Here is a 72,089-nt window from a genome sequence, read left to right as displayed (position 1 = left end):
GAGGTGATGATATGGGGTACAGCGCTTCAAGGGCTGGGCCAGAGACACCTCTGACCTGATAAGTCTCTCTTGCCTTCTCTGCTGCTGGCCTGAAGATGCAGGGTGAGCTTAGAAGACATTTGTAAAAGATAGCAGAGCACCTTTCACACAATTTCAAAAGGAATCCTGGAGCAGAATATCCCTAATTCCACTGCCTCTAAATGTTTAGATGAACTCTATTATGTTGAGCTACCAAGGTTGGGGGCTCATTCCTCTAGTACTAGCATAATAGGAACAGTGACATCTGAAAGGTGGTACTTCTACTCTCTAATCAAAACCTAAGCTAGGTGGAAACCACACTGTGTAGTAAGGAAACTAATATCAGAGGATGGGAAGATAGAAACCCAGGTAACACAGCAGTAAAATATACCTAATACTGTCATTAGAGATTGCCTGGAGGCAGATCAGGCACTTAGAGAGCCTATGGCTTCAGGGAAAGAATGGAAAACAGAATTTTGTGATCCATATTGATTGTTACTGGATTCTATGAGGAGCGTATGAGAAGGAAAAAAAATAAGTCTAGACATAGATGGCTGGCTTTCAAGAAGAAATTAAAAGAAATATATACAGGAAGAAATTTATGGCATCAACGAGTTTGAAAGTTTTTTTTAAAAAGGAAATGAAATGATGGAAAATGTCTTTCAGTGAATGCCCTCTGCTAAAATCAAATCAAGAGCATAACCTTTTCTCAAACTGAATGACTTCAAGGATGCTAGCACTAAACTGTGTGTACGTGGGTGATGCGTAAGGGTGAGGAGGGAAGGGAAAAAAATCAGGACTGATAATTACGTTTAAGGAGGAAATTGGTTGGGGTTCCTGGCTTGTGGAACTGAGTAGAAGCTACTGGATTAGAAGGCTACTAGGCAAAAGCATATTTCCCAAAATATCATGAGCCTGGACTGAAAGCCTTTGACCGTTCAAGTCTCAGAATCATCCCTGAGCCCCCAAACTTCAGAGAAGCTCTTACCAAAAGCCAGAATAAGGGTTAAGCAATGGCACTTACTTCCCTAAGCATTGTCTTTTTTTTTTTTTTTCTGTTTCCACATTTTTTATTGTTGCATTACAGTTATACATAATGATGGGATTTTTTGTGACATATTTACATATGCACACAGTGTAATGATATAATTTGGCCCATATCACTTCCCAGCACTTCTTCCCTCACCTCTTCCCACCCACCCCCTAAAGCCTTTTCTGTATTCTACTAATCTCCTTTGGATTTTCATGAGATCCCTGCCCTGACTCTCACCTTTCTTTTCCTTTTTCTTCTCTAGCTTCCCCATATAAGAGAAAACATACAACCTTCTGAGTTTGGCTTATTTTGCTTAATATAATGGTCTCCAGTTTCATACATTTTTTTGCAAATGACATAATTTCATTTTCCTTTATGACTAAATATACTCCCTTGTGTATATAGACCACATTTTCTTTATCCATTCATCTATTAATGGACATCTAGGCTGGTTATATAGTTTGGCTATTGTTAATTGTGCTGCAATAAACATGGGTATATATGTATCACTATAGTATGCTGACTTTAATTCTTTTTTAAAAAAATACCAAAGAGTGGTATAGCTGGGTCATATGGTGGTTCCATCCTAAGCAGTGTCTTTAGAATTCTTTTCCAGAGTGAGTGCTACAGATGAGTGTTCACAATCTTTCCTATTATGAATGGGAAGATTTTTTTCCCCTTTTTGGTATTTATCAAGAATACTGTTTGGCAGTAAAAAAGGAATGAGGCACTAATACATGCTTCAACATGGAAGAACTTTGAAAACATGCTAAGTGAAAGAAGTCAGACACCAAAGACACATAGTGTATGATTCCATTTTTATGAAATATCCAATCAAAGCATAGTTTCAGAGGCAGGAAGTGGATTAATAGTTGCCAGGCACTGGGCTGGGAGTGAGCAATGATTACAAATGGGCATGAGGGACCATTTGAGGGTTCTGGAAATGTTCTAATGCTGTAATTTATATTTAAAAAATCATTGAATCATATAAATAAAACAAGTAATTTTATGACATCTCAAAAATATTTTTTAAAAAAATCAGTGCTGGTAAACATGGAGGAAAACAAGCACTTGAACACACAACAAGTGAAATTTGGCATAATGTTTTGGAGACATTTAGAACATGTATTCAAATTTCAAATGTTTATATGCTTTTACCTAGCAGTTCCATGTCTAAAAATTTATTCTAAGGAGATAATTGGATTCATGCTACAAATTTATTTCTTGCAAAGTCATTCACAATATTAATAATTGAAATGTCTATCAAGCAACAATTAGTTAAGTACATTTGGATATATTCAAACGTTGAAATGGCCTACAAGTATGGTCTTTCCATGAAAATTTTGAAAGCCTTTGATGGTATATGTGGAAAACTATCTAACAACGACATAAACATAATTACAGTGTGGAATTTATGGTATGGAATCATGTGTGTCTGGAAAATAATGGGAGACCCTTTAGTTGGAATGTTTGTGTCCCCCCAGCAAATTCATTTGTTGAAAATTCATCAGCCACATAATGGTATTTGGAGGTAGGGCCTTCAGAGCTGATTAGGTCACAAGGGTGGGTGGGGCCCTCATGAATAGGATTAGTGCCCTCATAAAAGAAGCCCCAGAGAACTATCTTGTCCTTTCTCCTGTAAAGACACAGAAGGAGAAGGTGCCATTCTTGTGATTCTTAACAGGAAGTAAAGACAGAAAGAATGGGTAAATTTCCTTTGTATAAGACAGTAAATATTTAAGGAATTTGGACACCATATAGCCAGGTGACATAAATGTGACTCTAACAGCTATTTCTTATAGTATTTTAGAGACACATTTGCTTAGGAGATTTATGATATTTGTTGATAGATGCTAAAATCCAAAGTAAAGTATCTTTCTGTACATAGATCAATCAAATCTAAGATAAAAATGATGAAATATATCAGGTCATGTATCAGAATTTTCTGAATAGATTAGGGTCTCTTTTGGGGGGCATACAACAGAAAAAACATCAATCCTTAAAAGGCAGTTTCACAGAGCTTCTCTGTTGTTGAGCAACAGGAGAAAGGCTGTATGTTAAAGAGTACTGCCTTGTAGTTAATTTCAAAAAGGAGCAAAAATAGCATATTGGTAGGGATTCTAAATTCCAGGTCATGTGGACATCCAGAGAAAACTAGGATGTTAAAAGAACCTGAATCGAGAGGTGACTGACAAATGGGTAATTAGACATTATTTAGAACCAATGAATATTCATGGCAATGAAAATACGGAGGTATTTGTGATGAAGAGAGAATGATGCATGTTTGTGAGGAAGAGAGAAACATTTGGATGTGAAGCATGGGACATTAACTGCCTGAAAAATAGGAAATACTGGGGCTATTTGAGAAATAAAGCACCGAACTCTTATTTAATATAAGAAGTTATGGTTCCTTTGAGCCTTTCTGTAAAAAGGAAGATTAAGGGTCTATCTTGAAATTTAATACAAAACTGTTCTAAATTTTTATGCAGACAGTACTTAGAATTGTATTATCATTTTCAACAGGTTACCATTACCCTCCAGCTTCTGTACCCAACGGAAATGCTCTGTCTTTTGGCTGGGCTGTGTGTTGTAGTAGCCTATTCTTATTCCTTGGGACCAAATTCCATTTTATATTTTTGAAAAAATTCTTTTATTTGTTCTTTTTAGTTGCACATGACAATAGAATGTATTTTGACACATTATACATACATGGAGTATTACTTCCCATTCTTGTGATTGTAGATGATGTGGAGTTTCACTGGTGGTGTATTCATATGTGAACATAGGAAAGTTATCTCTGATTCATTCCACTGTCTTATTCCCAACCCCTTGCCCGTCCCTTCATTCCCCTTTGTCTAATGTAATGAACTTCAACTCTTCTCTCCCCGATTGTGTGTTAGCATCTGTGTGTCAGAGAGAACATTCAGCCTTTGGTTTTTTGAGATTATTTCACTTAGCATGAGAATCTCCACTTCCATCCATTTACCAGCAAAAGCCATAATTTCACTCTTCTTTATGACTATAGCAGTAGCTCTGGGTGTCAGCTGTACATTAGCACCACAGGACACTTTTCTTTATGGCTGAGTAATATTCCATTGTGTATATATGCCACATTTTCAGATGCCATTTCAAAATTTGGACTCTCAAGCAGGAGAAGCATATGTGTGAGAGGGGATCCTAGAGAGGGTTTCAGGAACCACCAAGAGATTGAAAATCTCAGACCAGGTCACCAGCTCTTCTCTGCAGCATTTACTTGCTCTCCTTCACTGTTACTTTGGCCTGTAGCACAGTGGTTCACAACCTTGTCTGCATGTTGAGGTCACCTGGGGAATTTGAAACTAGTGTTGCCTGGGTTTCTTCACTGTCAGGAAGTCTAACTTAATTGGCCAGCATGTGGCTTGTACCTCGGGGCTTGACCAGGTGCCCAGGTGATGCTAATGGACAGCTGATGTCCAGAGCCACTGCTACAGTCAGCAATTTTCAGAGTGTGTAGCAGAGCTACATTCCTTCAGGAGGCTCTAGGGGAAAACAAGTTTCCTTGCCTTTTGTAAACCCTGGAGGTTCCCGTATTCTTGGCTTGTGCGCCCTTCCTGACTTTCAAGACAGTGAGGTAGCATCTCTGACTCTGATCTTTTTTTCTGTTGTCACCTCTCTTTTCTGACCCTCTCTTTTCTGACTCTCCCTCTTATAAGGATCTTTGGGATAATCACCCACTTCAAGATGTTTTTCAGTATTATCTGAAAGTCCTTTTTATCATGTAAGATAATGAAACCAGAATTAGACAGGCAGTCAGTATAGATTGGTAAATCGAGTCAGGTCCATCAAGTGAGTCTGGGAAGTTGGAGACTGTCCCCTGAGGGATTGAAATGATAATTCCTTCAGAGCCCTTCCTCCACCCTTATCAAGAACCTGCTCCAAGCTGTTGCCAAGGTAACCTGTCCCAGGAATTGCCCCTCCCTACAGGAAGCTATAAGGTTGTTACTGTGTCCTTAGGTGCTCCATCCTGCCCTTCCCCCTTCAGCCCACCTGTTTCCCACCTTTGGGCCCTCCCACCAAGCATTCCTGGGCCTAGTCACACAAGCAGGAAGGAGAAAGATAAGGGGGAAAAGGCAGGAGAACAAAGGAAGCCTAGGACATATCAAAAGGGCAGAGCACCTCACTTCTTGGGATACCAGGACACCAGCTATGGCCCCCTTCTCCCTTGCAGGAAAAGCCTATGTTACCCCTTTTATAATAAACGCTGCTTTATATGCTTGCCTTGGTGTGCTTCTCTAATGTTCAAACTTCAACATGTGGGGAAGCAAGACTTGTCACCCATAACTGGCAGTATCAACGTATTTACAGATTCTGGGGATTTGGATGTGGACATCTTTAGGGGACCGATACTTATCCTACCACACATGTGAAGAGACAAAAGAAATTGTATTTATATAGTTAATTTTCTGCCACTACAATTAAATACCTGAGATAATCAGCTTATAAAGACAAAAGTCTTATTTTGGTTCACAGTTTTGGAGGTTCTAGTCTGCTGGGAGCCATCAGCCAAGTAGGTATGACATTAATCAGAAGGGGGGACTAGTCCACTATACTGACCCTTTGGCAAGGCAGTATATCATGATAGAAGTTCACAAACAGCAAAACTGTTGTTTCTAGCTTCATGGCTAGAAAATGAAAGAAAGGGGAAGAGATTGGGGTTCTGCAATAGCCTTCAAGGAAATCCCCCCAGTTACCTGAAGACCTCTGATCAGGCTCGATCTCTTAAAGGTTCAAACTTCTCCCAATACCACTGAGCTGGGCACCAAGCCTTTACATCATGGACTTTCTGGGGACACTCTAGATTTAAACTGTAGTTATAGGAAGCATTATTTGATGAGATCCTGGGGACTAAACTGGAGTATTCAAAAGAAGTTTCATGAGGAGATTCACAGGACAGTAAATTTAAAATTGTTGTATCAGTAACACTCATGTGGAGATTTGTAAAATTCCTAAGCCCTGTCTCAAACTGTGATTCAGTAGGTCTGCTTCAGCCTGGGCTCTGCCTTGGTGTGTGCACCCTCTCAGCCCTTCTCCAGTAGTCCTCCTAGCTGGTGGTTCTGGGCAAGTGTTGTTGAGATCACACTTGTAAAAGCTCATGTGATTAATGCAGTGAGAAACAATGGGCCAGAGCCAGCAGCTTTATCAACTCAGGGTAAACACCACAATTACTGGGTGAACTTTTAAAAATACAGCTTTCCTGAGTCCCGCTCTTGGATTTGTGGTTCCAGAGGTCTGGGGAGGGCCAAGGCCCATGTTTTTGAAAATCCTCCTGAGTGATTCTAAGTAACTTGTCCCCACCTGCAGGGCATCCTCCGTATCCTTGGAAGTTACCTTCTCCACCTATGGGCAGAGCAACTGCCTCTTTCAGTATCCATTAATCCTCCTTACCTATGATTTTGTTTTTCATAGTTTCAGTTACTGGTGGTCAACTGCAGTCCAGAAATATTAGATGGAAAATTCCAGAAATAAACAATTATTAAGGTTGAAATCATGTGCCATCTGGGAGGCATGATAAACTCGCTCACCATCCCACTCCATCCTACCCAGGACATACATTTACACATTTCCATTTTAATATATGAATACATTCCTTTCAGGAGTAAAACTGTTGGCCAGTTTTTCATGGTTCCATTATTATTCCTTTTCTCACTGGTGTTTGGCAAAGACTCTGGTAGCTTTTTGGCTTACTATGAACAGAGGCTTTCAGTAGTGTTGTATTTAGTTGCTATTGTTTATGGAGGTAGTTAATATTTTGTGATTATTTGAAAATATGTCTCAATGTTTCTATAGTTAATTGCAATAGATCTGTCTTTGGTTCAATTCCTATATTATTGATTCTGGAACCAGCATGTATGTCAATGGAGATTTTTAGAAAATTAGATGCTGATCTCTTCTATATTCATTCACATATTCATCCATTGGAAATTTTGGCAAAATGGTTCTAACCAGCTTTGAAACTTAAGCCAGTGCAATGTTAATTTTTTGGATTCAACTCTTCCCAGATGGGTGAATAAATAAAAGCCAATTTCCTCTACACTCAGGAGTTTAAAGTTGTGTTTAAGGACAACTTTAATTAAATGCTCTTTCCAAATATGATGTAGCCAATGATGGAAGGTATAGAAATATTAAAATTTTAGAATAAAGAAGAATTTTTTTTTTTGGTCAAGAAAGGATAATATTGAATCTTTGCAGCAGAGGTAGGGAGGTTTGAGTTGGTTGAGTGATTAGATGAGAGGGTAAAGCACAGACCCCCTAAAGAGCACAGTGGTTCTCCCTTATCCCCACTTTTGCTTTTTTTGGTTTCAGTTACCTATGGTCAACTGTGATCTGAAAATATAAAGTGGAAAATTTCAGAGATAAACAATTTTTAAGTTTTAAATTGTCATTCTGTGTAGCGTGATGAGATATTGCACAATTATGCTCCAATACGCCAAGGACATAAGTCATCCCCTTCTCTGGTAAGTCTTCATTGTATATGTTACCTGCCTATTAGTCACTCAGTGGCCCTCTTGGTTATCAGATCAATGACCTCAGGATCACAGTGCTTACGTTCAAGTAACCCTTGTTTTAGTTAATAATGGCCGCAAAGTGCAGGAGGAGTGATGTTGGCAATTTAGATATGCCAAAGAGAAGCTATAAAGTGCTTTCGGTAATTGAAAAGGTGATGGTTCCCAATTTAAGGAAAGAAAAAAAAAACACCATATACTGAGGTTGCTAAGATCTATGGTAAGAACAAATCTTCTGTGAAATTGTGAAAAAGGAAAAAGGAATTCGTGATAGTTTTGCTGTCTCACTTCAAACTGCAAAAGTTGCAGCCACAGTTCATGATAAGTGCTTAGCTAAGACGGAAAAGGCATTAAATTTGTGGGTGGAAGACATGAACAGAAAATGTGTTCCAACTGACAGCAATATGTTGTGCCAGAAAGCTCTGAGCCTCTCTGAAGACTTCAGCAAGGGATCCCATGGGACAGAGACACCAAGCCATCTACTGCAAGTAAGGGACAGTTGCACAGATTCAAAAATCGATTTGGATTGAATAGTCTAATAATTACTGAAGAGGCGAATTGTTATTATTTTCATTCTGTGTCTAATTTATAAATTATATTATTTACATGTATATTTGGAAAAGACACCACTTATGTATAGCCCTGAATGATCCTCTATTTTAGGCATCCACTGGGGATCTTGGGACATACTACCTGTGGGAGTATGAGTGAGAGGTGGTGGGATTGGGGGTACTGTATTCAAAAATCTATTGTACCAGCTACCATTCTTTTTCTTTATAGCTGATTAAACTATGGATTATGTCCATTCTTTATTTTTGTATCTCCAATTCCTTTTTCAGAGCCTGGCACACGGTGGGTGCCCAGTCAAGTTTTTTGGACTAAATCAGTGATTCTCAGCATTTATTTTGCATCAGAACCATCCAGAGGGCTTGTTGAAACATAAATTTTTTGGGATGTGCCCCCAGAATTTCTGACTGGTAGGCCTGAGTGGACCCCAAGAATTTGCATTTCTAAGAAGCTTTCAGAGGGGGCTGCACGTGCTGTGATGTGGGTATCACACTTTGAGATCACTGCAATAAATAAAGTTTAAATAGTTAAAGCTATCCATGAAAATTTCCCTATGTGGTTGAGGGATTTAAAACTTTCCCAGTTTTCTGAGTTGCCCTTACTTTTTCATCATTTCTATTTTTTTTTCACTTTAAAAATTTTATCTTCCAGAAATTGAAAAAGAAAATCATATTTCTCCAGTAATAGCTATCCTATAATGTTTTATTGTTTATTTCTTCTCTACATGTGAACTCTCTAGAGACAGAACACTTGGAAATATTCAGGAAGTTCCTATTGATAAAAGTAAACCTTCAAATTTTTTTTCTTTGGTATTGTGGATACATAATCTAAAAAGTAAATTGAATTTTTTAAACCTGAATCTTGCAGTGTGATTTTTTGCTTGTTTGGTTAATTTATTTATTTTTGGTTATAGTCCTTAAGGGAGGGTAAAATGTTAAAAAAAAAAAAAAGAGATGACCACACACATGTTATGAGGCCAGTTGCTGCTGGAAAAAGCACAATTAGGAAAGGTAAATATTACTGAGTGACTTGTACCATTTGCCTGAGACTTGGCGGTGGATACTTTTTATTATATAAATAAATATAATTTTCAGGAAGTTAATTTCTCTGGAAGAATAGTTGACTTTACCACCCCCTGTATTTAGAGTATCATACAATCATATTGATAAGGGATTAGTAGCCCTTATATTATTTTCCAAAGACATTACATATAGGGGGATAATGTGGACAGTATTGATACACAGAGATCCTACATAGGGCATTGGCAGCCTTTATATTTATTTTTTTCAACCAAATAAATCTTCTTAAGATTTAAGACAGCTTTCCTTCCTTATTCATAATTACAACAGTACAGTGTCCTCATAAAACACTCCCTGATGTTTGGATCAGCCTTGCAGACAGCCTTATGCCTTTGAATCTGGATGTAGTTACAGTTTCTGGTGGCAAAGTAGTAAAAGGTATTGATTTTATTTATTGTACTGCTATGAAAAGGTTGTATAACTGGATTGATGGGTTGGAGGATTACTAAAAATATTTTTATAGGGCTGAGAAATTTTAATCTTGTATACAGTGCTGAATTTGACTATATTGCTAGGCTGAAAAGAGGCATCTTATAAGCTGAGAACTACTCTTTGTAATAAGCTCTTGGAATGAACTATTCCTGCATGGCTGTTTGTCTTTAATAACACTTAGTGCTTACCATGTGTGCAGTGCTGTTAGATCATTTTCCTTTCTCCTCCTCCTCCTCCTCTTCCTCCTCCTCCTCCTTTTACATAGGTCTAAAAGATACAAATTGATATAAGATGGTAAAAACATTTCTGTTCTCATTATCCAAAATAGCCATATTCAAAACAAAACATTTGATAAGGTTTGAGTTGCATACAATGAAATGCATGCATCATAAATGTATAATTAGACCCTCTTGACATAGGACTGCATTCCTGCAATGCATACCCTTTGTCTATTAAGACACAAACATTTTTATCATCTAGAAAGTTCTTTCTCTCAAACCCCTTTCCAATCAATCTCTCCTTCTCAATCAAATAACCATGATAGAATTTCTTTGGGTACACATTCCCTTGCGTCTGGCTTCTTTCACTCCACCTAATACTTTTAAGGTTCATTCCATTGTCTGTGTCAGCAGTTAGTCCATTTCTATCTCTGAGCTGTATTTCCCATGAACAAGATACAGGCAGATTTGCAATGTCCCAGTGAGATTTTCCCAACTAAGTGAGAGTGGATACAATCTAAGAGCTATCCTTTAGCTATTTCTTTCACTGGTCATACTTAAAACTTAACACTTAAGCCATTTTTTCCTTAAAGTGCAAATCTTGACCTTCCTTTATCAGGAAGGGAAGGAAGGACTCCCTATCAGATTTCACAGTAGTAAATCAGAATTTAAATATAGACGATTTGGTATTTCTAGCAAGCTCCCTTTATAGATATTATGAATTGACATTATCACTTTTAGCAAATATTTTGTAAATAAAAGGATAAAAAAAAAAAAAAGGGCTTGCAGAATGCAAAAGTGCCAAGTTGCTCCCAGTAATTATGTTGATGGATTGCAACAAGCAGAGACCTGAAGTGAAGGGATAAGGTGAGCTGGGGGCCAGGCATAATTAATTAAGGGGGAGCTAGGGAATGGGATTTGAGCAAGTTACTTCACTTTTCTATGGTTGGAAAGAGAGGTAGGGGCTAAAACAGAAGAGAGAAGAAAGCAAGCTTCTGTCAGTCTGCGGTATCTCCAAGAGGGAAGAAGGTTTCAGTTTACGTAAAGCAGAACACAGGCCTTCTTTGCTTTTCTTGATCTCCATCCTCCACCTGCTGCCTCCCCAAGGGCTGCAAACCTCACCTGTGTTTTCCTTGTCGTTGCCTCCCAGCAGAAATGTGAATACAGTTCAAAACTAATAGAGCAGCATATCAGTGCTCCTGACTCACAGGTTGAAAAACATAGCCCAAAGAAATGGGATCTTTTCCCTCACAAATGGTGATAAGGTGCTTAAATGCCAGCGTGATAAGAACAAGATAAATAATTGCTACAAGTCCTGGGATGCACCCAAAAATATCAGGCTGGCACCACACACTATCCAGTGAAATGTTTTGGATGGTCTGAGGGTGGGGAGGAAAGCATATACTTTTCATTTATACAATTTATTCTTTTTAGGTGCCAAACTGCCATGAAACATTTCTATCACTGTGGTGAAGCGTCTGGCTATCTCAGGCTTGCAGTTGCTGCTCAAACACTGTGCACAGATAAACACGTGTCTTGTGTTTCATCTGCTTTGTTTGGTGCATCTTTGGGCCTATCTCCTGGGATGCTACCGCAGCCCACTCATCCTGGAGGGTGGGGCTCAGAGCTTCCCAGCTGTTCCATGTTACCAGGCTAATGCATCCCCCACTACTCACTGTGGGCCTTTCCCTTCTCTCCTCTCAGGGACTGAGGAGGGGGAGAGATGAGGTGACTGAAGCCAACTTGACCATTGTCCTAGCCACCTGTTTTCTCTTCCTCAAGAGAAGAGAAAACTTTTACCTGTTCTTCAGTCCATTGAGTGTTTTAGAAAACAGGATGCGATCCACACCATTAACAGAAAATAATCTAACCAAAATGCAGAGAAATCCTTGCTTTCCTTCAGAAACTTTATTGTTGGTAATGATATTGTTACTTTTTTTCTTTTGGTGGTGCTAGAGATTAGAACCCAGGGCCTGGTGTATACAAGGCAAGCACTCTACCAACTGAGCTATATCCCCGGCCCTGTTACATTTTTAATATGCCCTATTGATACTCACTTGAAAAATTATATGTATTATATTTATAAATAAGAATGTTGAGATTGTTAGGAATCATCATTTTCACTGTAAGAGACAGGTGACACAAGTATAACATTTTAAAGAAGTAAGATACTTTTGATTAAATTGAAACTTGAACTATTTGAATATTTAAAATTTGAAATTGACGTTTGATACTGAATAGCAAATATTCGAATATATTTGAATTTTAAATATAGCTATGAATTAATAATGTTTCAAAAATGTTTTTTTTAAAAAAACTTAGAAGCTATGACAACCCAGTTAACACTATTCCCTGCTAAGTGGTGTAGAGTGGGAAATGACAAATCAAGACTCCATCATCTTATTATGCAGAAAAGTAAGGAAGCTGACTACTGGCCAAAGGTGGATGATTTGACCCTCGAAACTAATAAAAATGGCAATTGATCAAAACATACTAATTAAATAAAAATCCTGGAATTTATAATGATACTCAAAAGAGAAAGCTAAAGCAAGAAACAACTCATTGTTTTTTTCTTCCTGGAGGTAGTGTATCATCTCTGTGCTCTGAAAATTACTAATTAAAAGAAAAGAATTAAGACTTGATCTACTTTTCCTCTTAAAAACTTATTTGCATTACAAAGTAGCCCTAGTTGACAAGGGAAAGCTTTACTTACAGAAGTATTTTTACCTAATAAATGTAGAAAATAATAAAAGTAGTAAAAAAATCACTATTTTTACAACATGTTATGAAATAATTGATTCAGAAAATAAATATCAATGGATGCTAAAAACTAAGAAATATTAATGAGGAACTGGACATTCTAAGGGAGTTGAAGGGTCTTGCAACAACTACCCACTCCATTACAAAAGTCACTTCTTGTAGCAAGGGCCATGGGGAGATGACCATGTTAGACAAAAAGAGATTTCAAGACATGTCAACCTCAAAAACAGAAACAAACCAAAAAAAAAAAAACCCTTTAATTATGTCTATATCTTGAATTTGCATGTGCATTCTAGAAAAAAAAAGAAAAGAAAAAAAGAAAGAAAAAATAAGAAAAAAAGAAAGGAATGTGGCTAGTTTGTGGACATGTGGTGTTTCTAATCACCACTTAAGAAGTACGTAGTTGACCATGATTCTTGTATCCCTTCCCCAACTCTCCCCTCCCTACCTTCAGTGAAATCCCAAGGGAACAAATTTATGAAACTGAAAGCACATATCAGAGCATAAATAACCAGACACTCAAAACAGAGCTTATCTAAGGTAATCATGGATTCTGGGGTCATAGAGCCAAATGCTGTAATAAAAACCAGATAATTTTGTGACCAATAACAGTTATAGTTACATATGCTGAGATAAAAGTAATCATGATGGAAAAGTAATATGATGGAAATCAGTTGCTGTACTATGCAGGATTGTGCTGCAGGGGTCAAAAAAGAAATTTCCCCCTAACTGTGTACAGAATATTAATAGTTGATTAGAGCACATGCGTTTCTCTCTCTCTCTCTCTCTCTCTCTCTCTCTCTCTCTCTCTCTCTTTCTTCCTCTCTCTTAAATAAAAGTATATCTAATAGGAACAGTGATCCAAAATGCAAACCCCATTTAATCAGGCCCTTCTGTTTAAAATTCAGAGCAGTTTTATTTAATTTATAGTCGTTCACACTGCCAGAATTAGTCGTATATATACATATATACACAAATTTTATGTGGATGATTTCATAGTGAATCATAGCTAACTGTTAGTAGTAGAGAGTAAATATTATTAAACCTTAGGAGGAATATTAAAGGTCATAAACTAAATTGTATAATGTGCGATAGACTATAGTCTACCAGGTTCTCTGATTGTTTTTCCTCTCTCTGTCCTCCCTCTTCCTTCCCTCAATTGGCTTCCTTTGAGAAGCTTATGAATTGTCACGATTCCCTTCAGAGAAAAATGTAAACATGAGAAGAATTAGTCCACAATTTTGGGGGGGTTTTGTTTGCTCCCCCATTGTGGCAACTGTGTCTTGTCTTCCAAAGGCCCAAGTAATTGCTCCTAGTCCACATGCTCTTCTGCAGTGTGACTTGTGCTATCCCATTAAGAGGGGAAGTCGAATTGTTCTCATCTTGCTTCTAGGTAATGTTGAGTGATTAGCAGAACCCAAAGAATGCAGTAGCAATAATGTTCTGGGACTTCCAAGGTTAGACAGCCTTGCAGCTTCTACCTGGGACTGGTAGAACACGTACTTTGGGGACACACTTTTTTAGAGCCAGCTGCTGGGCTCTAAGGGTAGTAAACTACAAGGAGAGATCACAAGTGGTCACCCTGCTTTGCATACAGAGCTCATGGTCAACAACTAGCATCAGTTGCCTGCTCTGTGAGGAAGACTTCTTGGATAGTCATCCCAGTGAAGCCACCAGAGGTCTTTGATCTCAGCCAACATCTGACTGCAGCTGCTTAACGAACCCCATTCTTAAACTGCCCACGTGTATGGAGTTCACCCACAGCACCATGAGAGGTGATACTGATTTTCTGTTCTACAACAGGGAGTTTGGGGTGATTTGTTCCACAGCAACCAAATGGTAACACCCACCAACCCCTGTTGAGAACCACACTATTCTTCATGATTTATTGAGAAAAGGAAAAAATGTAAGTATAATAAATTTGAGTTAAAAATTCTTAAAACACAATATTAGTTTCATATTTGTATATCTTACAAAAATTACTACCCAAATTGTTACAACATTTAGATAGGTTATGAATTTGAGGGTATTTGGTCTTTTAGTTCATTTTCAAATCAATAAGTACACAAAGGCTGGTTGTTTGTATGCTTCTACCACACCTGATTATTACAACATCAGGTGTCAGTCTTCTCTGAACTTGGATGATTCTCATATTAAATACTGCAGAATGCAGCACTGTGTCTCTTTCCCTCTTGCTTCCCCTCCCTGCTCTCTCCTGCTTTCTTCTCTTCTGCCTATTTGTCCCTTCCTCACCCTGTTCATAGGCAAATAAAAGCCACATATGTTACTATATCACTCTTGTATGGTCAATATTGCCAATCACCTTATCCCCCAACCAGCTGCTTAACTTTAATTATCTTTTAATTTTTTTTAACCAAGTAGCATTGAAAAGAAAAACCTTTGAAAATGATGTCTCATATGCTTAGACCTGGAAATTCCACTGTTAGAATCCTTTTCCTTAGACAGCAATGGTTGCTTTAGATAAAGATGTACTTACACATCATGCTAAGTGAAATAAGCCAGACTCAGAAAACTGAGGGTTGAATGTTTTACCTCATATGTGGAAACTAGAGCAAAAAAAGGCAAAGGAGGAGCTGGGGATGTGTCCGCCGAGAACTAAAAAAAAAAAAAATTAAAATTCTCTCTCTCTCTCTCTCTCTCTCTCTCTCTCTCTCTCTCTCTCTCTCTCTTCTCTCTCTCTCTTTAAAAAAAAAGGCAAAGGAGGTGGGTGGAGGGGTCAGATATCATAACTACATAGGGAAAATCAGTAGAGTAGAAAAAGGAGATTGGGAGGAAGGAAGGATGGGAAAGAGGAGGAAATGTGGAATGAATTTAATAAAATCATGTTATATGCATATATAAATGTACCACAAGGAACATATCTTTATGTATGTGTAGAAATAGCAATCAAAAAATATATAAAAGAGTGAAAGGAAGGTCAGCAGAGTAGAAGAAGAAGAACATATGTAGGAGTAGAGGGAAAGTATCAGGGGGACAGAGGTTGAAATCAAATTCCATGCATTTATAATTTTGTCGAAATGAACCCAACTATTTTGTGTAACTGTAATGCTTTAAAAAGAAAGATGTAATTGCAAGGATGTTTACCAAAACATAACAAAAGAAAATTGGAAATAATTTAAATATGCATCATTGAGGGATTTTAATAAGTAATGGTATATCCATACTACAAAATACTATGCTGCCATTAAAATTAAATAAATCTATTTATATTTGTATGGTAAGATTTTCAGGATATATTGCTCAATTAAAAACCAAATAAAGTGCAAAACACTAATTATAATGAATATTCATTCAATATATATATAGTGCATGAATATATATATATATATAAAGAAAACTCTAGACTATATACCATGCTGTCAACAGAGTATACCCCTGAGTGGTGGGACCATAGGGTGACTTCAGTTTCTTTTTCCAACATTTTTATATTACATTTATTACTTTTACAATACTACCAATATTTAATACAGCTTTCATTTAAGTTGAAAGTTGTCAAGAAAGTAGGTCATCATTGACCCCCAAAATGCAAAATGGTTACTATATGTGGCAATGTGTTAATAAATTTGAGTTTCATAATAAATTTGATTCTCATTTTGCAATGTGTAAGCATGAACTCATCACTTTGTGTACTTAAAATATATGAAATTTTTATTTGTTGATTATTTATTATCTTAAAATGTTATAGAAAGAAAAGAATTTATAAATCTAATTTATAAATTTGTTGATTGGAACCACCTTCTTATTATTTCTTATTATCCTTATTTTTTTTTTTTCTGTATAGGAAGAAGTAATGGTGTAATCTTCCAGAGAATTCATGCCCTCACCTATAAAATACCTCAAGGAATTCTCTCCCGCTTACTATACTCAATATATTCTCCCTGACGCCATATCTCCTATCACTTATGGCTTAGGACTTGTGCTAGTTACTATATGTATTACTTTTCACAGATTCATGATTAGTTTTTACATGTAGGTAGTCTACATCCTCAACTATATTGTAAATTCCTTGGTTATTGTCTTCTCTTTCCATTGTACTGTCTACTGTGTTCAATAAATGCCAACTGTTTTTCTGCTTCGTGGGCTACATCAAGAGGTTGTCAAACCATGGCTTGTGGATCAATCAAACTTGATGGAACATTAGTGTTTAAATAGTTCACAAACTAAGAATCATGTTGACTCTTAAAAAACTGAAAAGAAATCAAAATGATAATAACATCTTATAACTCATGAAAATTACCTGATATTCAAATTTCAGTGCCCAAATACAAAGTTTTATTGGAAGGCAGATACAGCCCTTTGTTTACATATCGTCCATGGCTATTTTACACTACATTAGAGTTGAAACAAATAATATGTGGACCGCAAAGCCTAAAAACATTTACTAGTAGGTTCATTGCAGAAAATTGCAAGCCCCTGACTTAATGTAAGAGTAGGTTGCATAAGAAATGTTCTTTCAGAAACATCTGCTGCTGTGGAGTGCCCCCTGTAGACTGCACTGTCATTCTTGAATTCTTCCTGCTTCTGTGTAGCAGGATTATACACCCAAACCCTTGAGCATGTGGCAGTGCAGTGTCACCCAGTACATATGGCATAAATCCCTGCCCTGGTGACTTTAGGCTTGGTCATGATATGCTTTGGCCAATGGAATATCAGCAGATGTGATATGAGTGAGGCTTTAAATGTGCTTGCAGAGTTTGGCCTAGGTTCCTGAGCTCGTGTGATCTGCAATGAGGTGGCAGCCATCTGTTCTGGTAACCATTGGCCCCAGCATGAGAGACATGCAGAGCAGATCTGAACTTGAACCAGAGTCAGCCCAGCCAGTGCACAGGCCTGAGAGTGAGAAATGAATGTTTGCTGTAGAGAGTACTGAGATTTGGGGATTGTTTGTTATGCAAAGACTGAATACTATGGGATTCATCACTCATTAGTTATGGTGATATTTGCGTAGTTCTCCTATGCTAAAAATATAGCAACTAGAAATCTCCTTTAGTTTAGAAAGAAGTGATATGGATTACTCCAGGTAACCCATGAATGTAATATATTTATACTGCTTTATGAGTACAGTCATAAGTTTGAGAAAAGGCTATTTATCTTTTTCACAGATCTATTCTAATGCCTTGAAATTGCTTTTTTTGGTGGACTTGTCCAATATTATGAAAGCCACTTGTTTGCTATTAAAATGAATGAGCTGAGCTCCGTTGCTTCCTCCTTCCTTCACTCCTCTTGTCTGACTGCATTGTGTGGCTGAGGAGTTAGATCAGGGGTAGAGTGCTTGCTCAGCACATGCAAGACCCTGGGTTCAGTCCTCAGCTCCACAAAAAACAAAAATACAGGTTTGCATGGTGGGACATGGGGTTGTCTGTATGCATTTTTATATGCCATTTCTAAGTCTTGAAAGGCAAATATATTTTTACTTGTAAAATGGAAAATTTTTAAACATATTATATTGGTGTTCGCGAATTTTATGTTTAGCAGTATCTCTGGTCTCTCTACACTAGATGCCAATAGCACATCCCAGACTCCTCCTCTCTCTAACTGTGCAATTGAGATTGTTGAAAATATCCTTTTACATTTCCAAATATTCTCCTGGAGGCAAAATCATCATCACTTGAGAACTACTGCCTTAATGAAGAAATTCTAATGCAGTGGCTTTCATACCTGGTTACACATTATAATAACCTAACAAGTGTTATTTTTTAATCTATTATTATTTTTTATTTTGGAGGGACTGGGGATTGAAAGTAGGGGCACTCTAACACTGAGCCACACAGAGCCTCCTTTTTAAATTCTTTTTTTGAGACAAGGTCTTGCTAAGTTGCTTAGAGCCTCACTAAGTTGCCTAGGCTGGCCTTGAACTCCTCCTGCCTCAGCCTTCTGAATCACTGGGATTATAGGGATGTACCACTGCATCCAGCACAAACTTTGTTTTTACAATTTTATTTTAAAATAATTTCAAAATTATTGAAGGTTGAAGTAACAGTGCACAGAACCCTCATATACCATTTGCTAATTTTTACCAGATGTGTTCATTCTTTTTCTACGGATAGGCATAAATATTTTTTAATATTAGTTATGGTGATATTTACATAGTAAGTTGAATATGGGATACCTCCTTACTTCTTAATATTTATAGTATATATCCTAAGAACAATGTCATTCTCTTATATAATCCTAGGATGATTAGCAAAACGTAAAATTTTAAATTAATATGATATCGTTATCCAATCCATAGTTTGTATTCAAGTTTTACCAATTATCACACACAAAAAAATATCTCTTGTAAATGTTTTTCACAGTTCAGGACCCAGTGAAGGACACCCAATGTGTTTTGTTGTGATTTCTCTTTCCTTTTCTTTGGTCTAGAATAGTTCCTCAGCCTTTCATTTTTTACGACCTCAATATTTTTCTGGAGTACAGGCTAATTATTTTGTAGAATTAGATTTGTCTGAATTTCCTTGTGACTAGTCAAGTTATGCAATTTTATTAGGAATACTGGTGAATAATAAGTAAACTTTTTAGCATAGCTCCCGGGAATCCCTTCATGACATTTGGTTCCTTTATCGGTAATGTTAACGTGTTATTTGGAAGGGTGGTATGTTAGTTTCCTAGGGCTGCTGTAACAAATAACCACAAACTGGGTGGCTTAAAACAATAGAAATCTTTACAGTCTAGAACTCTGGAAGTGAGAAGTCCAAAATCAAGATGTGGCGGGGGTGGGGGGTGCTCCCTCTGGAGGGTAGAGAACTCCTCCCTGTGCCTTCCAGCAACTAGTAGCCCTCAGCATTCTGTGGCTGCCTCACTCCAGTCTCTACCTCCATCTCCACATGGCTATCCCTGCCTTCTCTCTGTCCATGTCTTCTCTTCTTTGTCATTGCATTTAGGGTCTACCTGAGTCATCTAGGATGATCTCATCACAAGATAAAATAGCTTAATTATATCCTGACAGATCCTTTTGCCGAACATGCCACATATGCAGGTTCTGGGGGTTATGACATCAATGTATTGTGTGAGGGCCACCATTCAACCCAGCACAGATGGTGTCTGCCAGGATTTTTCAGTGTGAAGTTACTATTTTCCCTTTGTTGTTAAGAATTAATTTGTGGGAAGATACTTTGAGACTGTGTAAAAATGCTATTCTTCATCAAAATCACCTATTAGTTAGAGCAATTATTGATGATTCTTGCTCAACTTGTGATTTTCTAATTCCATCCTTCTGTCTACATTTATTAAGTAGGCATTGTGTTGTAAGTTTCCTCCCCCACCCCCACCTCCTTTTCTTCTTTCCTTATCTGTATTGATTGATTCTCATTTTATTCAATAGGTTATAATCTATTATTGTTTTTGTTTTCAAATTTTCCTTTTTATGGACAATAAGTGTACCTCAAGCAGATTTCTGTGTCATTTGAAATCATCCACATAAGACTTTAAGTAACATTTTACTTTCTGATACACAAAATATTCTCAGTTTAATTTATATTTTCTTCACCCCCAGCTCTATAATCAGCTATTTCTCAAAGAAGCCCTGGTTTCTTTTAATCGGGAGTGGTATTTAAAAATCAAATTTTTTCTATAAAAAATTTTAGTCTCATTTTCAGAGATTATAATTCACAAATCCTGGGGTAGGAACCAAAAATTGTGTGTGTGTGTGTGTGTGTGTGTGTGTGTGTGTAAAGTTCCAGGTAGCTCTGTTATATAACAATGTGTGTGAACACTCTTGTATTCAAACCATGATTTTCACTGCTCTCTTGGGAGCACATTTTTCATCTAATGGGACAAACAACCACCTCATATCTTAATTACCAGATACCAGCAAACGAAACAAGATAAAACTTACAATATCCGACATAACTTATTAGATACCAGATGTCATTGATGGATGTCTAAGATAGAAAATGTGTTCTGTGGTGTAAAATAATTATTGATTATGAAATCAGTTAAATTCAAATCAAATCTAGATATAATTACAAATAAAAGAGAAGGTGGAATTTTTACTTTTGAGCTTCATTCCTCTGACTATAACCCCTCCCCGCCCTTCTGTTTCTCACACTGAAGAATACATCACTTTGTGAGAAGGGATGCTGGGAACACACAGGTTTTCACAATGGAATAGAAAAATAATCTATTTCAATATCTGTTCTTGACTGTCTTCAATAATAGATAACTCAGAGAAAGAACAAAATTACTTCAGTGAAGCCAACAGTACTATTGAATAACTATATCACATTTGGTATTGAGCATGAAAATGCATTTTTCTTATATGAAATTTGGGTTAATATTTTTTATTTCTTAAAAAAATATTTTAAGGAACCAAAATTCTTTGTTTTATCTACAGATGATCAGTATGTGTGTGTGTGTGTGTGTGTGTATACATATGTATATATCTCAAAACTTTGAATCTGTAACTTTGTCTTAGTAAAAATAAATATATTTCCTCTATCAGATAGCAGCACTTTTTCCCCATAAAATTACAAAGGTAAATTAGAAAAAAAAATCCCCCGTGGGAGTGAGAATTATAATTATTAGCATTAACAAGTAATAATTGCCATCTTTGAGCCTGTACCAGGAATTACATGCATTATCTTTATTTTACCAATAAAGAAACTAAAATTCAGAAAAAGGAAGTAACTTTTTCAAGGTCACATAGCTAAGAAATGGCTAAGCAAAGACTCCAATTCAGTCAGGATTTGCTATTTCAAAATACAGTAACAAACAGCCCTCAAATCTCAGCCATTTTTAACAAAGGCATAGCTTCCGCTATGTGTGCATTGTGGGTAGATGGTGGCTCTTCTCAATTTCAGCTTCATTTTTCTTTTTTTTTTTTTAATTAGTTACACATGACAGTACAATGATCTTGACAATTCATACATTTGAATCAAATGGGGTATAATTTCTGAGCTTCATTCTTGAACCCAGGCTGATAGTGAAGCCTCTGGAGTTGAACAGAGGAAAAAGGGAATGTGGCAAACCACACACTAGCTCTGACTACTTCTTTCTGACAGAAGGAACACAACTGCTTTTGAGAAGGCAACTTTACAGTTGAACCGCAATAACACAGCTTGGCATTGAACATTGGGATTAGGTTTTTCAGTAGCCAGAGTAAGTCAGAGCCAAATCTGATGTTAAAGAGAGAGAAAGTAAGATCTTCTGACAGGGAGGGGTACAAATATTTGTCAGTAGTAACCAACCTGCCACGGATTGCTGTGTGGGTGGTATAATTTACTTTGAATCTAGAATACTGGTCCTTTGGCCTCAGTGATTGGTCCACAGTAGTCCAATCAGAGAAAAGCAAAGAATTTGTGATTGGTGAACAGTTGACCTTGCTCTTTCTTTAACCACAATGGCACTGCTGCAGTCATATTTCTATCACAAGAGAGGAAGTGTGACAAAAGCTGACATAAGCAGGAAGACAATGAAAAGAAATGGAACCTACAGCACCAAGTGCTGCACCAGTCTCTGGACTTGTGTGGTCCAACCTCTAAACATTCCAGTGAGGAAACCCAATAAATTGACTTAGGCTTAATCCAGTTTTCATAAGATCTGATATTGCCTCTATTTCTAACAAATAATATTAAAACCCAAGGCTTAGAAATGTCCTGAACTGTCCTGGAAGAGACATTCCTATGGATATGATATTGCGTTCTTAATTTGTGTGTTGAAACAATATTGCTATATGAAGAAAATTTCCAAAAAGTAAGGATTAAAAGACTCATTATTATACTATCTTAACACACTCACTATTATTGGGTTTATATATCCTTTTGGTTCTTTTTCACCCACCCCATGTGCATTTACTTTTATATGTAGGTTATCATAGCAAGGTATTTTTTTTAAAGAGAGAGAGAGAGAGAGAGAGAGAGAGAGAGAGAGAGAGAATTTTAATATTTATTTTTTAGTTTTTGGCAGACACAACATCTTTGTTTGTATGTGGTGCTGAGGATCGAACCTGGGCCGCACGCATGCCAGGCGAGCGTGCTACCACTTGAGCCACATCCCCAGCCCCAGCAAGGTATTATTGTAAGTATATTATTTATATAGGTATCATAGCAAGCAAATGATTTTGTATTCTGGTCTTTTCACTTAAATGTGTATTGAAGTTCTTTCCCCACATTTCTCATAATATTTGTAAGGATTATTGGAATAGATGCAATAATATTCCAGCAATTGACTTCAGTATGGTATAGATAAAAAATCCAAATATTGGAAATTAAATTGCTTTCACTTTTTTACTTCATATATAATGGTATCATGCATGTATAAATTATATGTGCATGGAGAAAAATCAGAAGGGCATAAGAAAACTGATTTTAGTGGCTGGTTTGTTTAGGTCTCTGTGCTCTTCTGGAACTTGCAGAAATAGGCAATGATTGAATGCCAGCTGCAAATTATGGTTCTAGATATCTGTGTATGAAATACTGGTATTATTTATTGTGGTAGATTAAAAAATGGCATGAAAATCTTGAAATGTTTGCTAGAATAAATAATTCAGATCAGGAATAATATTCAGAACAAGTGATTAAAATTGAGAAGATTGTAGCTTCTGGGTGGAAGCTGGTATGATGGGAGACTTGCAAACAAATTAGTAATAATGAAACAGAAGGAAATACTATGAGATAAATCAACATGGATTAAGGCAGAAGTTAATTTTTGCCACTTTCATGAGCTATTCATGAAAGATCTATATGGCTGCTGAACTCTGAGGAGGTTACCATAAAGGGGGGTGGGGCAAATTCTTTATTGTTCTGAGATTCTGTTCACTTCTACCCACGGATCTGATGGTTCTGCCAGTCTGGTCTGCTCATTGGCTTAAGATGGCTCTCAGTCTCTGATTTAGCATCTCCATAGCTTGAGCTCTTTCCAACAAACTTGAGATATTTATCTTGCTAGCTTGAGATTCATTTAGATTTATATCTATTTGCTATAAATAATTAAAAAGGGCCTAATGTGGTTATTCAAGAGTAGTGTCCAGGCAATTCTCCAAAACTATTTATCTTTCTCAATCTCATTTAGGAACTAGAAGACTGGTGAACCCTTGATTGGATATGAACTTTTTGGCCCTGCTAATCTTGGCCCTGCTGCAGATCAAATACCAATTCCTCAGTCCAGATCCCTAACACAATTTCTTGACAACTATATTTGCAAAGGCATTTAGCCCATGCCCAGAGGAGCACTGAAAACAGAGCCAGATGGTTTGTTTAATGGATCTGATTTCCTAAATTAGGGAAGAGTTCCTTGGCAGGGTGCAAGGTATAGCTAGGGACAAAACAGTTACATGTACTGGAGCCATACAGGTGTATATTAATAACTTTTGAATGGCGAACAGTAAATGAGCCTAGATTTTCAATAGAAATGTAGTAAGAAAGCATTTGATAGTGGTCGGGTGGAGGTTCACAAGGTAAGGCTATGACATCATCTCATAGACAATGGGAGTATACGTTGTTGGCCTAAAAGTGAAAGAATCTGTAGCATCTGATCCTAGTAGGGGACAAGGATCAAGGACTACCAACCATTGGCCAGTCAGACAGAACATAATCCGTACTTGTAACCCTTACATAATTGCTACATAAATGAGCAACTGGTGCAGTTACTTTGACTGAAATGACTAATTACTTAACATATATCTTTGGCAAAAGTCCATCCAAAGATATGGGGAAGTGATGACTTATTTTTTTTATTACTGATTTTAAAATGTTTCAATTTTTCAACCAGTGATTTTTAGCATTATTTTAGAGACTGCTGTAGAGACTTCTTTTATAGCAGTTCTCTTCCAGAAAACTCCAGTATATTGCCAAGAACATTTATCCTCCATAATTCAAATTTGGTATGATGCCAAAGCTTATTATAGGATTTCATTTTGATACTTGATCCTGAATATGTAATGTAGACCAACATATTCTTATTTTTTCCAACAAATGCCAAATCTTCAAAGCAGCATTACATAAGTGACTTGTTTATAAAGAGTTTGCTCCTCAGTTCATCTCAGGTTCCCAGAATGGAAGAAGCTTCCTGAGGTCAGGGCCAACCCTGGAGTGATGATTTCTCCTCAAGCTGAGTAAGCCCCTTGCTGGCTCAATAGGTAATGTGTGATAACAGCTTTCCTCTATTTTGATAGCTATATTTATTGGGAAAAAATGGTTATAATTATAAATAAATAAATACATTTTATGGAATGAAAGAACTTGAATGAAGTTTCCATTTAGCAAAATATGTGCTTAGCACACAAACAAGATATATTGATGTTTCAAAAGAGAGACAAGAAACAGAGAAATCCATAGCATGATTTACTTTTCAGAATTCCCCAACTATAGTATACTGTTAATATTCTCTTAAGGATTTTCCTTTGCATTCTCCAATTACCCTTTGAGGACCATTATTACAACGTGAATATGGCACTACTACTATCTGAAATAGCCCTAGTGCCTCATGATGAACACCTTGTACATCATGTCTGGCAGGCCATTTATTCTTTTGGCATAAAGATGTGCACAAGAATGGTGGATGAGGAAAGCTCTAAGGAAGGATTCAGGTGTGAGAGTAAACTGGACTGGATTGGAAAGAGCAGCTAAGGCAATTGGTGATATGGATGATCATCAACAAAGATGATCACTTAAAACTATGTAAAACACCCAAGAAGCCCTACTTCTATGTTCCCCTGCCCCATTTTCTGGGAGAACCATTGCACTCCCCTGCATTCTTTATGTGCTCAACCCCATTGATTGCCCAGTCAGCACTCTGTAAAAGCAAAGTTCCAAGAATCATTCAGAACACCTTGGTACATAGAGAAAAGCAGCCATATTACCTAGCAATTGTGAAAGGAGCTAAGAGCTTGAGATCTTTGCTTTTATTTCTGAATAAAAAACAATTATCTTAAAGTAGAAATATATTTGACATGTTTATTTTAATCACTCCCTTGTAAAATGGTCATAAGTGCACTAATTCATGACATACTGATGTTATGAGGATTAACAAATGGTTTTAAAACGTGGAATTCAAAATTATTTCAACTTGAACTAAATGAAAGGCTCTTAAGATAACAGGCACATATACCTGCATGTGTTAAACACTTAGAAATTTATTTTTTTATTTGCTAAATCTTAAAACCCCTAAACAATGGAATATTTTCCACCCTACTATGTAGGTCTAGTTATGGATGCAGAAACAATTCTCATATAAATGACTTAGTAATTCCTTGCAGAATCTGATTCATAAGGGAAAAGTACTCTGGTTATTTTAAGCACTTAGGTACATGTTCTCTGAGTGCGTCTACTGTCATAGCAACTGGTTTACCACAGGAAAAAGCATCTTAGAGCAGGAAAGCTTTTCCTTCCCCTTCATTTGGGACTCTTTCCTTGGCTCTTACAGTTAAACTTAATGACACCTATTGTGGAAAATTTCATTTAATAAATGATAATTCTGTGACAATTTTTAAATTTCTGAAGTACCAGATTTAAGATATGTTCAGATGCTGTGGTTTAACACCCAAGGTTCTGAAATCAAGCCAGAATAACAGAAAGTCATGTGACCGATGAACAGGAAAATAAACCCTGTGGTTGTGTATAAATATACCCAGAATGCTCAACTAAGGAAAACTCAGGTCAATCAGAAGTTTAATCACCTGGATCATTTTTACTTTGATCCACATTATAGTTGATCAAATCTCATGAAAGATTATAAAATACAGATAAAAAAGTAGATTAAATAAAAATAACTGATGGCCTGTAAAGAAGTCTTCCACATTTACACACTGTCTGAGCTAAAAAAAAAAAAAAAAAAAAATGTTATCTCTTGGGGGAAAATGCATTAGTGGTTTACCATCAATGAACAGTGAAACAATTGGCAGGGGTGGGTATTTGTAATGATTTCTGTTATAAGAAAAAAGTTTTTAAAAGGATTGTGCTTCCTAACACTGAGTTTGCCAAAGTCACAAAGCATGTGTATCAAATATCCATAGATATCCTCCAAATCAAAAAGTATGAGACTTGGGAAAACAAGTATTGGCTCTTAAAAAATGGGAAATGCGGGAGGATAAAAGAAACTAAATCAACTTCTCTGAACCCCTCCAGGTCCAGAAGTATTTTGTAATTTAGGATTCTTTCATTCCTGAAATGGTAATAAAGTAAATATACCACACCACATATTAGATACTAGTGGGAGATGGTCAATACCCTATAATGAAACAAATTGATATTGTTGTAATGAAATAGGTGAACATTTACAATGATTGCGACCATTGAAGACTAAAAATAGTCTCTGGCCAGTTCAGGGCAGGGTTTTATTGCCAAATGAAGTATAGGTCTTGTTGGGCTTTGGTGTCAATGAATTATAAAAAGTTTTTCATTTATTGAGATCTCTTTGGTCTTCAAAATTATTGGAAAAGGAATTGTGAATCTATACTACTTTGAATGAAGCTGAAAGCATGCACTGTCCAGAAAGAAAATAGATGGATCAAGAAGTAGTGGAACTAAAACAAATTAGTAAATGGAAAACAAACTGGAGAACATTTGCCTTCCAGCAGAATATACTTTATGTTTTAATAGAAACAGTAGGCTGAGTAGATGGAAATACCAACCTGAGATATAGTGCATAGTGATTCTTAAGTAATGTTGGCACAAATATGGACAATTTGGACAAACTTTCCTATAATGAATAAAAAAGTGAAATCAGGAAAAATGTCATGTACATGGGGTGTCTAGCAATAATAGAGATGGGTCAAAGAAAAAACTTGAGACATTAAATTTAACAAAGCTTATTTGAGCAAAGAATGATTCATAAATCCGACAGCACTCACTGCCAGAAGAAATTCTTGGACCTCTGCCCAGCACGGTGAACAGTGAGCATTTATAGGCTAGAACAAAGGTGGAGTTGAGGTATCACCTGATAGGCTGCAGCTAAGCGGCTGCCTTATGTGGGCGTGAAGTGATGAGTTGACTGCCTGTGATTGGCTGAAACGCGTCTATTTGGTATACTCATAATTAGGTTTTGGTTTGTTTACATAGTAAGTTAGGTTGCTGTTTGTTATTTAGGAACCCTAATATGGAGATAACAGACACAATTGTAGAGAGCAAAAGAATAAGGGATTTAGCATCAGTTAACAGACTTAGTTCAAATCCTGGCTCCTCTACGGGCTTAACTTACCTTAGCCTGAGTTTATCTATCTGAAGTATGTAAAGTTGTATCATAAAGTTGTTGGGAGGTACAAATAAAAAATCTGCAAAACACTTAGCATAGTTCTGGCTACTAGTGGAAGGGAGGGAGGAAGGGACACCATTGAACTGTTTTACTGATGATAAAGAAGCAAACATCCCACTTACTTTTGGTTAACATCAGTGATATCAATGTATTACACAAAAATGGCCAAATGCCTTCACCATTAATATAGCTCTGATGAGACCTCTTGCTATATTTTGGATGTGAAATGTACCCCAAAGACTCGTGTTAGAGGCTTGGTCTTCAGCTTAGTGCTCTTGGCAGGTGGTGGGACCTTTAAGAGTGGAGCCCCCTGCAGCTCTTTGGGTTACTGGGGGCTTGCTCTTGAAGGAAATACCAGAAACCTGGTCCCTTCCTCTTTTTCTCTTTCACTTCCTGGCCTTAAGGTAATTGGTTTGGCTTTGCAGTGCACTGCCTGTCATTATACACTGCCTCCCTACAGGCCCCAAAGCAATGGAGCCAACTGATTATAGACGAAACCTCCAAAATTGTGGACCCAAACCAACCTTTTCTCTTTATAAGTTGATTAGCCCAAATATTTGTTATAATGATAGAAAGCTGACTGACACACCACTCTTGTCAGAAAAACATATTTCAGAGGTTTGTTTGTTTGTTTGTTTGTATCAGGGATTGAACCCAGGGGTGTTCAACTACAGAGCCACATCACCAGCCCCCTTTTAAAATTTATTAATATTAATATTATTTGGGGGTACCGGGGATTCGATTCAATTCAGGGGCACTTGACCACTGAGCCATATCCCCAGCCCTATTTTGTATTTTATTTAGAGAGAGGATCTTCACTGAGTTGCTTAGTGCTTCTCTAAGTCACTGAGTCTAGGCTAAAGGTCAACATCCTTCTGAGATTCTCCTGCCTCAGCCTCCTGAGCTGCTGGAATTACAGGTGTGCACTGCTGGGCCCAGCCCTTTTTTTTTTTTTTTTTTTTTGGTTAAGACAAAGTCTCTCTAAGTTGCTTAGGCCTGGCTAAGTCACTGAGGAGGCTGGCTTTGAACTTGAAATCCTCCTGCCTCAGCCTCTTGAGCTGCTGGGATTCCAAGTGTATACCACCATGCCCAGCTCAGAGATGACTTTTGAATAAGAGTCTTGCTACAGTTGTACTTTAATATAAGACAAAGTCTTTTTTTTTTGTTAAGATAGCTAACTTCCTTATTCTAGCCCCTACCCTGAGCTTTCCACTTTATTTTGTGTGATAAGGAATTTTAAATTAACCAATATATAAGCTTTAAAATTCTTTCACATCTAGGTTCAGAAAACTATTTATTTTCTTCTATGATTTTCTGAAATGACCTATTTCTTGGTCCAGATCTCATAACTCACATACCTTTATTTAGTGAATTTTGGGCTTTCTCTATTCCCTTTGTCATAAGGCCACATGCCTCAAAGTTAGCTAACCCTTTGCTTTCTTCATTTTAAAAAATTTTCACTGCAAAAGTAATTCATGTATCTGTTAAATGTTTTTAAAATTTAAGTCCAAATAACATAAATGTGTGTATGCCAGACACATGGATGTGTGCAAAGTAATGAGTTAAAAAGGGAAGATCTGTTATGAACTTACATCTCATTACCCCAGTTCCACATCATAAGGAATGTGTTCTTCTGAATGTAGGTACTTGCATCCTATGTATTAGAAAGGAACTGTTGTCCATTTAGTGAAAGTAAAATAATTCTAAACATATTGTTACCCGTGCTACATTCTCTTTCTTTTGTAGTAATTTTCTTCTATAAGCATAGCCATTAATTTATTTATTTGTTCACTTAAGTAATTTATTTATCATCAAAAATGAGGAAAATACATGCAGATTGCTATGGAAAATGTAAAGTTATAAAGAGAGTTTTGCCCTTCAGATGTTTATTATGATACAGAAAGATAAATAAGACAAAGATACATAATAAGACCCAAAGTTGTACAGAATAGATAAATATAGATTTTGGTATCACTGTAAGTCAAAAGTAAATTCACATTTTTAAAGGGCTAATCAGGACTGTTTTTTATATTTTGGATTTGAATTGAGTCTGGAAAAATGGGTTGGATTTCAATTAATGTAAAGGGGGGGGAGTACCTTTAGCAAAATCTTGGAGGCAAAGAAAAATAGGATATGTTTAAAGGAGGGTTACCTTTTATCAAATCCAAATGCCTGGATCATAAATCATCTCAATTTCAGATGTGTTTACAAATGGAGATAAATGTACAAATTAAATCAGGAAAACAAATACATTTTTTTTTTTTTTTTATAAATTTGGCTAGAGTGACAGATTTCCAGAAGGTACAACTGCTAGATAAATCTAGAAAATGAAGTAGGAGTCGGATCATGGAAAAGTCTTGAGTGCCAGGGTAAATCTGAAACTGACTGTTTTGATTCTTTTGCAGATCTTTCTTTTTTCTCATCACAAGCTGTTGGAAATTAGGATGAGATCAGATAACCTAATCTTGAAACATAAAAGTCTATATTCTGGGATCCTTATTTAAATAATATCTTTAAAGCTATTTTAATAGGCCTTCCCATTACAGACTTTGTTTTGTTTTTTTCCTATAAAGAAATACACATTTCAAACACATGAACCTACTCACTTCCCATGTCCTGAACCTGTGCTATGCTGACAGCACAGTCAGCCTCACAGTGAGCATGTTCCACTTGACCTGCGTCCCAGTGTCTTCTCCCCTCCTCCCAGACATCACCAGTGTCAAATTTTGCTGCCCTATCAGCTATTAAAATTAGACGTCACCTGAACGTCATTTCATGCTGCTTTGGTTTTGTTTCTGGTTTGTGGCTGTGATTTCCTGCTTGCCCTGCTGGGCGGGGATTCCTCACAATCCTCAGGTCTTTTCTTAACACTTAAGTGCTTCCTCCGCTTTGCTTTTGCTTAAAGCAGAACTGCTTACAAAGGAACTCTACTTACATATGGACTTTGATTTGTTAAAAATCAACTGATAATTATTTCCTAAAATTAAAAAATAGCATGTTTTTTTTTTATTCCCCTGATGGTGATGAGGACTTAGATGCTAAATATCCACCACAAAAATGTCCTGTTATAAACCTCTACTAGGGTCTAAGAATTAGGCATGAAAATCTGCATTCACATTTAGGACTTTTTTAGTTTTCTTGAGGAATTGACCCCTTTGCTGCTATGAAATGTTCTTCTTTATCTCTGATATCTCTGATGGAATCCACTTTGATGTTAATATAGCTGGTGTGGTGGCCTCCAAAACGATCCCCAGTGATTTCTCTCTCCTTCTACACATACTCTTATGTAGTCTCCTCTCACATTGTGCCAAAGTTGAACTGTGTGATTAATAAATTGTGTCAAAAGTGATGTTATTTCACTTTTGAGATTAGGTTATAAAAGACTGGGTTCTGTCGCAGGCTCTCTCTTTCTCTTCCTTCAGGGAAATCCTGTGGTGAGCAGTCCTACCCAGAACCCAGGTGGCAAGCAGCTGAACCTTCCCTCCAGCTCATGCAGATGGGCTCGGATGCAGATCATCCTGACCCAACCATGCCTATGGCCTAGACAGTGATATACCTCAGGTCAAATATACCCAGCTAAGCCACCTAGATTCCTTACCCAGAAAAGATGAGATAGTAAATGTTTGTTGTTATGGTACATTTCGGGTAATGTGTTATACATCAACTGTTAACTTATACATTAACTTACTTTTTTCTTTCTTCTTTTTCTTTTTTCTTTTTTTGATTCCAGGGATTGAACCCAGGGGCACTTAACTACCTAGCACATCCTCTATTCTTTTCCCTTAGAGACAAGGTCTCACTAAGTTGCCTAGGGCCTTGCTAATTTGCTAAGCCTGGCTTTGAACTGAATTTGAACAATTTTCTTGCCTCAGCCTCCTGAGATGCTGGAATTACAGGCATGTACTGCCATGCCCAGCCTAAGTTTTTTTTTTTTTTTGATCAATGTCTTCATGATTTTTTTTAAGAGATAAAGAGAGAGAGAGGGGGGGGGAACTTTTTAATATTTATTTTTATTTTTCAGTTTTCGGTGGACACAACATCTTTATTTTGTTTTTATGTGGTGCTGAGGATTGAACCCAGTGCCCCGCGCATGCCAGGCAAGTATGTTACCACTTGAGCCACATCCCCAGCTCTCTTCATGATCTTTTGGGAATCCCAAGATCACCTTAAACTTGGTGATGGCTAGAAGCACTCACAAACTTTGAAGGAAAGTTATATTTACAGCTAATATTTATTGTGGCAAAGGGTATAGAGAGAATCGACAGGACAGATGTTTTCACTGGGCAGTGTCTAGGGAGGTCCAGTATGGACTATAAAGTCCTTCCTCAGTGGGTATTTTCTTATCAGCATAGTTCAGGAACATGTGTGAAGAGTCACAACCCAAGAAATTCTATTGAGGTCTCAGTGTCCAAGGTTTTTTGGTATTCTGTTCACATAAGTATATTTGCTAAGCAACCAGCCATCAATCGAAACTAAAGACCCCTAGAGTGAAACCTAATGTATGTCATTAATCTTGATATTTGTGCAAAGCAATCTGACAGGCTGGTATGGCAGAGCCCATTGCTCTAGTTGCACACAAAATCATCAGTCCCTGACATCCAAAAGCTACATTCCTAAGGTTGGCCAAGCATCTGTTGTAATTCCAGATTGCCCTGGAGATGTGCAAGGATAATGCAATATGACCTGTTCTGTTAATGCTTTTCTTACAAAACGTGGCCAATAGCCAATATCAACTGCCAAATTGGTAGATGAATGAGACTTTAGATAATTCCAGTTCAGACTTCAAGTCTTCTAGCTTAGTCCTCAAACACTGTAAAACAAAAAGTTTGCCTACTGTGTCCTTCTGTGACTCACAGAAATAGACAAAATAAGAAATGATTACTGTTTGAAGTTATCAATTTTGGGATAGTTTGTTATACAACAATAGATAAGTAATGTAGGGTAATATTTTTCTATTCTTTGCAAGTCTGGAAATTTTTAACTGGAATGACCAATGTAAATCTCGTGTCTTAGGGTTACTGGATTTTTAAAATTATTATTATTAAATAGTGTTAGGATTGCTTTCATTTCTAGCTAAGCTACAAGAAATCATTAGGATCTCTTTTAGGATTGCCATTAATTTGTTAGGGTGGGTCCAAGGCAGCCTTAATCATATAGATAATTTATCTCCATTACTTAGCTGACAATTTTTTGAGACTATTTCAGGGATTGGCAAAATACATATTTTTTTGTAAGAAATCATATAGTAAATATCCTAGGCTTTTCAGACCACACAGATAGTCTCTGTTGCATATGTTTCTTTGTTTTTAGAATCCTTCAAAAATATAAATCTCATTCTTAGCATGTGAACTGTTCAAAAATGGTCTGTGGGCTAGATTTGGCTTAGGAAGCAGGCTTTACCAATGCCTCGTCTACTGGACATGCCTTGCGTTACTGATTTTTCTTACTTTGGCTGAAAGGACCATGGATTTTTCCCAGTCTTATCTGAGTTCCAAACATTTTTTCTGTCTACAGATTCTCATGTTCTTTTCCCAGCCTGGGGTGGTTTCTTCTCATGCTCATGCACAATAGTACACACAGACTTGAAAGACCTTTCTGTAGATCTCTAGGGCTCCATCTCTCTCTGTGCAGCTCTCTCCTCTCTGGTACCCAGTCTATAAATCTTGGTCACCTTAGCTTCTCTGAACTCTGATCTTTCTGTTATTTACTTGTATTTATTTATCCCTTTGTATTGATTTCTGTCTATATTGAACATAAATTTCTACAGAAACTGTTTAGTTCTACTTAATGTCTTCATAATTAAACATAGCATTCCATCAATAGTCAGACAGATCATTGTAAGTGCCACTAACCACAGGTGTCTCAAGGCTGTAGCCTTACAAGATTTCTGGGTTGATTTTAGTCCAACTCTAATGCTTCGTAGAATTTCTCTCTTCAACATCCCTGGTAGTGAACATGTACTTTGGAGTAACATTCTCTACATTTCCTGTTTCACTGTTGGACAGTGATAATTATCAGAAAGTGTACTTTATAATGAACTAAAACATAATTCCTCATCACACTGACTTTTCAGTTCTTACTGAATCTGTGTGTAACCTAAACCCAGAAGATCCTTTCTTACCAGCTCCAATTAACCTTTGTTGAATGCACTTGATATGCACTTGATTCTGTCTATAAATGTGTACTGAGCTCTGTGCTGAGCTTGGAGCTGCAGAAGTGAGAAAAAGGAGGTGATGTGTGACCCTCATGTGCTTCCTAGTTTGGTGGGAGAATTTGAGACAAATCTAATAAGCATGGGCCAACTTTCTGTTTCACAGTGTTTGAGGACTAAACTAGAAGACTTGAAGTCTGAACTGGAATTACCTAAAGTCTCCTACAATGCGACATGTACCACCAAGAAGTGAGATGTGAGGACACTATGTATGGATTTGATCTTGTCCAGAAAGTTAGGAGGGACATTCTTGAGGGCATCTGACTTGAGATCTGAAAACCAAGTAGGAGGTAATCGGGAACGGAGGTGGGAGTTTCCACAAAAATGGACTGGCCTAGGTAGTTACTGGGGCAAAAGAGCTACTGGTTTTAAATATAAATATAAGATTTCAGATAGCCTTCTAAAATACCCAATGAACCACTCAATCTCATAAATAAATATCACTATGTTACCAAAAACAGGTTTCTGACAATTTGAGCATACTTGTAGGGAGGCAGATTTAACTTCAGTGTAAGGAGGTAGTTTTCATTGCTTTTTGGAATGGTTTTATCATGTCCATACCTCAGCTTTTGTGGGATAAGAAGCTGGTATGTTTTGGGGGCTCTAAGAAAAAAATAGAAATTATAGATCAAAAAATTAGGCATATAGGGCTTAGAAGAGACTCTTGCCAGTGAGAGGTCCTGAAATGGACATTTCAGGGTAAATAAATCTGTCTACTGTCTTGAGATATTCAGATACAGATCCATGACTGCATGTTAGCAGTGTTATCAAGATATTTTGCATGTTGTGTAGAAATCTGGACTTGATAGACGACTATGTTGGGTTTTTTTTTTTTTTTTTTTTTTTTTTTTAACATTTCAAAGCTTTTGTGTTGAACAATAAATATCATGGCTTACGTTTGAGAATTGAATAGGTCAAGGTTTGACTCTTGGTAATCTTCACCCCAGGCTGGCTGGTGGAACGAATTGTACAATAGCCAAACAATGATGATGTGTTTGGGTCTGTGTGAGGGTGGGTGGGTGTATCTTTCAGACTGTGAATAAAACGGATTACAAAGATAAATCCCCAGCTTTAACCCCTAGTCAGTTGTATTGTTTAACACTCACATCTGAAGTCACTGAATCAGAACTAAAAAGCCTATGAATGAAGTCTGGGTTTGATTCCCATGCTAACCAAGGTATGTACACGGAAAACACCTCAGTGGTGGCTGAGTGACAGCAGCTCCACCTTGCCCTTGACTATTCAGCTTATACCTGATTCCTCTGCTTGGGGGACAATCCCTGCTACACACATGTGTGATGGTGCATCCATTGCCTGTGCTGTTGTCAGAAGGGAAGGAGGGCATAGTACACATAAAGACTCCTTCCCCACAAACACTAACACAAACTGAGCCCTGGGTGCCAGTTGTACTCTGACTCAGGAATAATACTAACAGCAACAAAATATTAATAGCACCAGTGTGAATGATCCCTTTTGCATCTCCATGGTAATTGTCTGGGCAGATTATAAAGCTCTTAGTAAACTTTAATTAGAGCTCAGAGGCTGCTAAGTTACATGGCTAAAGTTCTTGCTAGTCTGGTCACCAGAGAAGTAAAATCAGGTGAGGTTAAGTGGTCAATTTATGGACACCTGGTCATGCTCATTTGTGATTGCTTTTCCAGTCTGTCAGGTTTTTTGGAATCTGACCTGTTAGCATCTCTGCCAGGCCCCATGCCCTTGCTTGCAGGTGCTTAGGTCTGAAGATAATGTGTTTGTAATGTCAGCTCATTGCCCTAGGGCTTGGCCATGCCAAGTTTGGACCTGCTGGCTTTTTTTTTTTTTTTTTTTCCCCTAAGTCACTGTACAAGGGACATCTCTGCGCTCAGGGATAGCAGTCCCTGGAGTTGGATAGATTCTGTTGGAGAATATTGACAGGCACATGTGGAAATGAGAACAGTGTTCTTCTGTAGGAGATAACTGACTGCAAAGCGTTCCAAGTGAGTTCATTTGTTTCCTTCTATTTTAGCACTCAGAAACAGTTTAAAAGCATATATTTTTCTCTTAGTCTATTCTTAGAAAATGCCACCACTTCTAAGTAGACAGGAAGATTTTAAGGGTAATAAGGAAATAACAAAATCCCCTTGAGGTTATGTAAAGACACAACTTCCTTGTCCTGTGTGTCCTCTATGCCACCCTATGCCAGCAAAGTCTTCTGGTTGTCTTTGTTTTGTGCTTCATGAGGGCATACATGTGCTTTTTCCCCCACTAAGGCAAGGGCTCTGGCATCAACGGTAAGTGAGTTTGTTCGTCTTGGATTCAACTTCAGCTGCTTAGGAATTTCCCAAACATTAAAATTGTCCATGAGTATTGTCCACTCATTAGTATGTTGATACATATCTACTTCATGTGTGTGTGAAGATTTTGGTCTGGCCAACAACTGGAGAAGGGAGAATATAGGATATTACCTAGTAGGCAAAGGTTGATCATCTTTAACTTATCTTAAGGAACTATATCTTGGGGCTTTGTCTTTCACACTTTTTAATATTATTTAAAATAAAATTTCACAAATTCATCTTTCACTGTGGTTTTTGTCCAAGAATACTCTAATGATTTACTTTAAAGCTCTAAAATTTTTTATGTGTAGAAATCCCTATCTGATGCCTATTTTTGGTCTCAGCAGCTAATTAAGTGATGTTATTAGGAAGGAGTTTACAGTGTCTCCTGGTGCTTTTCTTAGATTTTAACTAATAGCCCTGAATCCATTTTCCCAGAGATGAAACATTTTTTCCCTTAAATTTTTCATTACATGGAAGCTCATCTATTTGCCAAGTCCAGTGATCTCTTCCTTTCTCTTTGATGAGTTGACATCTCTGTACCTGGAGAAACTTAGGATCGCATAATCATCAACAAGTTAAATGAAAGAGTTGTCTCAGCTGTGGGCATGGTGAGGGCAGCCTGTGGGTAGTCTCCTCTCTACTCCAGGCACAAGATGGTATCAGGACACCACACCACAGGGAAAGCTGCTAGGGTAGTATAGTAGTGTGCTAGGGCTGTCATAACGAAGGTCACAGACTGTGTGGCTTAAACAAAGTAATTTTCTCACAATCCTGGTGGCCAGAGTCCAAGATCAAGATATCATCAGGGCTGGTATCTTCTGAGTCCTCTCTTCTTGGCTTGTAGAGGGCCACCTTCCTCCAGGGCCTTTACATGGTCTTCCCTCTTTGTGTGTCTTTGTTCTACTCTCTTAAAAGAGCACAAGGCATATTGGATTGGGACCCATGCTCATGACTCGTTTTTATTTAATTATCTCTTAAAAGACCCTCTTTCTAAATATAGTCATATTCTGAGATTCTGGGGATTAGGTCTTTAATACTCAATGGGTGAGGAAGGACACACAATTCAGTTCCTAACAGGTGGTTTATCAACTCCTCATATAGATGTCAGATTTCCAGCAACAGCGAAACTCCAAAACACTGCCTAAGTCTCTGCAGCCTGAGAATAAGGCAGATTACGAAGGCCCATCTGTGTCAGATGTTACAGGTCCCTCTCTGACTTCACAGACTCTTCATAACCCATGTAAACAAGATGCTTATCTGATTCCCCCAAAACAGCACACCAGTGTGCAAAGTAATAGCAACCAGAAAAAAAAGACATGCGGTAGGGCCAGATGTGCTGACCACAGCAGGAAGTACCTGCTGAGAGGGCAGCAGGAGAACCTGAAAAGGGCAAAATGCTACTGTCAATTACCCTGTCACACAATGAGAGCAGATAATAACAACTCCTGAGTTGTCAACAGCAGGTGACGTTATTTTCCAAAACTTATAATAGAAGACTGGAAACTTTCCCACTGAATATAGGTAAAATTGTCCGTGGCATTGAAGGAGATAATATTCCATGATGACAGTCACTCACCTATGCAAAACTAAAACTTCCCAGTTTTGCTGAATAAGTGCTTCTTTCTGTATCTGACAGACAAGGTACTGCTTGGAAGTTATGTTTATTGGGTTTTTGTTGCTATGACCAAAATATCTGACAAGGACAAATCAGGATGAAAAGTTTATTTTGGCTCGTGGTTTCAGAGGTTCAGTCTATGGGTGGCTGACTCCATTGCTCTAGACTCAAGATGAGGCCGAGCATCATGGCAGAAAGGAATGGCTGAGGAAAGCTCCTCAGGTAAAAGCATCCTAGAGTGAGAGAGTTGAGGTGGAAGGCGAGATGCGGAGGAAGAGCAGGGGACAAGATATAATGCCAAGGGCACGCCCCCAGAGACCTACTTCCTCCCGCCAGCTTACCTGCCCAGTATAGTAGTCTCCTCAAATTATTAATCTATTAAGTGGATTAATCCACTGATTAGGACACAGCTCTCAAAATCTAATCATGAGCTTCTGAGGGACGTCTCATATCTGAACCAAAACAGAAATCATGAAGACATTACTTAATCCCAGCTCTGAGGGCCAAGGCTTTCCTCTCATGATGATCCTTAGATTTGTACTTACTTCCCAGGGAGGTTTAACGAACAGTCACTGAAATTCACTAGCAATTGTCAAAGATTTTAATTTAAACCACATTCCTTGTAGTGCATGGTAAACTAATATTTCAGTGATTTCTGTAATGCTTTTATGGACAGTATGATTGTATAGCATTGAACTTTGTGTGCATGTATGTCAAAAGTAGTAATATATTTAGTAGAAACATTTTAAACACACTATGCTTTTTATATCCTTGTTTTGGCACACCAGGGCCTCAAAACTGTATGCAGCTTGGGCGGTTCTCTGCACCCCACAGCCCATGCCTGCTGTGTGCTCAGCCTCACCTTCCTCTGAAAAATCTCTTGGTTTGTATTTTGGGCCTCTGACCACTTTTAGTCTCACATCATAGTTATTTGTGAAACTGTTTTATCCATTTTACAGGATTGTGAGTTTAACTCCCATGGCTGCCTTCCACAGTAAATGTTAGCTGCTGTGTCAAATCCGGGGCACTCTATTGCTAATATTTTTCTAGCAAGAAAAGGTCTTACTATACCTATTCTTTTTTCCTCCTTGTTAATCCATTTGGTCCTTTGTGGTGCTGGTTGCAACTGCCTTCTGAGGTAACTCTCAGAACCTTCCTTAAGCTCAAAAGAAATCACCCAGAATGCCTTGCTGGAGAGTGGGCACAGCTGTGCTGTGCTGGTAGACCTTCTGGGTGGGTGAGGGCAAGGCCTGATGCCTAGTGTTTGCCAGTTGTGAATCACGCTAAACATAAAGTTGGGGACAGAGGAACACAGCTGCCTCTTGCAACTTGAACAGACTTCGAAGGGCTCCATCACACCACAGATTCGCAGTTCAGGGTCAGTAGAAAAAGGCTATTATGCCTGAAACAGAGGAGCCAATGGAACCTTTCTTATTCTATACAAGGAAAACCTGTATTATGTATTCACAAAATTCTCTCATTTTCCAGGTTCACTTCCTTTTAGCCTTCCCTGACTAACTGCATAAGATGTTGACAAACCCTGAAATAGCATTAAGGTCATGAGCCAAGAATCATGAATGGTTCAATTCTGAAGTTTCTTAAAGGGTTACTAATACCAGTGCAGTTCAAGACTCTTAGAATTAGCAGTAGGTAAGATTGACATTGGGGTTATAATCATTAACCCCAAATTAATTTTTTTTCTAAGAATTTGCTGAACTTCCTACCCCATTGCACCACACATTCACTTCTAAGACACATGCCAAGGTGCTGTGACTCAGCAAAGAGGTAGTAGTACCTCCCCTCCCCACCCTACCTTCTTTCCCCACCTCCACACATGGCAGTGAGCAGATTTTAAACCTCTTTCATCAGAGATTTTGTTTTACTCCATCTTCCAACCTGATGCTTTGTTCACAACATAGTCAAAACATATTGGTGAAATTAAATCTTACTTCTATAGTATATGAAAAATACCTTTGTTTCCTCAAGACAGGTGTTCATAAATATTCATTGTATGACTGAATTTAAATGATTTCTAATTTACAAGAAACTTGTAGTTCTTAGAAAAACTGTTTTTCCTGCCTTAGACAATAGAGGTAGGTGTCTGGCTTGCTCTGCCTTTTCCTACTCAGAGCAGCAAGCATGTGGTAGACCATCTTCCCAAGTAGGTTCTTCCCAAATGATCACAGCCTTAAATATCTGACGTAGTTATGAAGCAAATATCAGCCATACTGGATTCTGGAACTTGAGGGGTAGGAAGACCTTGAGTCTTATTTAAAAAAAAAAAAAAAAAAAAAAAAAAAAAGCCCACTAAAAAGTATATAGTTGAAAGACTAAAACAATAACAAATGTTAATTGAGGATATAGAGGAACTGGACCCCTCATAAATGGCTGGTGGAAATGTGAAATGGCACATCCATTTTGGAAAACATTTGGCAATTCCTAAAAAGTTAAACTTGCCATGTGACACAGCAATTCTACTCCTAGATATCTATAATCTACCCCAAATAAATGAAAACATGTTTCTCTAAAGACATGTATAATTATGTTCATGGCTGGTTTATTCATAATAACCCCCAAATGAAAATAGGTCACATGTACATCAACTGGTGGGAAAAAATATGTGTTATGGTTTGTATATGAGGTGTACCCCCCAAACTCCTGTGTTATTATAGGAATGTTCACAGGTGAAATGATTGGACTGTGAGAGCTGTAACCTAATTAGTTCATCCTAGTTTGAATGGACTGACTGGGTGGTAACTGTAGGCAGGTGGGGTGTGGCTGCAGGAGGTGGGCCACTGGGGGCATGTCCTAGAAGGGTTCATCTTCCCTACAGGACCCTTCCCTCCTCCCTGATTTGCTTCCTAGACATCATGAGGTGAGCTGCTTTCCTCTGCCCCACCCGGAGTGATGTCCTGCCTTACCTTGTGTCCAAAGCAATGGATTTCACTGTTACTGGACTGAGACCTCTGAAAACTTGAGACACAAATAAATGCTCCCTCTTCTATGTTAGTCTTCTTTTATTTTGGTCACAGCAACGCCAAGTTGACTAGCAAACCATCCAATGAGATATTCTGCAGTAATACAAAGAAGTACTGATTCATGCTGCAATGTTGAAGAGTCTCAATAGCATTATGCTAATTAAAAGAAGCCAGATGCACACAAAACTACATATTGTATAATTCTAGTTATGTGAAATGTCCAGGAAAGGCAGATCTGTAACAGACAGAAAGCAGAGTAGTGATTGTTTGGGGGCTTGGGATAGCAACAGGAGTTGACTATAAATGGGTACAAGGGATCTTTGCGGGGTATGGAAAGTTGGAAAATTTTACACAACTACAAATTTATTAAAAATCATTAAATTTTATGTTTTAACATGGGTGAATTTTATGAGATGTTAATTGTACCTCACAACCTTTTAAAAAACAGCAAAACAGATAAGGTCTTTGGTCAATTGTATTTAGCTGCAGATCGTCTTTGTCTGATTATGTATCCCAAAGGGGCTGCATGTCACCAAGCCATGTTTTTAAATGAGCAGGTAAGGAAAGTGGCTCACTCTGGTGCTGGAGAAGGCAGGGGGGCAGAGCTAACAAATCAAAGGTGTATTGCCAGGTTTTTCTCCAGTTGTGGGCACAATAGTCACAGGGAAGTTCATGGCTCATTCACAGAGTTGAGCCTGTGCCCATCATCCTTCCTGTCATGTAGCTGCATCTGTGAGGGGACGTGTTCCTTTGAGTGGACGTGTGCTTCTGCTGCCACACAAATGCTGTTGTAGTGCACATAGGGAATGATACTCCTGTGACCCCAGGAGACTGAGGACGCCTGGTTTGACCGGAACACATCTGACCTAAAAGGATGAGATTCTTTGCACCACTGATCTCTTCCCTACCAAAAGATAGCTCCTTTCTTCAGACTAAAAATAGAATAGGAAACCCTCAGGGACCTGATATTTAACTTGGTCTTTTGATGTTGCCTGTAAAAAATATCCTGGAGCTTGCTCCAGAGCAGCCAAATGTAATGTGGCACTTCCCATGCAGCAACCAGCCAGGAGTTGGAGGAGCAGGAACTTTGGCAAGGAGCCTGTGATGTTCTTCCAGCCCCAGGGAGAAAACAATATACTATTTTTTTGCATATCAAACTGGCAAAAATTATAATATACACACCATTCTGATTTGGAGCACTTAGAAAACAATGTGCCTAAGGGGCTCATCTGGGTGACTTAATTTGCTTCCAACACTATCTCTAAAGACTGTTCTACCCAGGTGGTCTCATTCTTTGATCCTGTCACTCCAGCTACTTTTTCATTTTCATATCATTTGACTCCTTTGTCTGTACCTGATTTTTTGAAAAGGTACTTGCCTTTTTTGTTGTTGTTTAATTTTTTTTTATTGAGGTAAGAGCACTTAACACGAGGTCTACTCTTTTGACAAATTTTTATGTACATAATGCAGTTTTGTTAACTATCCAGCACCATGTTATACTCCTAATCTTTAGAGCTTATTCATTTTGCACAACTGAAAATTCTTACCCAGTAAGTAGTAGTTTCCCCATTTCCCCTCCCCAAAGCCCTGGGCAACGAACATTTTCCTTTCTGTTCCTGAGCTTGACTATTTCAGAGGCTTCGTGTAAATGAAACCACGGATATTTGTCCTTCTGTCACTGGCTTATGCAGAATGTCTTTGCATAATGTCTTTCAGGTCCATCAAATGGTAAGATTTCCTTCTTTTAAATACTGAGCAATATTCCATTATATGTATATACCATGTTTTCTTTATCCATTCATCTACTGATGGAAATTTAGGTTGTTTCTATAACTTGGTTATTATGAATAATGCTACAATGAATTCTTGAGTATGCAGATATGTCTTTAAGATCCTGATTTCAATTGTTTGGGTACATACACAGAAGTGGGATTGCCTGGATCATATGGTAATTCTACTTTTAAAGTAGTGGGATTGCCTGGATCCTATGGTAATTCTACTTTTAAAGTTTTGACAAACTATCCAGACTGTTTTCTATAGCAGCTATACCATTATACATTCCCAGAAATAGTATACAGTGGTTCCAGTTTCTCTATATCTTCGTCACCACTTGTCTTTTTAAAAAATAATACATCTTTAAAAAGTAACTCAGCATGACAGATGTGAGGTGACATCATATTGTGATTTTGATTTGCATTTCCCTGATGATTTATATTCATCCTTATATTATTCATACCTGGTGAGGCCTGGAATACAGCAGATGCTCTCTGAGTGTTTGTTGATTGAGTGATTTAAGTACAAACAATGATCCTATGTGAGTTATTGGAGAGGAGAAGGAAGTGTTCTTGACAGAATAACACAAAGTCCCCAGGCTGGTGGAATGCCAAACCTTTTGTTTTTATGTTAGAAGGCTGCCACAAACTGGATGTGGTGGTGCATACCTGTAATCCCAGCTGCTCAGAAGGCTGAGGTAGGAGGATTTTGAGTTCAGAGCCAGCCTCAGCAACATAGTGAGGGACTGAGCAACTCAGTGAGACCCTGTCTCTAGATAAAATATTTTTTTTTTTAAAGGGAGGAGATGTGGCTCAGTGGATAAGTACCCCTGGGTTCAATCCCTGGTACAAAAAGGGTGGGGAGTGGTGCTGCCACAAGTGACTAGGACCTAGGGACTTGGAGTCACTTAAAGTTTACCACAACAAGAGATGTTTTTAGAAGGAGTGAAATTAAAACATTTAAACAATCTTCTTAAAATCATTATTGTCAATACTTGATGTTTTTGAGTGCTTGTATTATAGCTAAGCTTAGGATTGGTTTCTTTTCAATCCCTCCCAGACTTTAAGGCAAACCCCAAGAGTCTACCTCTTTAGTTGCCTTTGCTAAATCCCTGATTTATTGAAGTTAAAAAAAAATTGTTTTCAATAGTATTTGTTTCCGCTTTCTTTTCTTTTTTCTTTTTCTTTCTTTCTTTCTTTCTTTCTTTTTCTTTTTCTTTTTTTTTTTTTTTTTTTTTTTTTTTTTTGGTACCAGGGGTTAAACCCAGGGGTCCTTAAACACTGAACCACATCCCCAGCCCTTTTTATTTAGAGACAGTCTTACTAAGTTTCTAAATTGCTGAGGCTGGTTTTGAACTTGCAATTCTCCTGCCTCAGCCTCCAGAGCTCCCAGAAATAACAGGCATGCACCACTGCATGCCCAATCCTTCTTCTTTTGAATCCCCATAGACCTTTGCACTCTCCTGGTTCATTCTCCTTATTTTATTCCATCTCTGAGACATCTGTCCTGTCTCTGTCTCATCCACCCTTCTCCTCTCCATGGTAAGTTCTGTAACAGCATCTTTGTTTCCTACACAGAAACAAACAGGTTCCAAACATTTGTTTACTTGGACCGAATAATCAAATCACTAGATTGGCATCAATACTTTGTCAGGCAAGGGAGGCAACTCTGAAATGGCTTATTTTAAGTGCCATTTCATGCACTGCTTAAAATAGATCTTCTAGAAACTGATATCTATGCATATGTGTTTTGATTCAGTTTTAAAATAGAAAAACATTTTTTCCTAAAAAACCTTCACCAACCTGGTAGATATAGAAAGAATATTTTCAGTTGACCATGATTAATTAAAACAATGACTAATTCTGGGGAGTCAAAACTAGTAGGGAAACTCGACCTCTTTTTAAAATTGTTGCTATAAAGTATGTGTAATTGATATTTTCAGCTTTTGAATAATATTTACAAGATGTTTTCCCCAGTATGACATATCTTGATTTAACATTATTCTATATGGTCAAGGCAATTTTTTTTTTTTTTCAAGCTACCCGGACTTTGTTAGTTTCACTGTAAAAAATTTCAGTGGAAAACTTTCCTAATGTCTCTCTCATACTCCTGTTACTAAGGGTGTTTCTGGAAAGGGCATCTTGTATTTTTTCTGTCTCTATTGGGCATAATGGGAGCAACAACATTAATTGGGTGAAATTTATTTGAGCTAGATTCTGGTGTTGACTTTGGCAGTAAATAAATGAATGGTCTAAGGGAACCTTACTTTTTTTTTTTTTTTTTTTTAAATGTGAATCTATGTTATGAGGGAAGAAGGCATCATAATCTATGATCAGCAGCAGGTAGGATTTCCAACCCCTCCTCACTTGCCAAGATCCATGTTGAGAATTTGGGGTTCACTTCCTATTTTCCCCATGCATAAATATATCAACCACTCTCAAAAGAAACCAGGACAAGTTTCTGGAGGTGGAGTGAGGACCAGTCCAGGGTGGCAAGGCTTTTACCATGCTTGGGATGGGGAGTGGGAAGAAGAGACCTAAGCATGGGAAGGGGCAGACTGCAGAAGAAATTTCAGTAAGAATGGATGCTGCTGGCTGGGGATGTGGCTCAAGTGGTAGTGTGCTTGCCTGGCATGCGCGGGGAGCTGGGTTCGATCCTCAGCATCACATAAAAATAAAATAAAGATGTTGTGTCCACCGAAAACTAAAAAAGAAATATTAAAAAATTCTCTCTCTCTCTCTCTCTCTCTCTCTCTCTCTCTCTCTCTCTCTCTAAAAAAAAGAAAGAAAGAAAAAGGGAATGAGGACAGAGGGAGGTAATTGGGCTAGGAAATCTGTTCCCAGGGCAACTGGATAATCCTAGCAGTTGTAGGATTTTCAACAGGAAACTTGGATCCTTATATGATTTCCCACCACACCCAATCCCCATACACTCTAGGATTACCTTCTAGCAGCCTCAGTAAAGTCAATTCTGCTTTAAAATGGACCTCCTTCACATTCAAGGGGAAGTAAATAATGCCAAACGAAGATTAGATTCTCTTGTTGGGAAAAGGCAGGAGTAGGTTGGATAAAGCCCTCTCCCTGGCCTAGCTCACCAGGGGAGGTCCTGAGAATCGAGTTGGGTCCATGAAATCTTTTTCCCAGTTGGAGTCCACTGGATTCTGCTCTTCCAGGGGTTTACCTCTGTTCTGGGCTCCAGGGGTGTATTCTAAGCACCCTTTCCCTAGACACAGCTGGACCCTAGACAGTGCTATTCATATCCTGCTTTCAACCTGGATGCAGTATCCTTTTAAACTGGGGGAAGAGAAAGATAGGAGGAGGAGGCAAATAGAAAAGGTTCCAAAGTAACTTCTGCTACTTTCTGAATTTGCTTGGGAAAGTTAGGCCTCCCTTCTTCTTTAACAGACTGAGATACAGAAGCCAATCAATAAACAGTGCCGGCAATGCTTGCCAGCCTGGGTGTGTCATGTGCCATGTTGAGAAGTGTGTACCATCCTTCTCCAGTTCTTTTAAAAACTTACCTGCCTCAACCCAATTGCTATGTATAACCATAAGATAAAATTAAAATAAATAAATAGAATATTTAAACAAAAACTATGAAAAAATAAATTTACCCACCTTGAGTCTCTTTTCACCCCTAGCTAATAGCTGTGAAATCTTGACCTCAACCTATCTATGCTAGTATTTAATTTTTTAAAGGCTTCTTTATGAGGTAGAGTGTTTAATATTTCCGTAAACATTCTTTACTACAATCTTCTCCACAACTAGGATTTTTTTCTTCTTTTAAAGAGAAAATTGTCTAAAGCGTATTTAAAATGTCTCAAATAACTACAAAAAATCTAAGGGTTTTGCCTCCCCTGCTTATATAGTGCAGGGTCTTACATCTGAGATGCTTCTAGAAGACATTGTTTTATTTAGAGTTAGTGTGCTATTGAGTGTTGTTAAACTTTGTAACACTTTAGTTTCATGCTGGGAAAACCACAGAAAAACTTCTCTTAGTTCTAAGTGCAAGAAGACTTTTGTTCTTTTCTTCTTTTTTCTTCTTCTTCTTCTTCTCCTCCTCCTCCTCCTCCTCCTCCTCCTCCTTCTTCAATGTAATGTGGTTCTTATAATAATCATGTTTTTATCTTGGTACAACTCAACTATAGTAACTGTAAACCCTAGAACTTACCCTGCTATATGCACCAATTCTCATTAGTCTCATCTCTCTCTTTCTCTACAGTTTGATTCTTCTTAATGCAGTGAAAATATTTCTCTTGCATCTTTATATTCTAGGTCGTGTTTTATGAATTTTGAATTTGAACTGATTTTTGACTTCACAAAACAGTTGCGCACAGAGAACAGAGAGTTCCTGTGTACTTTTCACCCAGCTTCCCTGATTTTTTTTAAATATATTTTTTTTTAGTTGTAGTTGGACACAATACCTTTATTTTATTTATTTATTTTTATGTGGTGCTGAGGCTCGAACCTAGCACCTTGCATGAACCTAGAACCTAGCACCTAGCACCTTGCACCCAGCTTCCCTTATTTTTCATTTTGCTCTATTGAATGTATTTGTGAAGGTCACCTGAAGTTCTTTTTTGGAACAAGGCCCACAGTGTGTCTCGAATTTGAACACCCAGATGTTGTATTCCTCAGAACAAGTGAGTTGGAAATGACTAATGGAGACACCTCAAGCAGGGTGACACTGTAAAGATGACCTAGCTCAAAACTGAACTGACCCAGAATCTTCCGTTGATTTCTCAAGAGTAAATTGTCCACAGCAAATAGGAACTAAAGAACATGGTCCAAGGAAAATTAGCAATAGGATAATCAGGTTAAAATTCTGAATTGATTGACACTGAATTTTTAAAACATTAGCAGTTGTATTAATCATGGGGTTCAACTGTAACCTTTTATGTGGCTTTAAGCATTTTGTTCACACTTCAATTTTTCCACTATTTATACCTATAATAAATCTTAACTTGTTTCTGACCAATAAATATTTGCTGAAATTATCCAAAGGTCTAACAGTAAATGCCTTGTATATAAAGTTTATGTAGTTAATTATAAAACATTATTATAGCATGATCCTATTTTGCAAAGGTCAGATGTGAATGTGTTCATATGTGTGTGTCTACATGAGTGTACATATATGCATGTGTATATGTGTATGTGCATTAAAAAGACCTGGAAGGAAATAACTCAAGATTTCAACTGGATATGTGACTTATAATGTTCTTTTATTTTTGTATATCTACATTTTCTATTTTTTATATTGTAAAACATTACTTTTATACTAAGGGAAAATTAATAACAATATTAATAGTAAGATAAAGCTTGTAAATATATAAAAATTCTTAGTTTTAATGGATTCCCCTATTAATCAATATTTAGGTTGTTTTAGTCCAACTGCTTTTTTGGTTATTTTGGTTATTGCAAACATACATTATTGCTGTAGAATTCTTTTTTTCTAATTTTTCAGTATTGTAAGGAGCAAAGAAGCAAAGAACATAAGTAATTGACAAAAAAAAGGGGGGGGGATTAATTATAACAACCAAACAAAAATGCTTGCAAAGCACAAAGAGCTGAAAGCTACCTTGTGATACAGATACAGCAAAGTTGTCAACATTCAAATAACCACTGGCTGTGTTTATTCACTTCGTGTGAGTATTATTTATTCCAATTGTTCTGTTGACCAAATCACACTTAAACTAAATTTTAAATTAAACTACACATACTTTTATATTTGGTCAAATTTTGTTTGGTGAAATTTCTTTTAGCCAGATTATTTTCAGCCAAATTATCTGCTGTAGTTTGTGAAATCTGAAACATCTTGGCATTTCCAGACAGGGCCTGATGTTCTGATGATTCATAAAAGTTCTGAAATGTGAAGCAAAAAGGATGCTTTCATCAGTCTTGGGGCCAGTCCACCTTCTGGAATGTGCTCACATACAGTATGATGAGTTCCTCTATGTTCAGCAATACACTGCACAGCACAGTAGACAAATACGGAAACAGGAGTGTGGTTCTGGCAAAAGTCTAGTCAAATGGAAACTGGAACAAGAATAAACCCTTCCCCCTGTGATTACTTTCTGAGATATGTACATTTGTGTGTAATGAACCTGAGGAAGGAGGGGCTTCCTGCTTTGACAGAGAGACTTTCCACCTGGTTCTAATTCAAGCAAAGAACACATTATAATCTCACTTAAGTCCAAAGTAACTCTGAAACTCCTTACTAATGTGCTCCAAGAAGAAAATATTGGTTGCTGGGACATTCCTGCCACTTGATACCTTGACTGCAGCTTTTTAAAAGGGTATCTGGCCTTTACGAAAAGCCACAGTCACCTCTGAACTCAGTAGCCCTTCCTCTGAACATTTCCTTGGAATGAAATGTGCAGTCTTCACTCCTGTGGAGTGATTCAAGGGCTGTAACATGCTTGGACTCAACATCACGCTTTTGTCTCCATTTATGTATTCACAGTTACAAAGTTAGGTTTTCATTAAATGTCCCTGGTTAATATATGATTTTATCTTAGAACAATGTTTCACTTTTCTAAAAGTGATCTATTTCAGATCTAAACTAATTTTAGACACAGTCAAATCTAGAAAAGGTATTTTAAAAAATTAAAAACAGACAATTTCCATTTCTAGCACACACTGTAGGTTTCTTCCCAATCTCCACTTTCCTTCTCCTCTTTCCTAAGAGCCTTACAATGTGGTCCAGAATGAATACTAATTTGTCTAAACCTATCATGAGAATCCTGTACACCTAGTCAGAGGTTGGATCAGGAAAGGGCAATTCTGGGCAAATCAGCTGGGGAGTCTCTAGAAACCATATTCTTCTCAAAGAGAAACCTGCAAGTGGTTGTTCTTGTTCCTTCCTGGGAACGCTGATGTCTCTAGGGTGTGCCTCTGCAACCACTGCAGCTTATTGCCACCAGCTAGAGGATGAAGCCAACCACAGAAAAAGACAGCTGGTAGACTAACCTAGGACTGACACAAAACTGGAACTCCTATATCTAGATGACACTGAGAGACAATAAATTTCTTTATTTGAACCATGACCAGTCAAGGTTTGTCATTTATTTGTAGCTAAAACAATTCTAATAGCCAAGTATGCACTGAAGTCTGTGCTCTTTGCTCCTGAAACATTATGTCAGGCATTTAGTTCTAGGAAACAGGCTTGTCTGATTTCCCAGCTCTAGGAAACAGGCTTATCTGATTTCCTTGTTCATGGTAGATTAGAAATAGCAAGTGAGAAATAGAGAAAGAGACAGGGAGGCAGTCATGGAAGGAGGAGACACAGAGCCAGAAACTAGGGCACAAAATGTAGTATTGCAGGATTATTTAATGTTGGGGCAAACAAGTCTTCCCACTCTGTAGCCCTTTGTGGGTGTCAGAGTACATAGAGCTTGGATGACTAATCCACAGTGGCGGCCATGTGTCGTCAAGGGAAGTTTGCTTTCTGTCTTAGAATGGGGATGAGGCTGAATAATATTTAATAATATTTCTTCGTAAACAAGGAAAAGGTTAAATGATTAAAAGGATAAACTTATCTGAAAAGACACACAGAAAACCAGTTTACTCCCTGGCTAAGCTTAATAAATGAATGTACACACACACTCACACACACACACACACACACACACACCTGTTAAAAAGTTTGCTAGAAAAAAAAAAATCGGGCAGTAGTTGGATGGCTACATAGAGAGCTTTTCTCAGGGTCCTCCTGAGCAGCCCCCAGCAGAGAAGCAAAGCTGGCGAATGAGAACACGGTTTTGCTCTTCTGCAAGCGACTTTATTTTGGTTCAGTGGCGCAGCAAAACTGCCTAAGCTGTTTCCTCAGAAGCCTGCCAGTAGGAAGTAAATAAGCGGCTTGACTCTCTTTGTAGAAGGGCGTTGAACACTCCTAATTAAAATGTAAATAATTCTCAGAGCCAACAGCTTGTAGACAAAAAAAAAAAAAAAAAAAAAATGTACTGGAAAGATTGCAGACTCCACACAAACCTGTTCCACACAAAACAGGTTCCAAGTCTTTGCACAAACATGGAGCCTACCACTTGATGGCGTCACCTCGGTGAGAAATCACTCAAACCAAGTCATTTGCAATCATGTGCAGGAAGCCAGGTGGCTGCTGTACTCCACTGACGCCAGGGACTCAAATTGCAGGTGGCTTGTTTACCAAGGGTATGGCGAGTGCATGGACAACTCAAAATACAAGAGTTCAGATGAATTTATTGAGTTTGGGGCTTTTCTGCAATTGGCTGGCCAACGTCTGATCTGACATGCACAGCTCCCGTCCCATAGATTGGCAGAACATGCCAGCCTTGTCCTCCCAAGTCTCTCTGGCCGCCCTGCCAAGGCTCAGAAGTGAAAGGTGAACTGTCTGGGCAGGCACTCACCTACCGAGCATTGTTCTGGTATTAAAATCACCCTTTGTTTCAGAAGTACCTTGTAATTTAAAAAATATTTAAATAAAAAGGAGAAACCTAGCTGGGTGTGGTGGTACTGCTCTTCTGTAATCCCAGCTCCTCAGAAGGCTGGGACAGAGGATTGCAAATTCAAAGCCAGTCTCAGCAATTTAGTGAGACCCTGTCACAAAGTTAAAAAAAAAACAAAAAACAAACAAACAAAAAAAAACAGCTGGAGATGTGGATTAGTGGTAAGCATCCCTGGGTTCAATCCCCAGTATCAAAAAGGAAAAACAAAGAGAAACCTAATACCTTTTCTATCCAGTTACCAACAAATTTATATGTGCCTTATATATGTATATTTTAAATGAATAATAAATACTGCATTAACCTGAATACTAAATGAGGGAAATATATAAACAATTAAATAATTTTGCTAAGAATGAAACTTAAGACTATTTAGATTAGTGGTTTTCAATGGCTTTTTTTTTTCACACAAGAGTATTGAATCCACACAGATTGTGGTACCAGTAAATTATTAGCCAAATTTTGTTGGCATTGTCCTGAATTCAAAATTTATTTCATTTTATTATCATAACAGTATGGGCACAGATGGATACAGATGGGCACATCTTTAACCCATTTTACAGATGGGGGAAATGAGGCTTAGAGCTGTAGTTTGCCTGGGGACACAAAAGGAGAAAATGCTTGGGTCACCAGTAAAACATAGTCTATTCTGATGGGAAAGCCTTAATCACTGCATAGTTATGGATGACAGCCATGCTGAAGTTTTCCAAGATCTTCTTTTTTAAAAGACTGGGACTTGAGATTCTCTCGCCTGAATTCTGATATGTTGTTTTGAGGGATGAAGAAGGCAAGAATCACACATGGAGACTGTGGGAAATTATGTAAGTTTCTGAAGCATCTCACGTGTCGCTAAGAGCAAAGGGAACAGAAAGAACTGATTTTAGAGGTGCTTGTTTAAGGCAACCCTTTTGCAGCTGAGTTAGTCCTACACTATGGTGTTCTCTCATTCTCAATACCTTTTTTTTTCATTTTCTCCTGATTCTTACTTGATTTTTTTTTCAGGTTGATTAAAATACTGATTTAAACTTTTTGACCCTGTAGAATTGGCATGGTGTAGTACATTTTTTGTTCATACAGTTTTTCTTAAAAGGCCCTACTTCCTTCTTGATTATCTGGTTGGGGTTCACAAGATATGTAGGGATTGACTTTGGTATTGTCCAGATGGATCCTACCTGCACAGCATTTTGGATATATAAGAGAGTTCATACACTTGTATTTTAGAGTACTGTTTTAAACTATTAATTAAAATGAACATATATGTCCTTTTTAACTTGTATGTTGTATATATACATATATGTATATTTAATGCACTCTGCAGATGTTGTATATTACAAAATATATGCTCAAAGTTCTAGCAATATGTGCTTTCTGAAATAAAGTATTAAATAACAAGAAGCATATAAAGATGAAGTGAAAATTTTCAGAAATTTTACTGCGACAATCATTTTTAAAAGCGAAGTGTCTGATCGTCATATTTTAGGGTGACTATTTTGTGAATGTTTCTGACTCTGTTCTCCCACTTTGGTGTGATCCCCTCTTTCTTTTGTATTGTTCCTGCTGAGTTCACTTTGATTTTACCCCCAGGAGTTTCTCTTCTGTTCTAGAAGAGAGCTGCTGTTCTCAAATCTACCACAAACAATCCTCAGCTCATGATGGTTCAACTTACAATTTTTTCACTTTATTATGGTGAGAAAGCATCTTAGCAATTTGGGCTATGCTACTGTCTCTTGATGCCGAGCCAGCCATGGGATCACAATGTAACGTGCCAAGCCCTGCAGTGGGCAGTGTTGTTAAGCAGTGATGGTAGGTAAGTTAGGTGGATTAAATGCATTTTCAATTTACACTAGTTTCAATTTACAATGAATTTACCCAGACACAATCCCATCGTAAGTTGGGAGGCATCTGAATTTTTGGATTGTTTTGTTTCTCATCCTTCAGACACCCAGACACTGGTTAGCCATCACCTACTCTCATATCTTGGTTTACAGGCATATCTTGCACCCAGTTTGGTTGCATATATCGTCCATGGGTTTTTAGTTTTTCTATCTAGTTGTTCTGTCTGGTATGTTTTTGTGTAAAAATACAGAAAGATTAAAAAGCAGTGTCACTGCTTCATCTTCACGGAGTCCCCCTCTAATCTCAGTCTTCCTACGATGAATAACAAGAGCTAGTTACAGAACAAGACCCACGGTCTACGTAATTGGCCCCAGACTAAGAAATAATATCCTACATAAGATAATGTTGGACAACATTGGCTATATAATGGCAACATCTTGGAACTAAAAAAAAAAAAAAAAATGCTCATTCCTGGGTCTTTATTCCCAAGAGTCTCTGATTTAATTGGTCTTGGGTGGTTTGCTCCAAGGTGATCTTGATGTGTAACTAAGGTTGACAACCACTAATATGAAGAAAAAGAAAACATTTACTAACACATCATTCTATTGAGAATAAGCCAGTTACTCTCTGTTCAATCTGCCCATGAGTGTAGTCCCTTCCTCCATTCTTATTCCATATGACTTGGGTGAGTTTGACCCATTCCAAGCAACTGGAGTAATCAAGCCAATCAGGATGCTCCATTCTTGTCTAAGGTCAGACACATGGTCCTGCTGAACCAATGAAAAAGTTCCCCATGATATTTAAGTTTTTATAAAAGAGTCATTCAGTTTTCACAGAAATTGTGAGCTTCAAGAACATATAAACCTAAAACTCCCTTTTGCCATCTTTACCCTCCAAAGGAGGAGAATCTGAGAATGAAGCCTAGAGAAGAAAATATTGTTGAGAGAGGGAAAGAATAGGAAAGGGTTTTGATAAAACTGCTGATGGGCTTTTTAGAATTCCAATACATAATATTTCTTTTCCTCTAAGTTCAGAACAAATTTAGAGGGAGATGCAGAAGTAATTGGAGGAAAAAAAATAGTTTCATTACTGAGAAGCTGATTGAGCTCATGGCTTTTGACTGTTACCCAAAAGACTAACACTCTATTTAGTTCATCTGATTTGCATCCAACATGGCAGCCATCTTTTGGATCTCACCCTCCATTGCAGCGTGCTTAGCTCAAGGCAGGAGAGAAGAATGGAAGACAAACAATCTGATCAATGTAATGAAGGGTGCCAGAGGAGCTGAATCATGCCCATATGCCAGTTCCTTTCTTGGATTCCCCAGTTGGATGACTTTCTCCCAAGCTATGACTAATGGTTTGATGAGTCGAGCTTCTAACCCCTTCTGCACCAATGTATTGGAGGACCCAGATCATACCTCCTGCTCTTTGGAGAAATGAATGAAGAGTCTAAGAGAGGAGGTGAGGGTTCTCCTCATGTTTGCTCATCTAGAGAGAGAAATTGAGGATTAAGGGTTCCCCATTTACTATTGTTTTAGTTACATCCAGCTACATTTGAAGCCAGCTACACTCCTGAATTTCCAGTACATTATTTTCTTTATGTAAACTAGTTTTACTTATGTTTTTGTCATTTATAAATCTCAAGTCTTGATTAATTCATCAGTTAGTTTTCTTGTGCTTCATTTAACTAATGTCAAGAGACATGCCTCCAGTGGTTATAAGGGAATATTTATTTTTTTTGTTCCATATTAGGCTTTGAGTGCATATTAGGTTTATTGGGTTGGTTTAGGTATGATTGTCCTTTTGGGGTCTTCAAAACATAGCCTTATCCACAGGTCTTCTGCTGCTTTATCACCCCTCCCTCCGGCCTGTGGTGGCAAGTTTCATCCATAATGATCTTGGTATGCTGCACCAGCCCTTCCAGTCCTCACCCCTGCCCACACTTTTTGTAAACAAGTCCTTTGATTAACCTCCTCGAGTTATTCTACTTTAGAACTTTAAGTGTAGCATTTTTTTCCCATTGGCCCCTGACTGATAGTGGATCAGTCATTCCAGTACATTGACGTAGTCATATCTTACTGGCATTAAAATGTCCTCAGAAGTTCTGACCTCCGTACTACACAAAAATCAAAACATTTGAATATTTTACCCAAGCTCCCTACCCCAAATAAGTACAATGTTCAGCTTCTGTTTGAGAGAAACTAAGCTTAAAAAACAAATAAACAAACACTTTTTTTCCCCCTGATCGAATGACTAAGAACAATAAAACGTGAACACCTAGAAGAGAAAAAGTATTTGTTCGTCTTAGAATTCTCCAAGTGGTGAGAAGATATTAACAATTTTATTTAGTCAACTTATACTGTAAATAGGGTTTGAAATTATGAAAAAAAAGGAGTTTGAGAATAAATTTTTTTGAGGAAGGAGGCAGAATGTACTATGGACTTGTGTGTTCAATTCTCAGCTGAGTGTCTTATTTCTTTCTACAACCCCATCCCTTTTCTTCTTTGACCAAAGTGAAATTCCTAATCTCCATTTTTTTCCTCATTGCCTAGCTACTAACTTTATTCCATATTAAAAGAGCACCAACCATAACTGAGACTGCTGTTTGGCGGGCATTTTAAATGGTACTGAGGTGCTGTTAAAGTGTAAATGAGTCCACCGCTATTGCTACATCCCAAAATAAACATTGGGAAAATGTAATGAGAAAAAGAGACACCCCATTCACAATAGAACTAAAGGGCATAAAATATTTATGAGTCGCTTTAACAAGAAGTGTGCAGGCTCAAATGAAGACAATTATGTAACTTTACTGGGAGAATAAAGAAGATGAACGATGATAATGAAAGTCAGCACATCTGCATCTTTTGTGCTGGACTCTGGGCTCAGAAATAGAGAAGCAGTGCTATAGTCAGCACGCGACTCTTGGCCTGACCAGGACTTGGGCAATAAACTTTTCTGTGCTTCAGTTTCTACCTCTACAAATGTGAGAAAGAGACAATACATACTTTATAGGATTGTGGTGAGATTTAAGTAAGTCACTACAAAATGCTTAGAACAGTGCCTCCAAGTAGCAAACACCCAGTGTATTTTGGTTATTTTCACTATTTCTTGCAATAATCCCAGATGCAGGCACCCTTATAGCGATCACGTTACAGAAGAAGAAACTGATTATCAGAGAAGATAGTGGCTTTCCTAATACCATCCAGCATGTAAGTGACCAGGATTCTTAAGATGACCTGTGCAACTCAAGAGCTATTCTTACCTTTTTAAATGAGAAAGTAAAAATATTTGTTTTGACATTTTGCAGAGTAATTTTATTGTTCATCTGAAAGAATAAACAAGAAAATTTCTTTAAAAAATAGACAAATAGGAGATAAATCATACACAATCCAGCAAAATTACAAACATTTCTATGCTGAAATAGAAGATAAGGTGATCAATTATCTTGACTGTGGTGGTGGTTACACAATTGTAATTCTCATCAAAATTCTTAAAACTTTACATTAAAAAAGGGATAAATTAATGTGTAAAAATTATACTGTAATAAAACTTGAGAAAAAAATAACTAATTAAAAAGGTTTATAATCAACTAGGTGGAAATGTACACGGATATGACTGTTTATATGTTTGCTATAGCACTGACTAACGCTAGACAACTATACAACTTGTGGCCTAGCAATTCCAGTCCTGAGAAATGAGTGCTTGTCTCTGCCAAATAACATGTAAACCATGTTCCCAGCCACCTTATTCATAATAGCTTCAAGTTACAGACAACCCAAACTTTCAACAATGATTGAATGGGTTGATAAATGGTGGGTATACTAACACAATGGCAAGTCACACAGCAATGAAAAAGAATGAACTATATATGTAACATGGATGAATTTTCCAAGCATAATGTCAAATGAAAGAATCTTGACCCAAAAAAAGCACATGTAGGATGTTTCTATTTATAAAAAGTGTTAAACAGGCTAAACTTGTCTACGATGATAGAAATTAGAAAAGAGGTTACTTGGGAGTGGTTACTGCCAACTGGGAGGAGGCACAGGGAGCCTTCAGTGATGAAAATATTCTATATCTCAGTCTGGGAGTTGATTTTATGGGTGTGTATGCGTGTAAAAATTTGTTGGGCTATAATACTTAAAATCTGTACACTTTCCTATATGTAAATTACACATAAAAAGAGAATTACTGGAAGGGCAAAAAACTTGAAATCACAAAAGAAGAAATCAGCTCACTTAACTATTATAGACCCATAGTCACACAAGCCATGCAGGAATCAGGTGAATGCAAATGAAAGTCTATTTAAAATTATAATACCTATAGTTGAGGAAGAAGAAGATGTTATGAGGAAGAGATGCAGAAATGAAGATTTGTGGGCCAATGATTATCAATGAAGCTCTTGAACATGGAACCAGAAAAGGAGTTGGGGGGGGGCGGAGTAGAATAGGAGGAGGAAGTAGCCCAGCAAGGATGCAATTATAGGCAAAGTTTTATTCTCAGCATCACTGCGTGGGAGATCTGGAGTGTAATTGATACTGTAGAGTTTATTCTGCCTCAAGGAGGTCATCTGGGTTTTCATACTTCTCTACTACCCAGGGGTTGGCCATCTGCTGTCCTGGGATGAGGAGAGGGACACCAACTCTCCTGCACCTACTTCTGGCTCTCAGTGCATCCTGCCTTAGGATATCCTGTAGCCCACAGGTAGTTCTTTGAAGAAGGGGATTGACCAGTTAGGTTAGGAGCTGAGTGTGCAGAGCTGGAGAATGGGCTTCCAGAAGCAATAAAGGGGACTCAGGGAACGCAGAGGTGTCTGCAACAATTGTTTTAATGCAAAACTGAACATTAATAACCCAAAGGCGTCAAATTACATGGGATTGGAATGACCAGTGATGACAGTTGAGCAAGTGGAGAAATAAAGTCAGGAACAAATCACCATCTTTGCTCCAAAAGACTAGGTCTTTCCAGTAACTTTCCCATACATTTTATGTAAAATAAATGCTTTGTTTCTAAGTTTAGCAGAAGGGAGATGTGGGAGATTTATAAGCAAAGAGGTGACTGGTTGATTTGTTCAGGAGACATTCAGATCCTATTTAAATCTAAGAATCTGGTGAGTCATGTCTGTGTCACAGAGAAGCATTTGGGTTATGAAATAGTGAATGTGTTCTTTCTGGCAGGCCTATCTGGTTGCCCTCCATTCTTGTCCTGCCTTAGACAGTCATACACAGTCCCTTCTTTGCTACAGTACTTTGGACTATTTTGCATTTGATCTTTAAATCTAATGAGGTAGCAGCGTTAACTATTTTTAGATGAGAAAACTGAGGCCAGATAGGTTAAATTCTTGCTTCTCAAATTTAGCATCACATCACAATCACTTGCAGAAATTTTATAAACTACTATTGGGAATGCTTGTATAAAAGGACTCATTCCTGTTTTTTTTTTTTTTTAAAGTTCCCGAGGTGATCCTGAAGTACAGCCATATTTGGGAATAGAGGGATTAAATGGCATTTCTAGGATCTTGAAGAAAACAGTCACTCCTAAGTCATAAATTTATTTTTCATTCATCTGCCTAGTTATTGAGCATTTCCTTTATGACAAAGATTCTAGTGCAACAGTGAAAAGATAGTCATAATCCCCTTGGCCTCATCAAAGATTATCGTCTGGAGAGGGACGGGTGTCAAGTGAGGGAACCAGGTTCAGACTGTTTGTACAACATCATTCATGTTGTTTCTGCAGACAAAGCATGTGGTGAACTTGAGGGTGAGACAGAATTAAACTAATAATTCCCAAGGCAACCAAACCTCATGAGAGTTTCAGTGTATTTAGGGAATGATAACACCCACATCTTCATGTACATCTTTACAGGCAAGAAAGTCATTGGTCATTTTGGGGCACTAGCATTGTCCTATGAAGACAATCAAAACTGCTAACTGGTTATATGTATCAAATGCTCTCTTTTATTAAAACATTACGGAAGCCCATGGGGAGGCTGACGTACAGAGGAGTTCCTGACCTTTTGGTCTCAAATTCCACAAGACAGATTAAACTCTTTACTGTGAGATTCTCTTATAGTTAGCTAAACCAAAGACAATCCTGCAGAGAACTTGCCTAGGGTCCAGACAGAGACACAATTCATCCTTTGTTTTCCTTCCTCTTGTGATTCAATAGAGAAGTAGGGGAAGGCTTTTTTTTTCCCCCTCAGATAAAACAGGCAGACATTCAGCATTTGGCGAGGGTGAACACATGGATTTTAAGATCTAAAGGCCTTTGGTGAGTGTTCTTCAAAAGCAAGAGTAAGCTATCAGTCTCAGTCTTGCAGCCCATGACAGAGTAAAGGCTTTCCTGGAGCAGGACTGAGTCAGCAGCCACTCCATAGAGAATCCAGGAAAGAGATATGGGGACCTGGTTTCTAGCATGCTTTCCTATACAAAACTATTACCAACACACACATATACACACACACTGTTTGCTTCATTAAGTTGGATTCTTTACTTGTTTAAAAATACAACCAGTTATTCAGGAGGCTGAGGCAAGAGGTTCACAAGTTCAAGGCTAGCCTCAGGAATTTAGCAAGGCCCTCAGCGATTTAGCAAGACCCAGGTCTCTAAATAAATAAATAAGGAGCTGGGGATGTAAGTCCTTTTTAAAGTAACCCTGGGTTTAACCTTTAATCCCAGGACCAAATATATATATATAAAAAATACAATATTATATATTGTATATAACTACTTCTTTTTTAATTAATTAATTAATTAATTAATTAATTATTTTAGTTGTAGATGGACACAATACCTTTATTTTATTTATTTATTTTTATGTGGTGTTGAGGATGGAACTCAGTGCCTCACACATGCTAGGCAAGTGCTCTACCACTGAGCCACAACTGCAGCCCCTATACATAATCAACTTCATCAGAGAAATTCTTCAAAGGATGCTTAGCATATTTTAAGCCAACCTCAAGATCATTATGAAGAACAATTTAGTCTTTCTAAATATGCTATTGGTATTTTCTCTTGCTTTTCTGATGCATTGAATCATTGTGTCATCTTTTTGTGTCACATTTTTTTGTGTCATTTTTTTTTCATGTTTTTGAGTTCATCAAATGCTTGTATTGACCATGCTAACTTCCTCATATTTTTGTTTTGTATCTTTCTCCTTATATCATTATAATCTCATATTTAAAAAAAATTTTTTAGTTGTAGTTGGACACAGTACCTTTATTTTATTTATTTATTTTTTATGTGTTGCTGAGGCTCGAACCCAGGGCCTCGCAAGTGCTCTACCACTGAGCCACAACCCCAGCCCTGTAATCTTATATTTTTTGAAGAGTGAGGAATGGTACTAATAGTGAAGGCAGTTAATTTTAATGGTTTGAATATGTCCCCCAAAGGTCATGTGTTGGGGACTTAATTCCCAATATGACAGTGTTGGGAGGTGAGATCTAATGAGAGGTGAATATGTCATGAGGCATCCACCCTTGTGGGTAGACTAATGCCAATATTAAGGAAGTGGGTTTCTTATGAAAGGATAGGTTCAGCCCCTTTTTATTCTATTGTCTGCTCCTTGCCATTCTGCCATGTAATGACACAGCAAGAAAGCCCTAGCTAGAAGCCAACCTCTGGATCTTGGACTTTCCAGCATCCAGAACCATGAGCCAATGCATTTCTGTCCACTATAAATTAACCTAGTTCCAAGTATTCTGTTATAGCAGCACACAAGGATTAAGACATTTAAGTTTTGGATTTCACAGTTTTTCCCTGAAGATAGCATAATGTCAACAAAGCAAGTAATTAAACTGAGTAGGTGCTGACTGTGGATGAAGGGCATGCCAAGTTGTTAACACAGCAAGTCATTAAGCAAAGTGACTACTAAACTCAGTAAAGCAAGACTTGCCCCTGGATAAGCTGCCCTGGGATAATGCAGAGTTGACTATGGTAGTCCAACTTTCAACCAGGAAAAAAGGTCGGAGACAAAAGATAGCAATAACAATCTTTCAGAATTGAAAAGTTGGAGGATACTTCAAAAAATGGTGAGTTGGCTGCAAGCACTACCTTTAAAGATATTATCGACTGACTCTTCTGGGCTATATGTCTATCCATTCTATAATCAAAATAGATATGCAGCTTACTTGTGAAATAACTTATTCCAATGTTTAATGCTTCTAAACAGTTCTTTCTGCGTACCAACGAAGATTCTCCCAAATGTAAGACAATTTTTCTTTGGTGAAACTATCTGGCTTCATGAAAATAACGGCTTATCACTTTTCTCTTTAAGGGATTTAACACACAAACTCTGGAGCCAGACTGCCTAAAGTGTGAACCCCATTGCAAGCACTTGGACTCTCAACTTCTAGGCCACTTTCTTAATCTGCCTGAGTTTCCTCATTGATAAAATGGAAATGCTACCAGGTAGCTACCTCAGGGAGTTATTGTGAGAAATAAATGGGATAATGTATTTCAAATTCTTTCTTACTACTGATGGGTGATAAGCTCTCAAGAATGGCAATAATAACAATTATTGTTTTTCAATACTTCCTATATTTGAAGGTGGTATTTGAACGAATCTTATGCTCTTCTGCTGAGCATTAAGCAATTCAAATTTCCTTTGAAAATTTCAAAATCTTCTCATTTTTCCTTCTGACTGATCATTAGGTTATTTAATGTAACAATTGTTAACCATATATGCTCAAAAAAAAACTAAGAAATTTACTCTTTACAGTATTTTTAATGATTATGACCTTGAATCATCATAAGAAAAGTTGCATAATAGTCAAAATACCAATTTTGAGGAATATTTCAGCTAAATATTATTTTTTCTTTGAAAATCAACTTTAAAAAGGACAATCAACTGGGAACATAGCTCAGTGGTAAAGTGCTTGGCTAACATTCATGAAGCCCTGGGTTTGATCGCCAGCACTGCAAAATAAATAGAAAATAGAAAAACAAAACAGACAGTCAGCAATTAAGCATGTCCTGAGAATATAGTGGTGAGAAATAACAGATGCATTCTTTGTTAAGAAAGGCAGATATTAATCAAATAGTCATAAAAATGGAGAGCCTAATTAATAAGTGAGATAAAGAAATGAAGCATGTTTCTATATGAGTATACTAAAAACAGACACTGACCTCATCAGGCTTCCCTGAAGAAAGGACACTTAACCAAGACCTACGGAATGAGCAAGCAATACCAGGGCCAACTGCAGGGGCAGTTAGGCTTTGGGAGCAGCTGTTAGGTTGGAGCTCTTTTACCTGAAGGGTCCTTTGCAGTAGGGAGTAGAAAGTGGGGGGCTGGGGGATGGAGAGCATCAGAGAAAAGATCAAAAGCAAGAATTCTTGGCTGGGAGGTGCCACAGTGCAGAAAGTCAGAGAGGGAGCAACACAATCCCTGCAGGTCATATAAACCTTGCTAAGGATGGTCTGTCTTCTGGGAAACAACTGAAGGTTTAAAGCAGATCACATAGAACAAGATCCAGCTTGCACTTTGGAAAGATGGCAGTGACTGCAGTGTGGGGAATGGACAGGTAAGAGGCTGAAAGTGTTGCAGGGCAATTATCTAGGACTGAAGAAGTCTGGGGTAAGGACTGTGTGCTTGCACTAGGGTCTTTACAGTAGGGAAGGAGGGAAGTGGACGCATACCGTAAATATTCACAGGTAGCACTTGGGCTGGGAAGAAGGTGCTTGAATGACTCCAAAGTTTCTGGAATGAGTAATTGAAAAGATGAGGTAGTACTTACTAAGACAGTGCCCATTGCAGGAGAACACTGTAGCACTCATAGTTTGTAAGGTAGGTTATAAATTTTATTTTAGACATGCTGAGTTTCACATAATTAGAAGGTTCCAGGTGATTACTGGTGAGCATTTATGGAATCCAAACAAAAAACAATGGAAAGTCCTGATGGACATGTTTTCCAAATGATGGCTATCATATTTTTTTAGTGACTGCATTTGTGTTTACCAGATTTAGAATCCCTTTCTATAATAGGACAAGCTCCACAAACTATAACATAGATAATAGCTTAGCATCTGCGGAAGCTCAGTTAAAGCTGTCAGATTGAACAGAAGCATTCAAATCTCTCCACTCCTGAAGCCAGCCAAGAGAACAATAAAATGATTTTGAACAAGACATAAATGCACAAGGACAAAGGGAATGAGATAGAAGACAACAGCAATAAAATTTTAGAAAATGGGAAGCAGATAGATGAGTAGTAGCTCAATTAGGACACCCAAGAAACTGAATCTTAAACTTGTGGAGAGGCAGCCCAACTTAGCAATGTACAGCTCTAAAAAATTGGAGCATCAGGTACCTTAGGAACTAGGAACTAAGTAGAACTTAAGTGCCTAAGTAGGGGATTTGGCACAGAGTCTTTGAAAAAAGCTAGTAGATCCCTAACTCACCACACCTGTCTTTTACGGGTAGCAGGATGACTCTCTATCTCTTTCTGCTGACAATAACAAAGGGACTCTGGATTGGTGTAATGAGAAAGGTTGAGGGCTATGACACTGAAGACTAAGGAGGCTGATTCATCCTGAGGTAGGGAGGGGGAGCAAGGGAGGAATAGATGAATTTGATATAGGGCAGAAAGGTGGGAGGGGAAGGGAGGGGGCATGGGGATAGAAATGATGGTGAATGAGTTAGACATCATTACCTTAAGTACATGTATGAAGACACGAATTGGTGTGAATATACTTTGTATACAACCAGAGATATGAAAAATAGTGCTCTATATGTGTAATATGAATTGTAATGCATTCCGCTGTCATATATAAAAATTAAAAAAAAAAAAAACAAATAAAAGAGTGTTTATAAGCTGGGCGCAGTGGCGCATGCCTGTAATCCCAGCAACTCAGGAGGCTGAGACAGAGGATTGCGAGTTCAAAGGCAGCCTCAGCAAAAAGAGAGGCACTAAACAACATAGTGCAACCCTGTCTCTAAATAAAATAGAATAAATGACTGGGGATATGGCTCAGTGGTCAAGTGACCCTGAGTTCAATCTCACCCTCCACACCAAAAAAAAAAAGTGTTTATAAATCATGCACCAAGATTTCCTCCACTTTCTTCCTTCACTTGAGTCCTAGAACACTGTTAGCCAGGCTTACACCTTCTTGGCAGAAGGCTGGAAGTGTTCTCTGGGAAGTCTTATCAGCCTGAGAGAAAAGACACTGGCCCAGTATGTTGACCTGTGTCACTTCATCCCAAAGCAAACCCAGTGGAAAGCCACCTCCTCTTCTCAATGGCCCATTCTTGAAATAAAACTGGACAGCCGGGGATGGCTAGATATTTGAGGGGAAAAGCCTATTAATGAAAGAGAGAGAGAAAAAAAACAAAAAACAGAAGAAGACAACTTGAAGGGAATACACTCTGCCCAAAGAAAACTTTAAAAACAAACTATTTTATCTTCAGAGAGCTAAGAGAAGATATGAAATAATAACAGGATTATCTATAAAAAGAATATTCAGTGTGCTCAAAGAAAACCTAGACATTAAAAATATGACATTAGAAATGAGAAATTTGATATTAGTCCTAAAACATAAAGTTAAGGAAGTCTCCTAGGACAAAGAGTAGAAAGACTAATATAAGGATGTAGGAGAGCTAGGATATTATGATTGTAGGAGCAATCCAGGAGTCCAACATCCAAGAAAAGGTTACTAAGAAAAAAAAAAAAAAAAACAGATGATAGGGAACAAAGAAAAAAATCATAAAAATATTTTATGATTTCAGTTTCCAGGTTAAGTGGCCCATCAACTGCTCCAAACCCTGGATAAAAACAGATGTTCATCCAAGAATACCATATTAAAACTTTCATTCATTAATATATTGTTATCAGATATAATGAAAACCACAGCATGACCATATTGAGAGAATGGGATCAGGATAAGAATGAGGAATGAGAAAGAAGGATGGCTAACTCCTCACTCTTTAGAGCTACATGACAAGGGAAAACATACAAAGTAACAGTTAAAACACATTATTCTTCTGGGCACAGTGGTGCAATCCTATAATCCTGGGGCCTGGGGAGGCTGAGGTAGGAGGATCATAAGTTCAAAGCCAGCCTCAGCAATTTAGTGAAGCCCTAAGCAACTGAGACCCTATCTTTAAATTAAAAATACATAAAAGGACTGGGGATGTTGCTCAGTGGTTAAGTACCCTTAGATTCAATCCCTAATACCAAAAACAAAAACAAACAAACAAAAAATACAAACATTATTCAGTAAAAAAGAGGGAAATACCTTATTAAGCAACGGGTAGTGGGCTTGAATGGGGTATGAAAAGAGTTGCCTCTAGTGAATGAAAAGTAGGTTGTTTTCAAAACAAACCTTGTAGAACTGATTCTTTAAATTATATGTATGTGTAATGTCAGTAAAATAAAATATAACTCTGCAAAATCAGGCTCTGGAGGTGTACTGCTGTCATACATATCCAATGCCTAACTCTAATTTGTATGTTATTTAACTTCTTGAGCATCAGTTTCCTCATATGAAAAATTGGAGACAATAGCACTGACTTTCTGTGAGGTGATTGAGAGGTTTATATACAGTGAAGTGCATAAAGTTAGCACAGTGCCTTGCTATTTTCTGGCACTTGGTGGGGGGGGGGGTGGGGGGGGTGGATTCTTTTTGTTTTCCTTCTTGCCAATCATCCTTATTTCATTTGCTTAGCCTTTTCCACATTTCTGATCAGATCTTCTTCCAAGATATTGTACCCAACTCACTTTGCTTGCTATTCTGAGTGCTCTCAAATACACTGATGGGTTATACCAATATCTGGTTAAGTGTCAAAAGAGAATCAGCATGCTCCTACCTGTATGTATTTCATACATTCTTTCCAAAGGTATTGGGAAATATATTCACCTGAAATTATAAGTAATCCACTTCTCACTGTGTTCTTTTGTTTGGATTTTGGGGTGGGAGTACAGTAGAAAGGTAGCTCTCTTTGATCTCACACACACACAAAAAAAATATTTTGAAAACTTTTCCATCATAAACTTATCATTTTCTGCTTTATTTCTAAAGGTGGCTTCCTCCACTATTTGTGAATTTGTGAATTTGCTAGAGCCATGTACCTTCAAGTTTCTAGTGCCACTCCACTGATCCTCCAACTAACAGAGCAACAGTCACAGCATGTGAATTTTGAAATTTCTTCAATTTGCCAATATAGAAACTGAACTCACTGACTTGTCTGAAAGTCACAACCAGAAAGTTGTAGGTTAACTTCTGTTCTACTTCTCTCAGTCTAAGCCTAGTGTTCTTTCTACCTTGTGAACTGAGTGCCCATCAGTGAGTGACATCTTTGTGGGCTCAGATTTGTGAAATGAAGGCGTGGAATAATCTTTAAATTCCTGTCAGCCCTAATTTCCCATGAATTGCTGAAGTATAGGAGGAGATTAAACCTGTATCATTCCCGATGATTTTTTTTCCTCCCATATAGGGGCTGTGGATTCTACTAAAAGCCAAAAAATCCATATAATTATGAAGTCCAGCTTTCTCCTATACAATTTTCACTTCCTGTCTTATTCATAAATACCAAGATACAAAATGTCTTTGGGTTTTATTTTCACTTTTGCAATCACTTGGGAATCTCATCAAGCCTGAGGAAAGGTTTGGAAATTCATTTTACATTTCTCAAGAAGTTACAAATGTTGTGAAATCCACTGGATTCTAAGCTTCCTGAGAGAATGAGCTCTGACTGGACAAGGCAGCTCATTTCCAGTAAAGTTCATGGTAATTCTCTGGAAATATTGGAGAGGTCATGGTAGCTGCAGCCCAGTGGTGTGCTTTTGGTTAGGGCCTATATCCAGTGGCTATGTGGGGCACCCCACAAGGTTTTCTTTTCCCTTAGTTCCAGACATTCATTTAGCAAGCTGGACTCAGCCAGTCAAGAGAGGCCATAAGTGATACAGCCCAGCCCAGTGCACTGTGGGAGCTCAGAAGTTAAAAAAAAAAAAAAAGTTGCTGCAAATGATAGATTTTCAAACTAGATACAGACAGGAGGGAGAGAGAGAGATGAGAGAAAGAGAGAGAGAGAGAGAGAGAGAGAGAGAGATTGCTTTTGCTTTCTGTTTAACTCTTGGCTAGTTTGTGTAATTAACCATGTGTCCCACTTTTTCAGGCATTCCACGCCACTTGCTGACCCCTCTCGGCAATTCTGAGTGATTTTTTTCAGTCCGAGTGGTTTTAGGACTCGGTAAATAATGCCTCTGTGAAAGAACTCTTGTTCTGTGCTTAAAGACCCAGAACCAAACCTTAAAAAAAAAAAAAAAAAAATCATTTGAAAAGCATATCTCTATGAAACTGGTCTTGGAGCTGATGATATTTTAAAAGGCCCAAACAACACTCGTAAACACCTTAATCAACTTCTGAGGACTCTCTAATGCATTGATTAGAAGTTACTGGTCCTTGAGCACGCTGCTACTTAATAAACCATTAAATAAAGTTAATTATTATCAATATATTTCAGGGTTGGAAAATCTATTCTGGCTTTTGTTTTCTCATGCAGTCGTAAGGGAATTTAGAATTGAGAGAGCAGTGATATTGTGATTACATTCCAGGTACTACTCTGAAGCAAACTAAGCTTTAACTTTCAACTTTGCCCTTTAGTGTAAACCCTCTTCTTGATGGCATTCTCCCCACCCCCACCCTGTGAACACAACCTCTACAGAGCTCTCCACGCTCCTCATAAAAATTTTACCCTGTAAAGAATATAACATGGTCAATAAAAAAAGGTGTGTAAATACTGTTCCAGTTGGCTGTGTTCACTCTTGCAAGAAATTTTTCATTTTAGTAGCTCTTAGGACAAATGAGAGGGCCCACCACCAGAGTTTACTTTGGTGGAGGGACATGGAAAGAGAAGAGGTAGGCTTCCTCTGGATCCTAGCTGTAAATTTGTTCTGAAATCTAAAGAGGCTCGTAAAACTCTTGGCAAAGTGCTTGACAAACAGTGAATGCTCAATAAATGTTAGTTGGTATTTTTGTGATTTTACCATTGTGGATGCCATCACTAGCTCCTGAGAGGCGTGACTAAGCTTTTATTGATAAGTCATGGGGGATAGTATAATCCATATTCAATTGTCTAACTATTTAGAACTTTCTCAGAGTATGCTGGCTTCTGCTTTGGACTGGTAACTAGAAAAGAATGCATTTGGCTTTCTTGACCCCTACTAATGGAAATCAGCTGAAATATCCCAGGGATTGCAATTTCAAGACCTCTTGACAGGAAATGCGCACACAGTCTTGGACATATACAAGCTTCCTCAGAATGGCCATGAGCCTAGTGACTCTGCTGAAATGTCAAGTCAAATTGAAAGGGTTCTGAGGCCACCGAGTAAGTTGCTAGGCTACCGAGCAAGGCCAGACAACTCCTTGCTTATCACATCTTCCTGGCATTGTGCTCGGCTTGTTTCACATGTAGTCAATGGTATTATTATTTTACATGTTCCCCAACTGCTGGTTCTGTTAACACGAGTAAAGGTCTAAGAAAGTGATGGATGGTTCTTAGTGAGGCCGTAGAGTTTCTGCATAAATTAGTATGTGGAATATATAATTTGGAAATGGTTTCAGTCTGTAACAGGAACAATTCTTTTATATTAAACAAACAAAAGATGTTAAAGTGTTTCAGTGAGTACTCCTACCCAGTGCAAAACTTGTTTTTGGAGAGGAAATGAGATTTTGGAGAAAGATGGAAAAGGCAGTAATTTATTCTACAGGCATCCTCCTACATGTGTGAAATGACATTTGTTTCAGCTATTCATTACAGCTTTGTTTTTAGTATCAAAAAATTGTAAATAACTCAAATGTCCATCAATAGAGGACTAATAAATAAATGACAGTAAGTCCCTCATTAGAATATTATGAATTCTGAAAAAAAAAAAAGATAGTAGGTTCTTTATGGCTATGGAAAGATTCCTAGGATATAGTATAAGGAAAATAAAAGCAAGGTACAAAAGAGTGTTATAAAATGAGGTGGAGGGAAAGGACATATGTACATCTTTTCTTATAAAAGCACAGGTTATCTCTGAAGTGGTACACAAGAGGATGGAAACCGTGGTCAAAGGGAGTGGAGAATTGGGTGCCTGGAAAGCACAGGAAGGAGAAAGAAGTCTTTCTATACACAACTTCAGTATGTTTTAAATTTCTCATCATGTAAATGCATTTTCTTAACTTAAAAAAGTGATTTTTTTAAAATTTAAAAGAGAAAAATAAAGAAAAGTAACAGTAGAGCATGATCTTATGTATAGAAAACAACACGTCTACCAATGGAATGGAGACAAGGCCAAGAAACCATGTAAATCATTCTGTTTTTTCTGAATCTTGGGAATTTCAAGTTTCCAGAAATCCCCTTTAGGAATGTGAAACAAGCTGGGTGTGGTAGCACAGGCCTGTCATCCTAGCGTCTCAGGAGTCTAAGGCAAGAGGATTGCAAGTTTGAGGCTAGTCTTAGTAATTTAGTGAGGCCCCCAGCAACCGCGCTTCAAAATAAAAAATAAAAAAATAAAAAGGGGGTGTAGTTCAGTGATAAAGCACCCCTGGGTTCAATCCCCAGTACCAAACAAACAAACAAACAAACAAGAAGAATGTGAAAAAATGGTGTCATGAATATCTCTGGCATTCAGGATTAGGCAAATTTTTCTGTTTCACTGAATTCTTTTTGCTGTGTCTTAGTAAGCTTTGCATCAGAAAACCATAGTCATTGCAGTGAATACGGGGATTGACCTGTCCACCTCATTCAACTCTACCCCTAAGTGTAGCGCATGTATGGTTGATTCGCCAGGGTTGGCCCAAATTAACCAAGTCACAGTAACCCACTACCATTGCCAACATTTGATTCAGGGAAGGACAGTTCAGGCTAATCTAGAAAGGGCATTAGGTAAAAACTAAGGAAATCTGATTTAGATATGGACTTTCAGTTAAACATATATTGTTTTATTAATTATAACAAATGTTTTATCTTAATTTAAGACAATAATAATAGGAAAACTGGTTGAGGAGCACATTGGCAGCTCTAAATGATCTTTGTAATTTTTCTGTAAATCTAAAACTGTCATAAAGTTAAAAAATATATTTAATATTTAACATTTATACATGTAAATATATAAATATATATTCACACAAAAATAAACTAAAATTGGGTATTCATTATTGCCATGTCCTCAATATTTTTAAATTGAAAAAAAATCTTTACTTTTACAAAGTTATTACTTTTGAGATGGAAGCAATGGCACACACCTTAATCCCATAAAACATACCTCTTTTCAGTGTCTGCTAGACTTTATCAATTATTAAATATTTTTAACTTAGTAGGCTGAAGCAGAAGGAGCTCAAGTTCAAGGCTAGAACCAGCAACTTAGTGAGACCTTGTCTCAAAAATAAATAAATAAATGAAAAGGGCTGGAGAAAAGCTCAGTGGTAAAGCACCCCTGAATTCAATATATAGTACATAATCATCATCACCATCATCATCAAAAGTTATTATCATAAAAAATTATTTTCAGTGTCCTTTGTAGTGGCGCATGTCTATAATACAGCAACTTGGGAGGTGGAGGCAGGAGGATAGCAAGTTTTAAGCCAGGTTTGGCAACTTGGTGAGACCATCTCAAAATTAAAACATAAACAAGGCTGCTGGGAATGTAGCTCATTGGTAGCATACCCCTAAATTTAATCCCCAGTACAAAAAATACCCCACAATATTTGTTTTTTTAATAATTGACTATTTAAAATTTTGTTTCTTATTTTATTTTTTTTGAGTGTGTGTGTGATTCATCTCAAATTGCTACTTCTATGTTATTTTGGAAATTAAGTGGTTAATAAGTCCAACCCAATCAGTTGAACAAACTGTCTTTTATTCCACTTTCTAGCGCTCGTTTAAAAAATTTCATGCAGATTTTTATGTTTTCTGTCATATTTTGCTCTTTTGTGTAAAATCAAATAAGTAACACAGTGTAAATATAATTAATCAGAAGTGTGTAAACCTTTGTCATCAATTTAGTTCATTTATTCTTTGAAGTCAGTTAATGAATGAAATATGCTAATAAAATGATATCGATTGAGAGTCTGGTTATCTGATTTCTCCAGTTAAACATTTTTCATTTGTCTGTCTTTTTGGTTCAATGTGAGTTTTAATTTTTTATTTTTGTATAGTTTAAAAACCAGGTTTTATAAGCCTCTCAGGTATAATCAAGCCTATATGAGATTCACACAAAGTAAATTCCTAACTGTGGTGATTTTTAAAAAATATTTTTTTAGTTGTAGATGGATACAATACCTTTATTTTATTTATTTATTTTTATTTGGTGTTGAGGATCAAATCCAGTGCCCCACCCATGCTAGGCAAGCGCTCTACCACTGAGCCACAACACCAGCCTCTAATTGTGTGATTTTGAATCCAGAATATTAAATAACTGATTTATAATATGGCTAAGTTTCATAGCAACCATATTATCTATGGTTTTCATCATACATGTTTTCAGTTGTTGCAGTACTTAGCCCATGCTATTTATGATGAAATTCCTTAATAGGTAAGAGATCAGGATAAGGTGAATTGACTGATTTTATAAAATACTATTCTATTTCCAAGATAGGGCAAAGTCAGCAGATCCCCTTGCAAACATAAAACATACCTCTTTTCAGTGTCTGCTAGACTTCAGATTTCTCTTCCTGGGACACCACTGGATATGGATCAAGAAAGGTTCTATACCATAGGTCAGCACATTTTTCTGTACAGGGTTAGGTCATAAATATTTTGGACTCTTCAGATCATGTGGACTCTGTCACTGCTCGCCTCTGTTGAAAGCAGCCTTAGGCAATACCACAAAAGGGTTTGGGGCCACAATTGGCTGATCCCTGTTCAATTCACTTTGCTTTAAAATTTAATCTCTAAGCAGATCACTGTGTTTGAAGGATAATACCCAGGATGGCTTACATTTAATTAGAGTGATTTATGTCTTGTGACATTATAACATGCTCTCTTATGTTGAGACTTTGAGGCCAGAGAAATATGGTTGGAATTTTAGTACTACTCAGCAGTAGTTGTG

Source organism: Callospermophilus lateralis, chromosome 9 (assembly GCF_048772815.1).
Source record: "Callospermophilus lateralis isolate mCalLat2 chromosome 9, mCalLat2.hap1, whole genome shotgun sequence".
Taxonomy (NCBI): Eukaryota; Metazoa; Chordata; class Mammalia; order Rodentia; family Sciuridae; genus Callospermophilus; species Callospermophilus lateralis.
The sequence above is the reverse complement of the archived record's forward strand: the minus strand, read 5'-3'. Positions refer to the sequence as shown.